The following is a 63,012-nucleotide window of genomic DNA, read 5'->3' as shown; positions in this document are numbered from 1 at the left end:
ATTTTGCAATGTCACAGTGGCTTGTTTCAGTGCTTCATTCAATGTATTAACCGGTATCCTTTTTGCAATTAAAAACGATTGTATTTCACCTTCCTGGTTGTTGAGTTTCTTTTTATTACTGTAGCAGCAGAAAACTAATAGGAAATATGAAAAGTGGTGTGTGTGTGTGTGTGTGTGTGTGTGTGTGTGCGCGCTTAATGGCCAAAGCTCTGCTGGGAGACAAAATTAGATAAGACTAATGTAAAAATAGTAATTGTTCTCACTGTGGAACCTTCTACATAAGCATCTTCATCACCATAGGAACAAGAAATGCCTTTCTCATTGTCAGCTGTGCCCTAATATATCAAACAGCTGATCAGCTGCCAGTAGTGTCAGCCTGGTAGGTTGGTATATGTGCTCTAGTAATCATGATTTTTCTGAATTCGGGAGCTGATCGTAGAGCCAAATATTTATGGAGAAAGTACTCGCCACTTTATTAGTTACACCTTACTAGCACTGGGTCTAATGCCCCTTTTGCCTTCAGAGCTGCCCTTTGTTCTCTATTGTACAGATTCAACAAGGTCATCAGATTTTGGTCCATATTGACAAGTTGGTGTCACACAGTTGCTGCAGATTCGTCAGCTTCATATCCATAATGCGAATCTCTCGTTCCTCCACATCTCAAAGGTTCTCTACTGGATTGAGATCTGATTATTGTGGAACTCATTTTCAGTTTGAAATTATCTAAACTTTGGTGCGTTATCCTGTGGGGAAACAACCATTAGAAACTGAGGCCATGAAGGGATGGACATGGTTAGCAACAGTACTTGGGTAGATTGTGGCAATTAACCAATACTTAACTGGAACTAACGGACCTAAAGTTTGTCAAGAAAATATCCTCCACACTGATACTCCACAAGCTTGAACCATTGACACAAGGCAGGATGGATCCACGTTTTCATGTTTATGCCAAATTCTGATCCCACCATCCAAATGCAAAGACTCATTAGAGCAGGCAACATTTTCCAGTCTGCTGTCCAGCTTCGGTGAGCCTGTGCAAATTTTTGCAGTTTCAGTTCTTAAGAGTGTTGCCTGCGTGGTCTTCTGCTGCTATAGAACATCTGATGCTTTTGATGCGTTCTGAATGCATCCTGGTTGGAACCAGTGGTTATCTGAGTTATTTTTACCTTCCCATCAGCTCAAAGCAGTCTGGTTTCTGGCATCAACGAGGTATTGTCGCCTAGAGAACTGCTGCTCTCTGGATATTTTTGTTTTCTGATTATTCTCTGTAAACCATAGAGACGGTTATGAGGGATAATCCCAGTATATCAGTTTCTGAAATGCTCAGAACAGCCTGTCTGGTATCAACAACTGAGCCACCTTCTTCAAAGTCACTTAAATGACCCTTTTTCATTAATTCTGATGCTTGGTGTGAACTTCAGGAGGTTATCTTGACTGTGTCTGCATGCCTAAATGCTCTGAGGAACTGCTATGTGATTGGCTGATTCAATATTTTCTTTAAGGAGCAATTGAACAGATGTACCTAAGAAATTGGCCAGGGAGTGCATGTCAGGTTTTAATAACTCTGAAATACTGGCCATAAATAAACAGTCTGGATTTATACAAAAGTGACTGCTTCCGATTTTCACAGGTGGTACAAACACATCCCCATAATTGGTCACTGTCATCAAGCGCTGTTTGTGCATTCATTATACTTGCAACAACACCCACTCATCCTTACACCTATCTAAACTATGGAATTTAATGAGAGTGTTGTACAATAATTGCTTATTCACATAAGTGCATTTAATTTTTAATCCACATTATAAAACTATATTAAATATTAAAGGTTTTTAATGTAAATCCATTACACCAGCTTCTGTCTGGATCATGACTACAGAATTTTTTTGTTGTGCTGTGCTGGAGAAAGTGGCCGCCTCCCAGCATCAAAGATTCTACAGTGGCACTCTCTTCTGTAAGACTCAAGAATGGCACTACAAACACTGATTTTTAATAAAACCTGCTGAGAAGCTGGCTGTCGTTTGTTGCCATATGAATCTCCTGCCATCTGCTGGCTGTTGTTTGTCCTCTAATTTGGCAATTTGCTCTAATGAAGTTAAAGGTTCATTCAAGAGGCACCCCACAAAAATAAACATTTGAATTCCACTCTGACGTTTAAATGGGCATGTTTCAGAACGAGGAGGAAGATCAACAGAAACGTATCATTCACTATCTCACCTTTTAAAACGACTGTAAATGTTTGACAGGACCACTCACAATTGCATGTCATGCCAAGGATTCCAGTTCAAGTAAAGTTCTTTCTTTTCCTTAAAAAGAATGTTAAAAATGTAAAACCTGCAGAAAAGATTTTTGTGTAATAACTCTAAAACTTGCCAAAGAAGTGAAACTGCGTAATGTCACAGGATCCATCGGGGTTGTTCATTGTTCAGATCAGACTAAACAAGAAATCCTCTATTGTCAGCAGTTTCCTTAGTAAAGAAATAGTCATTCAAATGTAGATATGTACCTGGTTTGCAAAAAGGATGACTATTTATGGCATGTACTGTGGGGGTGGGGCTGATGGTGAGTGCTTTTGTAAAGACACAAAAATCTGCTCTTATAGTTTAAGAAGCTGTGGTACTCTTCAGACTTCACAATATTACATTACTGGAAGCTGTAAAACACTGAAATATCTTCTGGAGCCACAGCAGTAGGCTTGTAAATGTAAAGTTTAAAGTAAAAAGAGCCATTCTCAAGAGACATGATTGCACTCGGCAAAAATTCAAAAAAGCCTTTGCGCCAAATTTGTACTTTTATTACGGTTGTGAGATAGTTTCAGGAGGTCAGAGTCATCCTGAGAGGACTGTGACTATAGGCCAAAGTATGTATGGAGCCCCGGTTTTGTTTGTTGATACTTTGAAGTGATCAAATTTACAACAGAATGGCTAAAAAAAGAAAAGAAGTCCAGAAAAGAGTTGAGGCCACAGCAGACTGAGATGCTGCGGCAGGACCTTAAGAGTGATGTCCTGCAATGTTGTGAAGAAGAGCCAGAATTCCTTCTCAGTGACGTGAGAGACTGATAGTCATACAGAAAACAATACATCACTAATCCCTTCCATCATTCCCTTTGTTACACAGACTTAATTAAAATATAAGATGGGGGGAAGAGTGTCTAAATAAATGCTCCAAAGTTGAACAACACACAATATCCATATATTTTCTCTTTCAATATATACAAGATACTGAAAGTGAAAATAGTGCAGGTACCTTAGAGGGGCAGCTGTATAACAGGTAGGAATGATTTCCTGTAAGCTTCTGTAGTGCATTGCAATTGAATGAGTCGTTTGCAGAATGTGCTCCTGTGACCGTCCAGCACGTCACGGAGAGGGTGTGAAGGTTTGTCCAGTATAGTCTGTAATTAGCATAACATCATCCTCTGTGACACCACAAAGGACACGTCATTTAGTAAAGCTCCACATCCATCGCTGCTTGAGGTGGTTCTACAAGCTGCTGAGTCATCAGGTGTACTTAAGTTTTCACAGAACTGCACAGAATCCTGTGAAAACGTTCCAGAGTTGATTATTTCTCACTGGCTTTATTTTTCCAACTTTAAGACACAATGTAAATATGATATAGATAAAACAGATCATTTTAAATCCCTCCTTCTTTAAGTGGTGATACTGATATGTAACTACACTTCTGTGATTACTCCACCCTCGCATGCGTGTTTTCTGTGGCAAACAAATGTTTATATCTGACGGGAACTCGGTTATACATTCCCACGAGGAAGAGGGCTTTGACAGCGCTGACCTCGGGACTCATTTACTTAAGAAACCATGAGACAGCGCTCATTAAAATTTTCACTATTTAAGTTATGACAGAGTTAAGCTGCCCCCCCCCCCAGTTCTACCACAGAAAGTGTTTCCTTCTTTTTAAACAAGCTCATGTCATATGGTGTGTGTCTAGATATCACCCTGCTCACTGATACACTCATTCTCATTATCTATTGCTCACATCAGAAACTCATGTTTGGTATTTTCTCATATCACAGCTAATCCAGATGATTTATTGTTATTTTGAAAATCTGTTCGGTTTCTTTTTTGGCCTGTCTCCTTTACTCCTTCGTGGATTTACCTTATTAATTTTGGCTCAGTTTGTCCTCAGTTTCGAGCCTGGATTTAGCCACTCAAGATTTTTCTCAGTCAGGGGAAGTCAAAGTGTTTCTTGTGTTCTTTAAGCCCAGAACACTCAGTGTCTGCCAGTTTGTCTTATTACCACAGTTCACTTAAAGTGCAAGGATAACATGTGGCTTATTAGTTATGTTTATTCAATTAGACATGGTAAAAGTTAAAGAACAATAATGTAAGTTTTTCTTTTTGTTTTTTAGCAGAGATATGCAACACTACATCAAGGAAACACAGTGTTTGGATGTTTGTTAAATCTAAGTTTTAATGTTTAAGAAAAAAACAGGGCAGGTTCATACTTGCTTCACCTTAGTGGGGCTGGGTGGTAGTACCGAAAGTATTCAGTTTCAGTCCCCCACCGTCCCTCCCACCTTCCAATCACCATGTCAGCCTAACACCTCCTGCTGCAGAGGTGCTCGTCAGACCAGTTCTCAGGCAGTGTGTTATGTGTTACTCTTTGCGGAAGCGCTCAGTGCTACAAGTTAAAACCCAAGAAACGGCATCCGGTTCTGAAAAAATAGGTAAACCAGATTGCACACTTTATGAAAAGGACCTAACAACTTGCAGTGTCGAGTTTGGGACTGATCTTTAAACGGTTCTCACAGAAGTCACCACGGGACGATTGGATGTGTTTGAGCCCATCACTGCAAGGACAAGACGACAGGTGAGTGTTGCTCTTAAGATTTTAAGCACTTAAGTGCTTTCAGTTTTAACATTCAACAAGTATATGTGGTTTACTGTGGATTCATGGGATTTACTGCATCTGTGTTTTTTTTTTTAATTTGACTGAATGACTCAGATTTATCTTTGTTTTGGCCAGCAGCCATGTTTCCTGTGTAACACACTGATACCATTTAAAAGTAATTTTTTATAACAATATAATAATTAAATTTACCCAGGCACAAATCAGCATAAACTCAGACTATAAAATGCTTCAGTTTTTTGGGGGTTTTTTTGGTATGAAACTAAAACACTGAACTGTATCTCTAACAACACTGTCACGTGCCGGCAGATATGCTGGATATGGGGGGAATGTCAACTGCCATTCACATATTATACAGATTAAAAGGACAGTATGAGACATAATCTTGCAAAGTGCTGTTGAGAAACAAATGTTTTCATCACGTAAACACTTATAGTCCTTTAAAAAAAAAAAGAGTAAATGGAATAACCAACCAAAAATAGCCTGTCTGAGCGCTTTAGCCAGGAACTCTCAAACCGATAACAGTCACACCAACAACTCTGTGTACTCCCTTACCCACAGACACAGAATGATTTATTAATCCACTTCAGAAATCTGGGAGTCATGACATCACAAAGTATTGGGGTCAAACAGTAAAATGCCAAGGCGATAAGATCCAGTGCAGTAAGAATAATAACAACCGGGGTGTGGCTCTCAGCCACAGGCAAGTACAACACCTGGAAACTTCCTTGTTGTTGACCAGGAAGTTATAGGTGCACACCTGCCGTCTGAGAGGTATAGTGCAGATATGTTTTCTTGTCTTCAATGAGTTATCTGTAATGATTTTGAACTTTATAGAAAAATTTGAAAATTCTCATTCTTTAAGTTTTGGAGTTAGCTCGATTCTTTCTGTCTGTCTGCTAGATCTGTGCACACTCTAAATCATTTTTCCTGTCCTGTCCTGCCCTTTTTTTTTTTTAAACTTGTTTGATTTTATAAAGAAACAGTTACAAAGTGTTTCTTAATTCAATGCTTGTTGCTTCCAGTAAAGGATATTTGGTACACTGTGGTGTGTTATTCTTGGCAAAAATGAAATATCGAGCTTTATCAAAACTAATTATTTTGGCTCATGCTGACTAAACACAGCACTCAGAAGTTGACATGAGTGGGACAAAGAGTTCAAGAGTCATTCCCCGGAGAAAACAGCTGTGATGATGATTACTCCCTCTGTCACATAGTAAAATGTAGCCTTAATATAATTAATATTATTCTCACAATACGAGCCAGTTTACATAAAGTCTTTTGGCCACAAATATTGTTACTGCTGTTGATCTTTGAATGATATGCAATGTATTTTTTATTTACTTTCTCTTAAGATTTCAAACGCTATTGATGGATCTCAGTGTAAAACACTTGATTCAATCAGAAAACTGCAGCTTGTCAGATGATTAAAAATCCCTTTACATCAAATGTTTCTATATTTTTTTTTTTATCTGTGAGCTCTATGTGTTCTAACTGTAAAGTTTTCATTTCCTGTTTTAGAATATAGTTAATAAGAAAGTTGCATATTGCTATGTAAACACTGTATGCTCATCAGTAAACCTAGACTGTCTCAAGGGACTTTGGGTCAAAGGTTGGTCTGCTATGATCTGGGAATGAAATAACACTGAGATTTACGAGAACAGTTTCAGCTGGATTTGCCCAATAACGATAAGCGTTAGGACCTCCTGCCTTTACATAGTCTGAAAATGTCTGGTGTCTCTCATCGATGTGCAGCTGTGAGGCTTCAGCACGATGGTCTCCTCTGTGAAGCCATACAAAAAACAGCACTACGCTGACCTGAAGGAGGACTGCATCAGGAACAAGACGCTGTTTGAGGATCCCGAGTTTCCAGCCACCAACGCTTCACTCTATTATAACAAACCACCTCCTGGTAGGGTAGAGTGGAGACGACCTGGGGTTAGTGGCCAAAGCTAATATACATCAAGCAGTCCAATTATTTTCCTGTAGACACATATTTGTTTTTAAGACAGCATGTAAGAAAAGAAAAAAGTAAACCTATAATTATACTTTTTTCAATACTGTTAACGTCTTAACAGTCTGTCATGTTATTTTCTCTGTTGTAGGAGATAAGTCAAAAACCTCATCTGTTTGTTGAGGGCATCAGCTCCCATGATTTGAACCAGGGAGTTGTGGGAAACTGCTGGTTTGTTGCAGCTTGCTCTTGTCTGGCTTTGAAGCCAAAGCTCTGGCAGAAGGTGTGTTAACTTTGTTGCTTTATTCTTAATGTGGGTGTTGAGGAGTTGGTGCATTAAAGTTGATAACTGTACATTAATAAAACTTAAATACTGTAACTATAGCAGCAGTGGCTGCAGGGTATTCGTTTCAGGAAGGAAGTTCTCCCATGGATATATTCAGTATATAGTGGCTTGCAAAACATATTCGGCCCCTTTGAACTTTCCCACATTTTGTCACATTACAGCCACAAACATGAATCAGTTTTATTGGAATTCCACATGAAAGACCAATACAAAGTGGTGTACACGTGAGAAGTGGAACGAAAATCATACATGATTCCAAACAGTTTTTACAAATAAATAACTGAAAAGTGGGGTATGCGTAATTATTCAGCCCCCTGAGTCAATACTTTGTAGAACCACCTTTTGCTGCAATTACAGCTGCCAGTCTTTTAGGGTATGTCTCTACCAGCTTTGCACATCTACAGGCTGAAATCCTTGCCCATTCTTCTTTGCAAAACAGCTCCAGCTCAGTCAGATTAGATGGACAGCGTTTGTGAACAGCAGTTTTCAGATCTTGCCACAGATTCTCGATTGGATTTAGATCTGGACTTTGACTGGGCCATTCTAACACATGGATATGTTTTGTTTTAAACCATTCCATTGTTGCCCTGGCTTTATGTTTAGGGTCGTTGTCCTGCTGGAAGGTGAACCTCCGCCCCAGTCTCAAGTCTTTTGCAGACTCCAAGAGGTTTTCTTCCAAGATTGCCCTGTATTTGGCTCCATCCATCTTCCCATCAACTCTGACCAGCTTCCCTGTCCCTGCTGAAGAGAAGCACCCCCAGAGCATGATGCTGCCACCACCATATTTGACAGTGGGGATGGTGTGTTCAGAGTGATGTGCAGTGTTAGTTTTCCACCACACATAGCGTTTTGCATTTTGGCCAAAAAGTTCCATTTTGGTCTCATCTGACCAGAGCACCTTCTTCCACATGTTTGCTGTGTCCCCCACATGGCTTGTGGCAAACTGCAAACGGGACTTCTTATGGTTTTCTGTTAACAATGGCTTTCTTCTTGCCACTCTTCCATAAAGGCCAACTTTGTGCAGTGCACAACTAATAGTTGTCCTATGGACAGATTCCCCCACCTGAGCTGTAGATCTCTGCAGCTCGTCCAGAGTCACCATGGGCCTCTTGGCTGCATTTCTGATCAGCGCTCTCCTTGTTCAGCCTGTGAGTTTAGGTGGACGGCCTTGTCTTGGTAGGTTTACAGTTGTGCCATACTCCTTTCATTTCTGAATGATCGCTTGAACAGTGCTCCGTGGGACGTTCAAGGCTTGGGAAATCTTTTTGTAGCCTAAGCCTGCTTTAAATTTCTCAATAACTTTATCCCTGACCTGTCTGGTGTGTTCTTTGGACTTCATGGTGTTGTTGCTCCCAATATTCTCTTAGACAACCTCTGAGGCCGTCACAGAGCAGCTGTATTTGTACTGACATTAGATTACACACAGGTGCACTCTATTCAGTCATTAGCACTCATCAGGCAATGTCTATGGGTAACTGACTGCACTCAGACCAAAGGGGGCTGAATAATTACGCACACCCCACTTTTCAGTTATTTATTTGTAAAAAATGTTTGGAATCATGTATGATTTTCGTTCCACTTCTCACGTGTACACCACTTTGTATTGGTCTTTCACATGGAATTCCAATAAAATTGATTCATGTTTGTGGCTGTAATGTGACAAAATGTGGGAAAGTTCAAAGGGGCCAAATACTTTTGCAAGCCACTGTATCTGGCAGACTAACATATTATATTGTACTGTAACTTTGCTAATAATAGCTAAGGTCAAAAGGACTATGAAACCTGAGAGAGACAAAATTCAGCTATTTAGAAAATTGTCTTTGAAACTTGACTGTAGTTGTTTTTTGTTTGTTTTTTTTCTTAAATAAAATACAAATCAAAGAAGAACAGGAAAAAGATGGAAACCTGAAAAGGAACTGGAGGGGCTTAGTGATGGAGAATAAATGTTAACCAAAAAGTTTTAGTCCTTTGTAGAAATCTTTCACTTTTTTTCCACATTTTAGTTGCAAGAAATGAACAGAGGAAGAAAACTGATAGTGTGAGGATACATCAGCTATGCATTCTATGTCACTTATTTTGTCTTACCCACTCCACATTATATGTTCTCAAATCCCTTTTGTGCAGGAAAACTAGAGAACCTAATGGCCAATTCTTTATTACAGCGTTATGTGATTTAAGCAAACAGACCATCAGTGCCATCCACTGCAAACGTTTGATTTTATAACGCACATAAAACACTACAACAGACTCTCTGTGAAAACACAAGAACAACAGATGTGGTAAATTACACCTACATTTATTGGTCATGAGCTAATGTGAACTAAATAGGCATGCTTCCACTATACTATGTAAAACTGCAGATCTTTTGTCTGAATTCTGCGTGCACTCAGTGCTTTATGAGCAAAGCTGCAATTTAAAGGGTTTTGTTGAACTCGTTATAGTGTATACTAAACTATAGTATGTTTATGTTTTGGTGATTTTGTTCAAATCTATCTGTTGTGGGCACGTTTCATTTTGGGTGATGTGACATGCCAAACCAGGTGATTCCTGACTGGAAGGAGCAGGAGTGGGATGACAAATACCCCGAGAACTACGCAGGAATCTTCCACTTTCAGTTCTGGATCTTTGGTGAGTGGATCGACGTGGTGGTCGATGACCGACTCCCTACGATCAACAGAGAACTCATCTACTGCCACTCGAAAGACCCCAACGAATTCTGGAGTGCTCTGCTGGAAAAGGCCTATGCCAAGTCAGTAAACTTTAAACAGCCTGATTGGGGGGGAGACTCTCACTTGGTTTAGTTTTAGGTCCCGTCTGCATTTATAATGCTTTGAACTAAACTTCTGCATTTCTTACACCATCTGTGCCCAGGCTCTCTGGCTGCTATCAGTCCCTTGAGGGCGGAAACACTGGTGATGCTGTGGTGGATTTCAGTGGAGCTGTATCTGAAGCCATCAGCCTAGAGGAAGGGCAATTTTATAAGGACCAAGAAAAACAAGACAAGCTTTTTGATGACCTGCTGAAGGTGTACGACCGAGGAGGAATCATAAGCTGCTCCATCAGGGTCTGTGCTGTTTCTGAATATGCACGTCTTTGTGTTTTAAGCACTTTAAACATGCCGATAGTAATTGTTTGCAAAATATTACAGGCACAGCCTCATGAAATTGAGCTCAAGATGATGAACGGGCTCGTGAAAGGCCATGCGTACTCAGTAACAGCAGTGAAGAGGGTTCGTTTGGGTCATGGGCTGCTGGCCTACTTCAAGAATGAAACCATTCCTCTGATCCGTATGAGAAACCCCTGGGGTAAGATTGAATGGAAAGGAGCCTGGAGTGACAGGTGAGCAGGAAGCTTGTTATAGTTAATTTTGTCTGTGCTATGTGTTCTGATTTCAGCAGACACTGTGCCAAAAAATTTCAAAGCCTTTTTAAATGGAACGCTGTCTGCCTTACAAACTTGTTTTTGTGTTTTTTGGATTCATAGGGAAAACAGAGCTGTGGTTCGTTGGTTCAAATAGTTCAATGACATTTAATTTTATTTATGTAGCAAATCACAACAGATGCCACAAGGCACTTTACATTGGAAGATGAAGAAGCTATAAAGACCCTAACAATCAGACCCAGCCTTAACTATATTCTTTATCAAAAAGGAAAGTTTCAATACTAATCTTAAAAGTAGAGAGGGTGTCTGTCTCTTGAGTCCAAACTGGGAGCTGGTTCCACAGTGGCGTGAAGGCTGAAGGCTCCTCCTCCCATTTTACTTTTAAATACCTGAGAGACCCCAAGTAAGCCCCCAGTCTGAAAGCAAAGTGCTCTAATGGGGTATACACTAATGCAAGGTCTTTAGGATAAGATGGAGAATGATTATTCAAGACCTTGTATAACAGGAGAAGAATTTTTAATTTAATTAATTGATTCTTTATTTGACAGAGAACCAGTGAAGAGAAGCCAATATGGGACAAATACACTCTCTATTTCTAATCCGTGTCAGTACTCTCGCTGCAGCATTTTGGATCAACTAAAACCTTTTTAGGGAGTTTTTGGGAGAGCCTGATAATAATGAATTACAATGACTGAGCCTAATAATGCCAAATAATGACTTCTTAATGGCAAAACCTCCATCTGTCTGTAATTTAAATTTGTAATGTAAATTAATGTTAGGGCCATGTGGAAGTAGAAGTTGTTGGCTAATACTCAGGGATGTTATAGCATTTTAGATTGAACCATTTACAGACTTTTACAGAGCACAATAAAAGGAGTTTCAGGTATTTTTATTTTTTTACTGTTACAAAGTCTCTGTGGAAACTTTTGTAACTGGCTCAGACAGGCAATTTTCCAAAAATGAAAAAATGTCTTTTGATCTGTGCGCTGTTTGTAAGCGCATTAAACATTCTGCCTTGCTTTATTGTTGTTTGCCAGTTCTGAGGAATGGGCAAAGGTTGGTGACACAGAGAGGCACAAGCTTGGCATCACAGTGGAAGATGATGGAGAGTTCTGGTAAGTGATGAATTTCCTCAATCACAGCACTATTTCAGGACAGTTTATCCCACTTTTCCAGATTTTAATAATAGATTCCGTTCAAATCTTCAGGATGTCATTTACAGACTGGTGCAAGTTCTTCACTGATGCAGACGTGTGCCGTGTCATGAATACTTCATTGATTAGCGTCCATAAGACTTGGCATGAGTACGTGCGCTTTGGCAGCTGGGCCAAAAATGCTGACCCACTTCTAAACCGCTGTGGCGGCTGTGCTAACCACAAACAGACATTCCTGCAGAACCCACAGGTACAGCAGGCTCTGGATGACCTCTCTCCTTACATCACCTCTGTTCATGTATGTGTACACATCTGTGATGACTCCATTTCAACTTTTTTTGCAGTATTTATTTGATGTGACAAAGGAGACTGATGAGGTCCTCATCTCGTTGCAACAGAGAGACATGAAAATCCACAGACCTCAAGGTCACGGAGAAAACCTTACCATTGGCTTTGGCATCTTTAAGGTATCCCACAGTGTCATGTAACCCTTCCATATGTGGGAAAGACTGTGTTTGTGGGAGACGTGAAATGCTTAAAATATAGCCAAACATGTCATACTCATTTGTCAGAATAATGTCTGCTGTGTGTGCTGAGTTTGAGGGGACTTTCTTCACAGCTTCACAGCTATTGTAAATGTTTAAAGTCCAAAGCAAGTCAAAATGTGTCACATTGTCTCAATATGCAGGACTAGAAATGAGGGATAATATTACGGTGCAGTCCCACATTTAGTGGAACAGCTCATTATTCTTGTCTGGAATGAAAACATTAATCAAACTTCAGTTTATTTTGGTCAAAAGCAAAGCCTTTTCACCCCATCCTGGCATCACTTTGGTCAAAAAAATCTGGCTTGAATTGACTTTCTCTTCTCATTTAATGACCAAACAGTGATAAGTTTGTTTTTTCCAACAACTTACACTCCTTGAGTGTTTTATCAGAACCAAAACAGACCATTTCAGCAGCCTGAACCATAAATGATTAAACACAAAAAGGTACCACATACTTTCTGTGATTGCTTCAGGCTGAAAAGCAGCGTGGAACCGAACACCAAACTCAAATCTTTGTGATGATTTCAGATGGCTTGGATGCCTGTGTTCTTGTGCAGTGGTGTGCAGGGATTATTTATGACTCATGTGTTATGTCTGCTAAATCATAACCAGGCCAAAAAAAAAAAGCTGAAAAATATGAAATACATGGATACACTGAGTTCTGAAACAGACACAAGATACAATAAGTGCAGATCACTACAACCTGGGGTATCTTTCAGAAACTGGTTTAAAACTTGATTTTGTTCTGCATGTTGCGATTAGATTGTCACCTTTAAATGAGGTCATGAAACCCAGTGTGACAAAACTGACAGCCCATTTCCTGTAATGAGCCTTTAGTTGACTGAGACATGGCAAAGTTCAAACACACACTGTGCACTATTATCACGCTGATAGAAGTGCTGCCAAAACTCTGGACAGGAATGAATATCAGCACCATAAAAAGCTTTTAATTAAAAAAAGAAAGAAAACAGAAACAGCCTTGTGCGCGTGGTCCACTGTGGAAGTGAAATGTTAAATCTTTATTTAACCTTTCTCATGTATGTTTATCATACAAGTAATGTGTCCTCTTCCTCTATCTGGCACTACCTCTAAACCACAGATGTTACGATTAGATTCCTGTCTGCTTTGTTTGTGGTGAAAAAAAATCACATTTAATGCCATTGTATTTTTTTTTTTCAAAAACAAGAAAGAAGCTGATCAGTCAACACAATAATGCGCGTGTTAAAATTCAATTATTGTTTCTATTTTGTGCCACCAGGAGGCAGAAAACTCTAAGTGTGAAGCATCTTTTCCACTTATCTTTACTGCGCTGTTTAAAGGCCTCAATTAAAGTTTATGATGAACAAGAAGAACATATATTCGTTGACTCTGGCACAAATTCAAATGTAGTTTAATTAAGTACAAAATTAGCAAAATGCAGTTTAAAAGTCATTTTTCTGCCTAGGTACTTTTTCCGATTACTGCTATACTGGTGCAGCTGACTGGGGTGGAGCGGAAGGTTTTGCTCCTTCATGCAGTAAAAAGTGCAGTATATTAGAGTTCAAGTCACCTTTAAGTAAAATGGCTATAAATTAAACAGGGAAAAGTAAAATTCTGCTACCCAGATTTGTTTGTATAGTAGACATAATTTACGTAATCTTGTATATTTTTGCTACGTTGTATTATTTTGATCAATTGTTTTTGCAAGCTAATCTTGCAGTCAAGCTCACCCTGTATGTCAAGCTGCATTCATTTTGAGCGTACTATATGCTTCTTATGTGATATTTTCATATGTCACTTGTAATAACATTTCCTTTGAAATTTATTGAAGTAGCTCCAAACTGTGATGCACAGGATTTTGGTAAATTATGCTTACAAAATATGAAATTCTTTTCCAGGTGGAACTGAACAGGAAGTACCGTTTACATGACATTCTGACCCAAAAGTGTGTAAAGACGTCCACCTACATCAATGCTCGGACAGTGTTCATGAGGATCAATCTGACTCAGGGTCGATATGTCATCTTTCCCACCACCTTCCAGCCTCTTACGCTGGGCGATTTCATGCTCCGGGTTTTCACTGATGTGGAGTCCGGCTGCAGGTAGGACAGTGCCGTAGATGTGAGGTCAAGCCAACAACAGTGTGTAGCTGAGTTTGCCAGACAAAAATGTAATATTAATAACTCTAAAAAATAACGCACTTATCTGGGAAAGTGACTGATATGGGAGCCGTTTATTCGTTTTTAGACATGAATGGGAATTCTCCAAGAAAATATTCAAATTTGTTTTGTTTCTTTTTGGCACAGCAACTCATAGTCACTCAATAATACAGGTCATCCACTCAGCCTTGTCTATGAATCATAGGTGTAATGTTACTATCCCACTTTTTCAGTTTGCCTCTAGTAAGAACAAGGCCACATTGCCAACTCTTAACTCTTCTCTACTCTCACAGGGAGCTGACAGAGGACAAGCCACAGGTAAAATGCTGGAGTTCAATCACTGGTTACCCACAAGCTGTGACTCATGTCTATGTACATTCAGCTGAGGGGCTGCAGAATCAGGACCGCACAGGAGGTTGGAAGACTTTCCACAAGCTAAACTTCCTGCTATAACACTTCTGTTCAGCGTGATGAGTCTTTAATCCACCAAATCTGGTTCTCTTTCACGCAGGTGCAGACCCCTACGTGATTATATCATGTGAGGGCAAGTCAGTCAAATCCACCATCCACAAGGACACCTTAAACCCAGAGTTTGCAACTAGCGGTGTTTTCTACAGGAAAAAGCTGAGCAAGCCCATAACTGTGCAGGTAATATGCAGTCTATCTCATTAGTCCTGCTTAATGGAATTATTCTCAGTGACTGGTGGAGCAAAGGGATTTCTCACCTCTGTCCGGTTGAAACTATGGCTCTCAGACATGTCTGCTTTTCAGAGATCAGCGTTATTTTAATCTCAAAGACTGTAAAGTTTTCATTGAAGAGTTTGTAAAAGGCTTCAAGAGCATAAGAAAACAAATTTCCCAGCTTTTAACAGTGAACAAACTTTCAATTTACCTGAAGTCTTACACACAATTCTGTATCAAATATAAACTAAGTGCTGTCTCTGCTCATAAAAGCCAAAACAACAACATTCCATTTTTTACACCACTAGCCTAATTTGCATATTGGACCAAGTCTCATCCTGCATTTGCAAATCTTAAATTCCTAATCTGTTTAATGAGGGAAAACATTTGTTTTGCCATTACATTTTAGAGTGTGGAGATAAATATATTTCAAACTGACTGTTTCTCCTCAGGTGTGGAACAGCAACGCAGTGAAGGATGAATTTATGGGCCAAGTCGTGTTGTCCGGGTCAGTGAACGACCCCACTGAACCTCAGAGGCTTCAGCTCGGAGATCAAGGACGGCAGATGCCCGGCATCATCGGCCTAAGGATCGTCACCTCGGTTCAGCTGACTGCCATATGACCGGAGAGAGGGCTGAATCCTTTCTCAGCTTTAAAGTGAACATATTGTGTAACTTATTTGACAAGCATCGAAACCAGCAGCGGGATGCATTTGTATGAAGGTGAATTTATGTGAGCAGGGAACTATGGGACAAACTGAAAATCTCTCCCTTTTCATTACTTTTAATCTTTTTTTTAAATTCGTGCTTTTATAAGTTATATATAAAGTTTGTATTTTGATGTGTTTGTAACCCCGATTATTCTGATACGACACTGTGAGAAACATGGCAGTATTCGTCCTTCAGGGCTCACAGTTACCAAGATTGCGGCCTATACTGTCGCCTTTTTGCAGAGTAACGTGTTAAATGCTACACCTGGTGTTACACGTATGTATTCCTCTTCTGTTTCTTTTCTCCAGCAGTTTACAATCATGGTTCATTCTCATGAGTACTAAGAAAATTCTCAATGGAACAAAAATTAAAAGAAATCCTAAGACCAAACACTGCTACGACTCTGGTTTTCTTCCTCTTTTTATTTCAGTCCAGTTCCCAAACTGCAATATTTTGTTGTTTTTTTTCCTTCAGTTTTTTTTTGTTTTTTGGACACTCAAGACACAGCCATGCACAATTCAAAGTTCAAAAAGTCTATTGCTTCAACCACAATTAAAAATAGTTTATCCAAAACCTCATTTCCCCTTCACTCATTTGTCCTTTTCCAAAGATGGGGGAAGGCCTGCTGAGGTATGCCAGATGGATCAGCAGTTTTACAAAGCTAGACAATAATAAGAGTAGTAGTAATAATAATCATAATAATAATAAAGATAATAATTTAAAAAGTAACATTTTTTGTCTTTGTTCCATTCTCTTGATAGACATTAATAGAGGAATTTTCACACCACGTGTACAGGTTTACACATTCAGAAGATAGGAATGTACAGGAGCAACCACAGAAAAGGGGGCACGTCGGCGGTGTCTCTCGTCCCGAAATTCACCTTTGTGCTCATAGTTCAGACCTGTACATGGGGCAGAGGCCAGATGTCCCAGGGCTGGCGAAGCTTCCTAACAGGCCACCCACACCTACCACGCGCACTCACACACGCACACACACGCACAAACACTCAGCAGTGGTATTCAGGACAGACTGTGTGGGCCCGCACACAGAGTGCTGCATTCATCGGCTCTCCGTCCGGATGAAGGAGTGTCCTATAAAGCCCAAACAGGAGAGGTGGATCCAGGAGTGCAGAGACGGCGTTTGTGTGTTTGCTTTTCTCTCTTTTTTTCTCTTCTATTTCCAGGGTGCAAAACAATTATTGATACATACCACAGAGCAACCTGAATATTGTCGTTTTAAGTTACATAGTTATGAAAAAAAAGTGGGGGTTCCCGTCGTATTTACATACATACATACATATCCTAACAATCTTAACCTATCTGAAGATGACATACAGTGTATAGTTTGTTTTACATGCATGGATTCTGTTGCATCCTCCTGTCTAACGTCACTCCTTCATCTTCTGCGCTGGACAGTGGAGGTACAATATGACTAAGCAGCTACCCTGCACCTCAAAGTCAAGGTGGACAACACGAGTGAGGCATCTTCTAGTGCAGATTGAGGTAGCCCCCTAACACACACACTCACGCACGCACCCACACACACACGGGGGGGATGCTACATGGGAAATGCCCAATGAAGGCAGCAAATACAGACACAAAATCTAAACTTCTGTACAGAGGAGTGAGTTTAAGCAAACCCAGTATGGAAGGAATGATGGCGATCAATGTGAACCTCGGCTAGGGTTTTCAGCGCTATAGGGCAAGGTACAATCGTAAAATGGCACTCCCTGCTTCCTGCTTCACTCCCTTGATAACATCCCCCCTCTTTTTGATCCGACGCACGCCCAAAAGGTGATAAAATGTAAATATCATGGAAAGAATTTGCATTACATCCGATTAAATGGGGGGGGGAGCATGAATGAGCAGCATCATAAGTACCAAAAGGGAGAAGGAAGGACGGAAGGAAGGAGGGGCAGCTGGTGGTCAGTGGCTCATTGGACACAACACATGCATTTGAAGTATTTTCCCTTTATGTCGTGTTTGTCAGTTCCAATTGGATAAATATATTTTTTGTTCGCAGCATTTGTTTGTTGGGTGTATCTTGACTAAGGACACTGTGATTTTTGGGGCATCCTTGGGTGTGATTGAGTGTGGCGCTGGACCTCCAACTTACTGTAGATGACCATCTTCTAGGATGAGTAAATGACAGATCTCCATGATATAAACATCTCAAGCACACAGCTCTGGCTCTGGTATCAGTGATCATGTGTGTCTGCAACAGGAAACAGCCAGTATTACAGAGAAAACTGCAGGCAACCGTCGCCAACTCCAACTCTTCACCGATATGAAATGGATTAATAAAGGGTGTTTAAAGCTGGCATAGGTCATGTGAAATTATTCCTGACTTTTTCCCCTGTAGTGGCACCCCTACTACACGCATTTACAAACACACACAGACACACAGAAAATGCAAAAATATTCCACCTTGAGATGTGACAGTCTGCAGAGGAGTAGCTATGTTTTTTCCACAGAGCCGTAGTCATGCAGGCAAAGGCTGGGTCCAGAATCACGCTCTCACATCAGCCAGTCCCTGTAGGTGCAGGTGTGGCCCGATGGTGCACCAAGAAGGGAAGGACTGGAGGAGGGAAAATCAAGCCTAAAGCTTGCCAGGGAAGGAAATTCAGGCTCTTTAAGTTTAGTTTTTTTGTCTCTCCTCGTCGCTCTTGGAGCCTCTTCTTGAAAATGAGCACGCTTTCTTTTCAATTTTCTCATGTTTTTGTTTTTTTTTTCGGTTTGGGAAGCAACCGCCTCCCAAACAGGACGTACGACACAAAGAAATGTGCACAGTTTGTATACGCGCACGCAGGCACCCACACACTCACACACACTTGTGATAGACTGCTCTACATGTACAGAGTGCTGGAGGAGTAAACGGGGAGACAAGGTCTTTTCAGCAGCATGGGCCGAGACGCTGCAAGGCCAGATGTCCATCCTACATTTGAGGCCTGGGGGTCTTTTGTCCTTGTGCTGTCACTGTAAGTCACACAAACCCCTCCTTGTGCTGTCACTGTCACGTCACCCGCCCCCCATACACCCATACACCCAAGCCCCTGGATGTGATGAAAGCACTCATCGCAGGCGGGGCTCCAGCCTCGGGTGCGGACAGAGAGCACATCCTTAGCGACTGCTGTTCTTTATGGCTTCCTTTGCAGCTACAATCAGGGGCGTCAGGCTGGATAGAGGCTTCGCCAACTTGAGGAAAGAATGCTGAAAATGCAAAAAATAATTTTTAAAAATGTACCTATGAATCCAAAGAGATTTGCAATATCATAAAAATAAAATTATGATTATTAAAACAAGCATAAGAGTAGATTTAATATAGTACGCTTAGAATCATATTATTCAATTCAATTCAGTTTTGTTTATATAGCGCCAAATCACAACAACAGTGCCTCAAGGCACTTTATATTGTAAGGTAGACCCTGCAATAATACATTCAGAGAAAAACAACCCCAACAATCATATGACCTCCTATGAGCAAGCACTTCGGCGACAGTGGGAAGGAAAAACTCCCTTTTAACAGGAAGAAACCTTCGGCAGAACCAGGCTCAGGGAGGGTCGGCCATCTGCTGCGACCGGTTGGGGTGAGAGAAATTATTATTATCATTATCCAAGAATCATTATCCAATTTCCAGGGTAACTAACAAAAGTTGATAACCTAGTACATGACCTGCCTATCCAAAAAGATAATTTTGTTAAAAGAACAAGATAGTGAACGCCAAAATGCAACACTTTGAGCTTCAATTGTTAGTGCTCAATTTGGTTTTGTGCAGTAGTAAGAATTATGGCTTGTTTACACCACATCACTCACATAGTTGGATATATTCGTCAAAGTGCAGCAGATGGTAGTGTGTCTACATACTGTTTATTTCTCAAGTCTCTGTTTTTACCTGGAGCAACTCCTTGGCAGAACCTCTGCGGTCCACATCCATCTCCAGACAGCGGTTGAGGAAGTCTCTGAACACAGATGACAGTCTCTCTGGATTCTGCAGCTCTGGAGTCCCGTTGGTTGCGATCAGGTAGAGCGCCTGGAAAGATGATCGTGGTCAAACATGCAAGGACCGCAGAAAAAAGACATCTGAATATTTTATCTCCACGTAAACTGTAAGAACCACAGACGGCTACTGAGCCTCCGAGTTGTGGCTGTGCTTTGTCTCTTACCCTGAGTGGATTCTCATTCAGATAAGGTGGTTCTCCCTCCACCATCTCTATCGCCATGATTCCCAGAGACCAGATGTCCACTTTTGGGCCGTACGCTTTCCGAGTCACCACCTCTGGTGCCATCCAGTAGGGCGTTCCCACCATCGTGCTGCGCTTGTTTTGCTCGGGAGTGATCTGAGCGCAGAAACCAAAGTCGGCTGCAGGGAAGTGAGAGAGAGGGAGACAGAGAGACGCAAGGGTGTTTTAACATTTAGCCATGCATTTCTATTCTTTTTATTTGATCCCAGCAGTCTTTCATTTAACACAACACAGTGTCTCTAAACCTGATCATACTCCACACCAAAGCCAAAGTTTATTGAATAAAATCAATAAATGCTTACTCAGCTTCACGGATCCATCCATCCCTAAGAGGATGTTGTCACTTTTTATATCTCTATGGATAACTTGGTTGGAGTGTAGAAAGTCCAAAGCTTGCAGACACTGTGAAGAGAAAAAAAACCCATTACTAACTTCACCTACGAAAGAAAGTCTGTGTTCAGGAAAAATTTAGATGGTCCTTTTCTCTAGGCTGGGTAAAATGCATAAACTTGTCTACATGAGTCCACCTTAATATTAGGGTCATCTGGCAGTACTGCTGATCTAAACTTGGCTTCTTACCTCTCTGCAGACTGCTGCAATCTGGCCTTCATCCATGCAGGTCTCAGTCACTACATCTGTCAGCGAGCCTCCAGCCAAATACTCCATCACCACCCAAAGCTCATCTCCTACCAGGTAACTAATAAAAGAGAAAGTGAGAGACACATATTTAATATTTCTTTGGCAAATCGAGTCTCAAGCCTTGCCCAGAAAATGAGATGACAGAGCAGTCTACGACAAGAAGCAAGAGCTAAAGCATGCTACCGCTAGCTGTGGACAAAGGGACATAAAGCAAAAGAAAAAAGGAGCTGAGTGGAACAGATGCTCGAAAGCTACATGAGCTGAGTGCCCTTGCTGAATGGTTATATGGTTTTACAACAGTAGGTGTCAGTAATGTCTTAAGATGAAATGAGACCACCATCAGAAGAAGAACAACAAGCAAGAGGAGGAGATGAGGAGGAAAAGGATCTGAAAAAGGAGGCTGAGAGGATTTTTCAAAGTCATTAAGGTAACTATAATACATGCTAGGCCAAAATCACTCTACAGTCAACTGCAGTTCAAAGAGGACATCAACTTTTCTGATCACAGATCAGCTGCTACTGGCAAAGTTATATTTATACACTCACACTGCTGGGTAAGTTTACTTGTAAACTTGAGTACTAACAAGAAATTGTAGTGTAATGTTTTGGTTATTGGAACTAGCAACATATATGTAGTAAGTAGGTGACTGCATAGAACGTGAGGCTGGAATAAGTGGAAAAAATCTCCACTACGACTCTTCAGCTCATCAAGCTTTAACTGTGTCCAATGAAGAAATTAACAACTATAATGAATTACCATAATTAACTCATTACACCTACAGTGTAGATTTAACACAGAAGCATAAATCTTTCTACTTATTTTTGTGACTCTACAGGTGAAATCAAACCTGTCAAGGTAGTTCACTATGTTGGAGTTTTTGTTTTCCCTCATCACCAAGATCTCATTGATGATCAACTCTTTCTTGGGCTGTTGCTGCAAGTTCATCTGCTTAATGGCCACCTGAGAAAACAGACAAGATATACTGGGTGTACAATAAGTTCCCCGATGGCTCAGTAAGGAAAAGGAAACAATATACAGAATGTTAATGTTGTTAAATAAACTCCTCAAAAAATGAAAGGAACATTTCAAAAACAAAAAGTCTTGCTGGATAAGGATGCCGCATCGTTTGACGGAAATGGAAATTATCAACTTAAAGCTGAAATCAAAGATCCCGAAAATCAAAGTGAAACACTGATGCGGCAGGCTAATCTATTCTGCTGAATTGTCACTGCAGAAACTCAAAATGCTACTCAGTAGTTTGTGTGCCCCCCACGTGCTTGTATGCATGCCTGACAACACTGGGGCATACTGAGACGAAGGTGTCCTGGGAGATCTCCCAGATCTGGACCAAGGCATCACTGAGTCTGAGGTACAACCTCAGACATAACATCCCAGAGGTGTTCAATTGGATTTAGGTCAGGCAAACGTGGGAATTAGTCAATGCTATCATTCATCTGCTAGGTATTGCCTGCATACTCTTGCTGGGTTTTGTCGTGCACCAGGAGGCAACCAGGACCCACTACACCAGCATAGGGTCTGACAGTGTAGTCTGTTTCTGATACGGATCAGTATCTCAGTATCTAAGGTTTGACTCTCATCATCCACTGGAGCACAAACTGGGTGTCATCGGGACGCTACAACACAGAGCGAACACCATCCCCACTGACACAGCGGCCAGGGTGGCAGAAGAACAGCACATCAAGAAGGCCCTGAGTGAATGTGGTTATCCCAGCTGGACTTTTATCAAAGCTGGAAAGACACCTAAAGAAAGCTCCAGCCGATCCAGGAGAGAAGGACAACCGCTGCCCAAGCGAAAACCTGTAGTGATCCCATATGTGTCAGGAGTATCGGAGCAGTTGAGACGCATTTTTTCTAAACACCGGGTCTCTGTGGCTTTTAAACCCCAAAACACGCTGCGCCAAAAACTGGTCCATCCCAAGGATCGGGTCCCCCGACACAAACAGAGTAACATAGTGTACGCTGTTAAGTGCCAGGAGCATTGCCAGGATTTATACATCGGGGAAACCAAACAACCTCTAGCGAAGCGGATGGCACAACACAGAAGAGCTACCTCGTCAGGCCAGGACTCTGCAGTCTATTTACACCTACAGGCCAGTGGACACTCTTTCAATGATGAGGATGTACACATCCTGGACAGGGAAGAACGCTGGTTTGAGCGCGGAGTCAAGGAGGCCATTTACGTGAAAAGGGAAAGACCATCTCTGAATCGAGGAGGGGGCCTAAGGGTACATCTTTCACCATCTTACAATGCTGTGATTGCAGCCATTCCCCAACTCTCTGTGAATGGTACTCATGACCATTGATCAGTGGTCTTTGATCAGTGGGTTTTGGTCAGTGGTTGTTGATCAATGGTCATGGGAATTTGCATAATTATGATTAAGGAACTGACCTCCCAGCCCATTGTTCCTTCAGTGGGCTGGTTTCAGTCATTATGCAAATGTTCTGTTTATAAGATTGGGGAAACCTGCAGTCAGCTGAGACTGAAGAAGTCACTTGGATGAGTGACGAAACGTTTCTCCCACAAAACGCTACGTCCAGATGAACAGAATCAACTTTTGGAGATCCGTTTCTGATTGTTTTGGTCAGAGACATTCACACTAGCATCCTGCTGGAGGTCATTTTGTACATCTGGCAGTGCTCATCCTGTTCCTCCTTGCTCAAAGGAGCAGATAACGGTCCAGCTGTTAGGTTGGGGACTATCTACGGCCCTGTCCAGCTCTCCTAGAGTAACTGCCTGTGTCCTGGAATCTCCTCCATGCTCTTAAGACTGTCAATGGCACATATTGATGTGTCATCTTGGGGGCGTTGGATTACCTGTGCAACCTATGAAGGGTTCAAGTATCGCTTCATTCTAAATGCAAAACTAGTGGGAAAAAATGTTAGAAAAGACGAGGAGGGAAAAATGTCAGTGGCCTCCACCTGTAAAACGATTCCTATTTTGGGGGTTGATGCTGTACTCTGATTATAAAGAGTTCCTTTACATTTTTTTGAGCAGTTTACAGTCTGTTATACCTCTTGGCCGGTTGCTATATCGATGGCAGTGTACACAGTCCCAGACGCTCTGCAAAACACAAGATCAAAATTACACCAGCACTGCAAATAGTGGTGACTTTTTACATTATTCAGAGACCTTCAGAATTAAAATATGAGGTGTGATAAAGAAGCCCCGAGGGCAGACTTATATAAATCAGGTTTTACTTGCATTACATCAGACTGATCTCATGTTCACAGTCACTATCTCATGGACCTTTGCACTGTTGCATGAGCAGCTGCTAACTGTAGTGTGTTAGTATGACCAAATTTCCTTTTTCCCTTTCTTTTGATATGGAGACAAGTCTAAAATTAAGTTGTATTCTAATGATGTTATGAAATTAGGAATTAACATAGTGGGGAAAAAGTCCACACTTCATGCCAGATATGTTTTTTTTGTTCTTCTTAATGAGCTAGATTTCCTAATTTAAACCTTAGCAATGACAAGCACACACACTTGCTTCCAATAGCTGCTCAAAGGAATGGTATGCAGCCAATCTGTCCTTATTAGGAAGCATAACTTGTAATACAAGAAAAAACCTCCACTGTGAATTGAGGCTTTGTTTTTCCCCCTCTGTCTCTTGCTGTCAGCTACACCTGTACAACTCTGAATAATGAGGCACATTTTTTTTAAAGTTAAAGCCTGACAAAGAATAAATATACAATTATCTACTGTTTAAATAAAAGCTTCCTGATCCAATATGGAAAAGGTGAGCGCGTCAGAGCCGATAACAGCAACACCACTTTTATCTGTGCATATGTACAGGGAGAGTGACAGAAAGCCACAGCGTTAAAAAGAACAAAAGACAAGGAGAGATAAAGGGAGAGACACAAAATGGCAGAGCTAATCTGGCTCTTGGCTTTTTCGGGATAGAGTTTTCATTTCCTCTCTACTTATTTTTCTTCCAGTAATTCAGCCAAGTTCCCTTCTGCCTCTGCCCCCCTGAAGTGGTCACTACAGCTCCCCATCTCCTGCAGAGGCTGGCTGTTCCTGAAATTGCTCTATTTCAGTAACTGTGACGGCTGGTTGATGATCATGGAAAGACTTACCCTTGTCCTATTTTCTCGAAGCGTGTGTACTTCTTTTTGGGATCCCCCACACTCACAATACTCCCTGAGACAGAGAGAAAGCAGATATATAATGATTGTCCTGTACTGTGTGTATCAGTGCACGCTGTCAGGAGACGCTTCATCCAAACACACACAGGCACACAAAAAAGAAAAAAAAGGAAATGTTTTTATGCCCTTTCATTTCAGGCAGACCCTGCACAGAGAGCTTATGTACACTCACATCTACTACAGAGAGCTTTTCTGGGTATTTCAGCTAAAGTTGCATTGCAGAGATGGGAGAAATCCACTATTCCATGTTCTTTTGAATTATTCTACTAAATATAGAGGTTGCATACTAGATGTAATATATGGAAAACAGCCACTGGAAACCAAACATTCAGCCTCTCTTTTTAAATCAGCACAGCGCACAGCTCAGGCCACACACACAGACACAAATCGACACAGATACATATCAGAGCATTAGCTAGTGCCGAGCACAAAAGGTCACGTCCTCAGAGTTGTTATAATGAATATACAGATTTTAACCTCAAAGCAGTTTATATTTTATATTTTTGTGCTTGGCAATGATCATGAATGCGACTGATTTTGGGCAAATAGATGAGGCTGTATTTCATAAATTTATCCACAGAAGTGTGGAGTGGGCAGTGCGTAAGAACATGGAGCTGTAACTGTACATACTGAGTCTCTCCAGAATCTCCTCGTCCGTCATTTTGGACTTTTTCTTCTGCCGGTCGGTGTGGCGATACATTGTGTTGGGCGTGTTCTCCGGCTGGACCTGCGACTCCGGTGGAGTCAGCACCTCTTTTACGGGGGTGGGAGGCTTTGGTGGATCCATGACGGAGCGCGTGTAGATCTGCAAGAGAAGCAAGATGTCAAAGGAGTTGCAGAGGTATCACAGCGCAACAATTCTGCAAAGCGCACGATGCCAACTAACAGATTTGGTGTGTTCCGGTCGAGGGGCAATGACCGGGGGCAGTTCGTCGTCGTCGTCCTCATCCTCTTCCTCTTCTTCCTCCTCCTCTTCCTCCTCATCCTCCTCCTCTGACACAGGCGGAGCAATTGGGGGTTCTGTTGTTGATGTTTTGGCACCCTGGAGGGTAGAGTTAGAAGTCAGTGTGGATGTATGTAGATGTATGTGCCAGTGAATGAAAGAAAGAGAATGCAAAGAAAAGTGCAGATTCTTAAACGTATCCACTGTTTTTTGTTTTACAGTTTTGCTTTGTTACTGCTATTTGTGAACAGTCTGTAGACCCCAAACCAGCCAAAGTGCAGGATCTGATTCTTGGCCAGTTCAGGTTCAAAAGGATTTTGTGCAACATACATACATAATCAGATTACTAAAGGCCGAAAGTACGCCGAGACTAATAAAGACAGCATTCAAAACTGATTTTAAGTTAGCTTGCGATTAGCATGAAGCCAAAACAATTTTCAGTGTCACTTACATGAAAGCAGCAAAAACAAATCAGGATTAATTGTCATAAAAAAATGTTAATAGCAAAGGAAAGAATAAGTCAGGTGTGAGCTAAAGAGAGAAGAGTGAGGTGGCATCCAGTGCAGCTTATCAGAAGCATTTTGAGTTGAGGGGACTGGTAAGGTGTGCCATGAGAATGAATTTTTTAAGTAACAAACTGTTAAATATTTGACTGTAAGAGATAGCATACTGCAGCTCTGCAGTGTGCAGCATGGTGGTGAGCTGCAGACATACCGTTGATGTGGAAGTTACCTTTTAACAAGTGTGATTAATAAGCCCCAGACATATTTATTATGTCTAATGCTCAGCCTTTCCCCCCTCTAATCCAAAACTCTACTTGCCTTGGATCATCTTCCTCTTATGGAATGGAAACACTTCATCCATTTCAAGTCTTGTCATGCATAAATGAAGCAGTGCAGCTTAGTTCTAGTGATTAAAGGGAAAGGGTCTGGCTGAGGGAAAAGTCTCAGTCCTTCGTTCAGACATACTGGGCCTCTGACCTGCTCCAAAGTGGGCTGGGCCAAGACTGCAGTACAGGAAAGGCTGTCTGGCTAACTGTAAACAGTTAGCCAGCAAGGGAGCCATGCGGTAATGTCTACAATGGTGATGAAGTTACAGGCAAATTACTAGATTAAATTTTCAGGAGTATGAGCTCATACATGCAGTTTGACAGTCATCACAACCCTCTGTGGCATGTGCCACTGCTCTGCTACACGATCCAGTCAAAAACCAAAAAAAAAAAATTAACAGATGCTCTTTGTGGTAGATAACAAATATATCTGGAACATCAAAAACAAATAGATCCAATCAATCCCCCGTGAAATTTCAGTGCAGAGAGTGATGATGCCTTCATAATGAAATATTGTGTGCATTTTGCATTAGCCAGATGGCATAATCAATAGTAGGAGGTCAAATAGTTGAATTTAGCTTCAAGGCCAATGCAGAGATAAGTCATGTGGATAGTAATATGGAGGAGTTACCTTGTCAAATAATGCGCTGCAGGTTCTAAGGCTGACAGGAGGCCCAGATGACAGCAGTCGGTTCTGAATGTGAAGGTTGAAAATGGGAGGATTTACTCAAAACAAACCCACACATGTGTAAGACTATGTGAACTTTAGGAGAGGGTGGAGGGGGCAGAGGTGGACGTCATGTCCGTGCATTATATCCTAGAGCCAGCAAGAGGAAAGGACATGATAGAGATATCCTACGTCACCTGAGGCCTGTCCATGGGACTGAAGTCCTGAACAATCTTTGTTGTTTTATTATTATTTTTTATGTTATATAACCCTCATATTTGGACACTACAGTACGGACAATAACATTATCCTGAGCGGATGCATGTATGCGCCTAATGTCTGATTCTGTGATGAACCAACCTTTTCAACCAAAATGAGATCGCAGCTGAATGACACCTGTCTAGTCAAGCACACGCACACACACAGGCAGAGTGATGTGTCAAAAATATGTCCTTTCCACTATATTTACTTTGAAACCTGAGAGTACTGTGTTTAAGTAAATGACTAGTACTTTTCGCAGTCATGTTGCATTAGCTGGCAGCCGGGAATGTCGATGGAGTTTGCTTTTTGTCTTATTTGTAATTGTTGTAGATACTCGAGCATAATCACTACTCGCTGCTGATAAAAATCAAAGCCTCTGGGAAGCTCTTCTCTCAATTAACCATCCACAGAATGCTCGTTTTGTGTGAGCACAACCAAACTGCATGAAATATTATTCTTCTCATTAAAAAAAAAGACCCATGCACCAACCATGCTGGATTCTCAAGTATCAGACGTTACAGTAACAACATCAATACACAAGTAATGAAAACAGCCAGTGCAATGTGAGATATAACCCACGCTCCTGTTGTGAATGTAGTAACATGAACAGCGGTTTAGCGACAGGTATTTGTTGACAAACTCGTAATAAAAGGAAGCTAAGGTGAAGTGGCCCTATATCATATGACTCAACGGTTGGCTAACTGGGAGAGACTCCTAAAAAGCTACAACAAAGAAGGAAAACCCAAACATGAATCACTTAAAGCAACAATTAAGAGCCAAGAAAACTGAGGACAGGCAATGTCTCCTGAGAATGTGTCAAATTATTTTGACTGTTTCATTTCACTAATGTAATTTCTATTAACCAATAAAAAAAAAAAGCACAAAGTAATCATTGCTGCCAAAAAAATCTCTGGGGTGTATCTAATGTCTCATAAAGGAGGACTCTGGGGATAACGTTTGGCACTTTAAATTCCTCGTGAATTTCTGCCTGACCAAATCTTGGATTTGGATGCAGCACGATGTCTGTACTGCCAAAATATGCAGCTATATATGTATGCTGAGCGAAAGTCAAGGTCAGGCAGACACCGGGGGCTCAAACTGAAGTTCAAAGAGCTCAAATGAAAATCTTAGATATAGACATTGAATAGGGTTTTTTTTATTATTATTATGGGTGGCAACCTCTACGTGCTAAAATATGAAACCAACATAGCAAAAGCTGCAGTTTCTCTAATCACCACTTGAGGCTGCAAAGTAAAGTGCTGCACACTTCCACATTAAAATGCTCAACATTACAGCAGAAATAATGATGTTTACAACCTGGTACAAAAAAAGAAGCTGGATTTTTGTTTACGCCCAAAGTTAGGAGTGCAGCTGCTTTGACTGACAGTTAGATGGAGACACAGGCTGTTGTAGCAATGTGCAGTTAGTCATTTTATTAGAGATTACTTCACAGTAATTAGAGGCATCTGTATCTGTGCAGTGCACCCATTTAAACATGGTCGCTCCTGGCTGTAGACAGAGCTGCTTACAGCATACAAAACATTAGTTTTCACATATTTTTCTGCATAAAGTGATGTTGAAATAATATGAGGTACTGTAGCTGATGAGGAAACTATTTTGTCTAAGAAAAGTCTTCTTCAATAGAGGAGTTTTTGGCAACGTTCCTGTAATTCTGTTTCCTTAAGACTTAAAATTGGCACTATGACCGATAGCTGAGTCACCTCTGCATGCTGTTGAGCACTGTGACGGTCCAAGATTGAGATGCTTTAGAATAGCCTTACTGTGCTCACTCACACAATCTTTTAGATGGACTGCCACACCCATTTGCCCTTCACAGGCATACAGCTGTATCAAGCAATAGCTTTGCATGAAGAGATCCCAGCGTAGTTTGCCCGGGGCAGCAAATCCTACTAAACAGACTCGGATTCCACTTCTTCACCCAGCGTGCAGAAAGCATAGATTACTCTGGTCAAAGTCAGGAATGAGGTCAGCACAGCGGGAGTCCTTCTAGATGCAGTTGAGGCTCCGGCTATTTCAAAATCTGGTTAAGTCGATTGGAAAAATAAACAATGCTCAGTGGTGGCTCTCGCAGCAGCCATCGTTTCTGTGCGGGAGCTGCAAGAGTGTTTGTCATGTATGCAAAAGTCAGGGAATTATGCCACATAGTGAGGGCAGTAAGCCTCCAGAGGGGAACACGCACACTCTGTCCATTAGAGCGAGAAGGCTGTGTGAAGAGAACGTGCCTTAAAGTAACACAGTCTATTCTAGAAAATCCCAGAAAGAGACAGTGAGGGTGAAGTGATGAAGATTTACTGGGGTGTAGGTGGAGAGGCACATTAATACTCTGAGCTTCAGGACAAAGAAATAAACCACGTAATATTGCAACTTACCTGTTAAATGATTACACTGTTCGATAAGTCATAAGAATATATTTGCCTCCATCCATTAATCAGACATTTTTGAAAGCAATAAAATGTTGCAGAGATCGTGGCTCTGGCTATGGGTCAGAGATTTGATATACCATCGTAATAAGTCCAGGGATATGAAGAGAGCAACTGGCATAAACTCTGTTAGATTATGATTTCTGAATAAATTATTTAGTCATAGAAAACCACTAACAGTGACCAAAGAAAGTTTACAAGAACTCACCAGAGTGTTTGCTGCTATGTACCCATGTGCTGACTTGTCTGAAATGAAAAGAAGACATTTTTTTAAAACAGCATACTGAAAATCTTTTGTATTAGATGCAGACCTCAGATCTTTTGGCCTTTTATATTGCTAACTGACATTTTCCATGAGTATTTAAGTGAGATTACCTCCTGAAGTGAAGCTCATGTACTTCTGGTTGTTGACGGTCTCTTTGGAGTCATAAAACTTCAAGACATCCAACACGGCCTGCGGGTTCTTCTTCTGCTCCAGCTTGGTGATGTTCGAGGTCTGTAAGAGCCGTGCCCACTGCTCTGGGATGCCCTTTACAAAGAGACAGAGGCCACAGGTTAAAGCATCTCGAGACAAAAGGATCAATCTGTGTCTGAGAGAAACACAAAATGTTTATGTAGGCTTTTCTCACATTTTTTAAAGTCATGGTATATTTGATCACTAAAGCTCAGTGATCAACAATTTGAAACACATATCGATTAAATAAAAAGATCCTTAATATTCCACGTAAATAAATATTCTTTATATTGCCAGTCAACAACAAAAATTGATCAGCTTTTTATAAGAAATGAATTTTAAAAGAAAGCCGCTAGCTTTATCCTTGTATTTAATTGGTTAGTAAAAAAAAGCATTATTGCTTTCTTTACTCTGAGCATAAAATAATCTTTTGAGACAATTTCTTCTTTTTTATCTTTAATGGGAAGTGAATATCCGTCAACAATGGCTTTCTTTCATGCCAGCTTTGTAAACTCATGCACATTTTTACTATTAAAAGCAAATCAGCTGCTGGGGGAAAAAAGCTGGCAATGGGGGTTAAAAAAAAGAAATCATACTTGGAGGGAGATCAAGGGAAAAATCGAGAGCGATGTACTTTATTCTCCCTGAAAACCCTGAAACAAGTAAAAGTGGCTGCTTCAAAACTCTTAAAAGAGCTCTGTGTGTCACAGGCACATAGCTTTTAAATGAACAAGGAACTATTTGTTACTGATACTGTGCTGCACATTTGGTAGTCAAATAGTCCCGAATATGTATTCCTTAGTGTAAGGACGTTTTTATAGGGTTGTGATGATAAGACGCAAACGTCCTACAATTATTTTTTAGAATAGGACAGACTAGACTAGACTTTGCATTAGTAGTTTATTCCCAGTACTGTCAAACTAGTCTAGGTTCAATATATGTATCTCTGTTATTATGAGTGAGTGGTTGTACGAATATGTTAATATGTTGTTTTTATCGTTTACTGCATCTTTTTAATACTTTTCCCATTAACGAGAATCTCACCAAGGGTGCTAACAAAATGCAAAGAGTGTAATAAAAGATTATGAACAACTATAGTACAAAATAAAGTTATTGTCCTTCAACTATATACAGTCATGTGGGGGGAAAAGTTTTCACAGCAGTCTGCATGGTCCTGTGAAAAAATAAGTACACCCTTACTGCTTCCACAAGAACTGTTATGTAGCCAGGTGCTGCTAATAAAGTGCACTTGATGAACTGGTTTACTTGATGAGTGTGAGCACCAATATAAAAAACACAAGTTTTAGCAGTTTGCTGGTCTGTAGCATTCAAATGTGTGTTAACACAGTCCCACAATTTGGAGGTGGCGGCAAATTCATCTCAAGGTCAGACCACACAAAAAATTAAGAGCTAGATCTTAGACTCTACAGGCCTCAGCATGTTAAATGTTAAAGTTCATGACAGTACAATCAGAAAAAGACTGAACAAGTATGGCTTGTTTGGAAAGGTTGCCAGGAGAAATCCTTTTCTCTTTAAAAAGAACACGGCGGGATAGCTTAGGCTTACAAAGTACAAGACTTTGGGAACAATGTCCTTTGGACAAGGGAGACCAAAGTGGAGATGCCTGGCCATAATGCACAGCACCACATTTGCTAAAAAAATAAACATCAAAGCATAGTGGTGTAGACGTGATGATTTGGGCTTGTTTTGTAGTCATTAATTCGACTAAAAACTTCTCTGGTATAGCAAAAAATATTCTAGAGTCAAATGTGAGGCTGTCTGACAGAAACTGGGTCATGGCACAGGACAATGATCCCAACCACAGCAATGAATCTACAAGAGAATGGCTGAAAAATAAAAAAATAAAAAAAGGTGTTGCAATGGCCAAGTCAAAGTCTAGACCTCAACCTGAATAAAATGCTTTTGCAGAACCTTAATAGAGCTGTGTTTAAATAAATGCTCGCAAACTTCAGTAAAATGAAGGAACATAAAGGAGAGTGGGCCAAAATTCCCCCACAATGATGTGAGAGACATACAATTACTTCACATTATTGCTATTACAGGTGGTTCCCTGAGTTATTGAATAATGTGGTGAACTTAGTTTTACCCAAGACTGTAGTTTTTACTGTTCAAAATTCACCACAGAGTAGTAAATTGTATTCATACATCTGTAAAGCTTTAAATAATTAGAATAATTACCTTTGCATTTAAAAATCTGTTCTGGAACTGCTCTACTGAATCACAAACTAGGTAATGCCAAAGACAGTCCATTGTATTTCTTGCTAGTACATTAAGTCTGCATAGATTACCTAACTGCTAATAAAAGAATGAAAAGAAACGACGCATACAACGAAGGAAAAAAAACAAACTGAGAACAAAGAGCATTAAACAGTGAAAATAGAGGGCGGGTAAAATTCTGTTTCATGGTATTGTATATCTAGACTTGTGTAACAGCATCTACCGCAAACTGAGACTGGACCTAAAATGTAATTTACCAGGAAACACTGAAGGAATTGAGTGCAGGTTTCACATGATGGGTTCGAGTGATTGTCATTCAGGTCACTTGTATTACCAAACCTATGTGGAGGAAATTTAATTACTAGCTGACTCTATCACTTTAGGGAAATGTGAATTTTGAAATGCGTGCCTGCAAGTTTGCTTTCAAATGAGAGGCGAATTTTAGAAGCACATCTGTCCTCATTTATATGCCTGATCATCGGGTGAAAGGAATACTCACTGTGAATTCTCCTGTTACAGCATCAAAGCCAACATGAATGGTGTGTTCGAAGTCTGAGGGTAGGGATATCTCAGGACGTTCCTTCTCTTTCTTCTTGTTTGCTAAAGGAGATCATCATTTTTAACATCTATTTTTTCTTTACACACAGGAAACAAGTAAACCATGTGATCCAATGTGCTGCTGAGCCTGAAGGCGACATGTTGAGAAGGATACTCACTCTTGTCTCCCCCGGGGAAGATGGAGCGCAGGCGGACCTTCTTGTTTTTCTCTTCAGGAGCCATTGGAAGTGGTTTAGATGCGTGATTCACTGATGAAGAGTCTCGGGAACTACTGTTCATTCTCAAGGGGGGGGCTGGTGGTTTCTCTTCAATATCAACACTATCAGACATCTTTAGTAGCACTCACAATGCCCTGGGAAAGAGAGAAGGAGAGAGGTGTAGGAGCTCAGTGTGAAAAAGACTATGTATAGATCAGTAAGAACTCAAACAGCAGCAGGTGATGAAGGCTACAAAAACCCTCTGCACTGATCTTAATTTTGAATTTCACTTGCACTTAGCCCTATGCATAATACACAACAATGTTAAGTTTGCTAAACTGAGGAATACCATTTTTATACACAAAAGCGTTATTTCCATTTGTAGTACATATTAGGTGTTCTGGTTCACCAAGACCTGCTGTGTAAAAGGGAGCAGGCATCAGTGACACCAATGAGTAATGACAATGAGTAAGTCAGATACAACATGAAAAGAAGGAGCTGGGATGGAGGTGGGTTGCAAAGTGGTTTGCTGATGCACAGCACCCGTGGACAGGCTAAAATTGTAGGTTGTGTAGGCCATCGGCTGACAAACCATCTAATATGGACTGGCAGTGAGATCAGCTGATCTGCCAGGATTGTGGCTGCGGATGACTTCATGAAGAAACGCTATGCCTGATTGATCTTTATTAAGGTCAGGAGCAAGCCATGGAGTTTAAGCGGCAGTTTTACAGTAGAAAAGCCACTGTAAAAAAAATCCTCAGTTGTATTTTATATTAATATGTTCATGCAAATGGTGTGCACTTACATTTGTCTACCTCAGTGGTACTTAAAGCACTTTACAGTGCTACAGTGTTATAGTAACAGCTATCCAAGAAGTCCAACAGCCATCAGGAGTTTCAGTGTCTTGATAAGCAAAACTTCAGTATGTGGAGTGATTGCGGGACCAAATCATCAACCCTTCAAGTGATGGATAAGGTAATAATTATTAAAACTAACTGATTAATTTCTTGAGGGTTTAAGGAGTCACAGTGTTTCTGGATATTTAAAATTGAGCTATTTGTATATATTACAGCTATTTCTTATATTTGTAGCTTTGTAATCTATTGTATTATTTCATTTAGTTCAGTCTGTTACTGTCTTTATTGTCTTGGAGCAACTGTAGCCATATAATTTCCTTAAGGATTCTGATTATGTTTCTGATTTTCTCCCTTGTAAAAGAGAATTGATCTCAGGAGTACTTCCTGGTTAAATATAAGTAACAGCACTAGTACACTTAATTCTTCCTATGTGGACATGGCTAATATTTTGCACAGCAGATTTAAATCTAATTTAGATTTAAAAGTAGACTCAACAACCAAGAACTGATTCTCAGAGAATCTGGCAAGAGTAAATATTTCCATCACTCATGCTCTAATCTTCCATCTACCCATTGCATCTACACATCTTAGACTCCTTCAGTGCCGCACCCTGAGGCCAAGCCCATCATGTGATGTGCAGCACAGGCATCCCAGAAAGCGGGCCATCCATGTGGGCCGCCCCCTTGCTAGAGACCTACATAAGCGAACAAAGACACACTCTCAAGCTTTTACACAGCGCGCCTTGCCTTTGACGAATCACACACGTGCCTTCGTGGTGGCCTTTACAATTGTACTTAACCATCTCCTCCTCCACTAGGCACAGTTTGATAGATCACGCTGCACTCTTCGCTAACGTCCCAAAAGAACTGGTTTGGAATAAAAGAACTTGATTAGTGGAACGATGCGACATGATAAGAAGCCACGGTTTCATCAGATTTTGACAGTTAACAGCGTTATTACACAATACCTCTGGCTATCTCCATCTGCTGCCTCAAATTCTTGTCTTCTTGTGAAAGGGATTTGTCAGTAATGTGTCATTTCATCATAAACCTGTTTGGGCAGGACACCAGAACCACAAATCAAAACATGCTCATTGTTTGTTTATTTAACTGTGCAGTAACTACCTCCGAAACATGTCAGATTAAGAACAAAAAACCCCACAAAAACAACATCATCATTAACTGTTTCCCTGTTAACTGCTGATTGAATGTAAACATCCAACGGATTCAGTGAGCAGATTTCATTATTTCATTTAAACATTAAACATGTTCTTCCTTTGGATAACATTACCAATATGCTTTAATGTGTAAGGAATTGAGTTTATGACTCATAAAAAACAAACTACAAAATATGTGAAAGTTTATATTACATTAAATAAAAGCTTGGAGATCAAACATGGATCTAAGATAAAAGCTACCAACATAATCTTTATGTCTAATTAATTAGACAGCATTTGGTATTCTCCTCTTCTAGTGACATGATAGCTCGCACTGCGATCTTTTCAATTAGATTAACTATTCAACAACGACTGCCGGAAATTATTTGGCGAATATCAGCCCATGCACACTGGTGGCCTTCAATAGCAGCCCAGCTCGCTGTAGATGAATGTAGAGTTGAAATGTAAAACATGAACATGAACAAGAACTGAAAACAAGAAGCGTTCCACCACTGGAAGATAGGGATAAAAATAATATTGCAGCATCTTCCTTTAATAGAGGTTACATCAGTTGAATCCCTGAGAAACTTTTAAATTACCCTTTCCCAAGACTGATCTGTAAAAAAAAAAGTGACTCACTCCTGACAGCACGGTTAACTGAAATTAGATTTTGATCTGGCTTAGCTAGAAGGCACCGACTATTTTTGAATAACCAGTCAGCTCCAGAGACATACTATGATTTTAAAACACCACTATGTTGTTGCTATTATTTTAATACCGCATTTCAAAGATCTTATGAGATATATTGCTGGTGGGGGAGCACTATGCTGGCGCTTTCCATGCGAGACTCCAGACGACAACAAAAAACAGGTTTGCTTAGGTTGGAGTTTGGGCGTGTCACTGACAACAAAACCCAACAAAACTCTGCTATTTACAGAGGAAATTCACAATGTGGACACATTAAAGAAACAGGGCGTGTATACAGCACGGCTGTCCAGGCAATAAGGAAGACAAGGTTTGGTAACCTTTGTATGCAATCTGACACAATCAGCCAAATTTAGCTGAAGGATCACAGGGATTATTAAGCTTTATGGCTTAATACTGTGGCACCAGGCTTACAGCGAGTGTGGAAATACTGTTGAACTTGACATCTAAACTTTTATTTAAGCTTTTGATTTTTTTCCCCTCATATCCTTTTCTTTGCTTCTCAATCACAGTTACTGATCATTTCTAAATGATCCATAACCAGACCGGCTGACTGTCTGTCATCTACCCTATTAAGAGAGTTCACGGGGTATAATTTTTTATAATTGGTGAAGAAGTGCAGCACTATAAGTGATTTAGTGTCACAAAGTCGCATCCAAGCTGTCTGTCTACCTTGTCTATGGATCATTGCAAAAACACAAACGTCCCTGTCCTGTTAAGACATACACAGCTGCGACTAAAGCCTCTGTTAATCCGTTAACATCATTTTTTTGCTATCAGTTTTGCTTCAGTAGAAGTCACACTGCTTTTACAGTCACGCACAGAAGTGGATTCAGTAACGTGCGCATTAAACAAGCGAGACCTGCCAACAGCGATGGGGCTCTAATCTGTCGAGTCAATATCTGGTCTGAAAACATGGAGGGAAGAATCGGTGGTTACAACAACTTTTCAAATATAAAACTAATGAGTTCTTGAGGTTTAGTCGGGTGAGTTGTTCCCCCTTTTCAGACATCGATTTGTAAAACTGTTGGCTTCTAATAGCCATTCTGTTATTAAACATTCCCATTCACGGGGAGTAAGGAGCCATGACACATGCGTGATGCATTGGGCTCACAATACATACAGTTACATGGACTTCTACCCAACAACCCATCCATCCGCTTATGCAATTCACAGTGGCAGGCTGCGGATGGAGCCTATCCCAGCTGTCAGAGGGCGAGAGGCTGGGTACACCCTACACAGTCCCCATCAGTGATATAATCCGCTATTAGTGAAAGTGTTGGTGAAACTATATAAATAGTTACTTTGATCATCAGTATGGATGCATTCCTGTGACACACAGTCACAGGAATGCATATTTATAGAAACAGCTGGAAGCAATACACTGACTTATTCCTTTTAATGTTTTGTCAAATTTCAGATTGCAGTCACTACTTATGTCTCATTAGCCTGACCCGCCACATATCTGCTGTAATGTAAAGGTGTAGTTAAAAAAACTATGTCACTGTAATAGATGTGAAACTTTAGAGCGAGTGGGAGAAAGCAACATATATGGATGGAGTTAGGTGGCTTTGGAGAGGTCGGTGTGTCTCTGACGACTAAAACGCACATTAACAGGGTCTTCTGCACTCTGATGATGACAATTTAAGAAACAGCTGATGAATCTGTTCAGACTTTTTCCAGCACACAATAATAAACCAATTTAAAGGAACTTCTGCGAGTAGTTTGGGCAGAGTGATGTCACAAAAGTAAAAGTGGGTTTACTGTGGCAAATTTTCAGAGGTGCACGGTCACACGTGAAGCTGACATATTGTCGGATTAATAGAAACGAGTATCTGTCTGAAAGGGCTCCTTTGCTTCATCAGTACTCCTGTCCTCCTCGAGAGCACACACCACTTATATAAAAACATTGAAGTGCTCATAAATATGATAATGTTAGGAAAGAACTGTCCTCAGAAAGCAACGTGGCTGAATGATGGCTAAAAAAAATCCCCAAAACCCTCTTCGGGATGCTTCTGTTTATTTTAATGACAGGCAGTCGTGAGTGAGCACAACAAACAAAAACAGCAGCAGCAGCAGCATCACAGTTAGATATTACAAATCTAAATGTGGTCTCTAATGCTGTATGGCTGTTCAGCTTATCACCTTCCTGCCGGCAGTTCTGCTGAACAGCTAAAGATGGCAGATTCATGAAGGCCCAGACATTACCGATTCTTCGCTCACATAAAACACTGACCTATTTACTGTGCAGACTGACGGGCAGGCAAGCAGTCAGTAAGATCACTGTCCCTGAAACAAGCAGCTACTATTTCTGAAACACACACAGCCCAGTCTCTTATAAATCAAGTGTACAAATGGCTTTTGCTGATACTAAATTTACTGGTACGAGGCTGAACTACACCAGCAACGGGGATAAAAGGATTATAAGACAGATTTCCATCGTTTCACTTTTAATTGAGTCAAAATGCAGAAGAGGAGAACTGCAGCTGTAACAATGATCCATGACATGTTAATTTGACAGAAGTTACACCCCCAGTGTCATCCTTTTTGACTTGCTTTAGAAAAATGTGACATTTTGACAGCGATATACAAATGTGCAAGCCTCCTAAAAAGAAAAAAAAAATAAAACACTAAACTAGCACAGACATTACTGGAGATGTTTTCACATTTCTCTTCTATAAAATATTGATATATCCATGAAGAGTAGGCATTTTCCTTGCTCTTTCAAACATTAATGCTGAATTTGAATGGCTAACCACAGGAAGAGGCTCTAATCTTGAGCCCATGGCAGCCCAGTAATGGCCCCACAGTGGGGGGAGGGCTCCATAAGCTCAGCTCTCCATGCCCCTGATTAGGACACGCTCTCTGGTTGACTTGGCTTTGGCTGTCCTTCTATGAAGGATGCTGATTACTTGGGATGGGATAGACAGCTTGAGGACGGTCAAAAGATAAGGAGGAAGGAGGGATACTCCGAAGCTGCACATCACCATTGTTATTTGCTCCATCTGTACGGAACTGTTACTCTGCATTTTATAAACAGAGGGTCAGATAAATTTCACGTTACAGACGCACACAGTGTCACACAATAACAGCTGTCAACATGTAACTACACAAATGCCCATCTCTCCCGTGGCTGGACCCTCAAGATCAGAAGAAAACACGCAGTCATGTAGCCTGCTTCCATATGTCATCCCCTTGCATTTCAACTGGGGGGCAGGGGAAGCGATGTCTGACGTTCATGTCTGTTAAAGAGGACTCGTGGTCAAACTAAATTAATGGCTGTTTTCATTTATCAATACAAAGCTGTGACTATGCTTTGAAACTTGATGTACATTATTTCAGTAAACAGGTAAGTCAGAAAATCATTATTTCTTCAGGCACTGACACTGACAGTTAAAAACCTATTTTTGGCAGTTCTTGGATTGTCATCCACATTAACACTTTCTGACAGTTTGTTGCAGACAGATGAGAAGCTTGGTGCCACTCCTATGTCTGAACAGGGACATGTGATAATGCTGTCAGCAGATAGTTTATCTCAACATAAGCACAGGAAGCAAAGGCACACAGCTACAGTCATGGTAAAAACACAGTACGGCATCTGTCAGTTCGAAGGTTTTACATATCAGGACCTAACAAATGATCCCATCCTAACCAGGTCTTAAAATTAGGTAAACACAACTTGAAAACGTGTGTAAGCACACTCTTCTAAAGCTTGCTTGTAGAACCAGTCTTTGAAAAAAAGGGAATTTTGTTCATTAAGGTTTACGAGCACATGCTTATACACAGCTCTATTAAGGCAGCATTTCAATCAGGTTGAGGTTTAGATTTTGACCGGTCCACTTTGATTCTTTTCTTTTTCAGCCATCATTTTGTACAGTTGCTAGTGTTTGGGGGATCACTGGCCTATGTTATGATTCAACTTGAGCTAAGTTTTAGCTGTCAGACTGATGACTCTAGAATACTTTGGTAAACAGAGTTCATGGACTCAGTGACTGCAAGGTACCGTGTGGCTACAAAACAAGCGCAAATCATCACTGCTTCACCACCGTGCTTGAGAGCTGGCACGAGATGTTTGGATATAATGCACAGTATCATGTTTGGTTAAATCAAACAGAGAATATAAGTGGTGACATCTGCAGTTTGATCTCTTCTGTCCAAAGGTCACTGGTCCAGACATGCTCTGGCTTGTTCAGGTGTAATATTGCAAACCATGCTTGTTTTTAGAGATTAGAGGCTTTCTCTTGGGAGCCAAGCAAATAAGCCAATACTTCTTTAGTGTTCTTCTAACTGTAATGTTGTTAACTTCAGTATTCAACATGCTAACTGAGCCCTGTAGAGTCTCACCTAGAGGTTTGTTGCTGTTTATTTGAGAATTATACACCTTTGGGTGAATTATCTGGGGAAAATTGTCAATTATCTTTCTCAGTGTAGAATGATGGACTTTAAATTATTTGTAAATGGGCATGTAACCCTTCTGAGATTGATGTGCAGCAACAGTTGTTTCTTTAAGATGGTTGCTGCTGTCTTTTGTCCTTTGCATTCCATTAACACACACCTGAAGTGCCAACACTTGCAGAAAATCAGTTAATTAAGTCCATTTGACTTACAGCAACTGACCATATTTCTCTGTTGAAACAGTAAAGGTGTACTTATATTCTTTTTTTTTCATTTATTGATTTTTTGCACACACCGTTTCAGCATTTTGGCTTTTTACTGAATAAATAATGACACAGTCTCATCTGTTGTTGTTCATTTATGGTTCTATTAAAATGGATATAAGATGTGTGATATGTAAAACCTTAGAATTGATAGTGGGTGCACTCTCTTAAAAGTAACAAAATGTGCACACAAGCACCTCTAAAGCTCACAAATGTTCAAACTATAGCTCTTACTTTCTATTGTTCTGCATTAGTAAAGTGAATTTTACAATTTAATGTAATACTGTTCAACATTTTTTTTTAAAGTAAAAGCATCAAAAGCACATCTAAAACTCATGACAGCGACTTGATTCCCGAGTCACAAAAGAAATTCTGACATTTCAGCTTTTGTCAAATGAAGCTTCACTTCTTTGGTTTAAAGCTTCTACTGCAACACTCTGTAACTCTGCTTTGCATACAGCTCCAACGTCTGGTTCATGAAAGGGACAAGTCACAGCTGCCTCACACACTTTTATTGTAACAGGTGGCAGGTGAGACAGAGGTGTGCAAATTTATTCCTTGTTTCATGTTTCAGTGGGGGAAGTTTGGCTGTATGTAGAAACATGTTGTCACACTTTTAATAGTCACGCCAATACAGTTAATATAAGTTCCATAATATAATAACCATACCTGATCAAGAGCCTGATGACAGGTTTACAACATATTCAAAAGTATGCCTCCCTGCACGAAGAGTGAGACTTCTTTCATTTGTTTATTTTTCCAGGGTAAAAAGAATCACATGTTTCACTGGAACAAACAAAAAAAACATCTATTTTTAGGGGATACACGCGCCTTGGGGGAAAGCTATGAACATCTTTTAATCGTGTGAGTAAAAAGGCTTATACCCGCTCATAATATGCCAACTAGAGCATGATTACACAATATCAAAGGAAAAATTTAATGAATGAAACAGCTTTCAAATACACTTTGAAATAGCACTTCAAATGTCCATTAACACAGAGATCTGAGGTCTGAAACACGGCTGATGCACATACAGTATATTTTTATATCCAAGTAGCTTTTCTAAGACAGAACGTGGCGTTTTACTTCAATCCAGTGTTTGTAATAGAGCTCTCTTTTCCCTTCTTCTTCTTTTTTTTTTAAATGCACAGCACAGTTTGGAAATATCTCTGATCACTGACCTATTATTAGACACGAGCCAGAGTATGATCTTGTTTCGTCCGATCATAGTCTACAAAACCACATTTATAGGAAAGAAAAAGTTTGAGAATACTTTTGAATTTTCTGCTGTTTTGCATAAATATGAGATAAAAACATTCTGATTTTCAATATATATATATATATATATATAAAAATGAGACCGATTAAATGAAAATATTACACCCGGTCATTTATCAATTGTGGGAAATACTACTTATGTACGTATGTATGTACAGAATAAGAATAGCCCTTTAGTATGTAGGGTACTGTATGTCCTATTGTGCAGTTAAACTAAATGCAGCCTTGCACTTTGGCTTCCAGGAACTGTATCCTGTTCTAATGCTTAGGACGCATTCAAATTTGGGATGTTTGGGGTTTTCCTGACATGAACTCTTCCCTTCAGGTTCCTCTCACAATATTTCCATTGGTATAAGAACAGGAATTTCATGTATTCCTCTTTAGGGACGATCCAAACCATGCTGACCCATATGCAGTAAAATCAGACCCAACCCATGACACTACCACCACCAAGGTTGAGGTCCTTTTGCAGGAAATGCAACGTTTTCCTTTCGTTCCCATCTGTCTACAAAGGCTTTCCAGTATGTTTCTGGCTTGCTCATGTGATCTTTTAACAGACAGAAGATGAAAACCACTGTTCCTTTAGTAAAGTTCTGGGTTTTCTCCTTGCAGCCCTGTCAGGTATACCATTTAATCCAGTCTTCTCGTCATAGTGGACTCAAATATGACCATTAGCTAATCTGAGAGAGGCTTTTAGTTGCTTAAAGATTACCCACAGTTCCTAAAACTAAACCACTCCTGTGAAGGGTAACAGTGGTCTTGAGTTTGAAAGCAGTTTTAATTTTTATTTTAGTGAGTTAAAATGTTTTTTCACATCAAGTTTTAGCTTTCAGTTAACTATAATAACCTTGCTCCAAATGTTTTTTCTCTCTCCGAAGGGAGGGACCATGCAATATGTTTGTCTCTCTGTCTGTTTGTTAGCAGTTTAGCATCCAGTTTTCAAGATATCAAGTTCAAATTTTGTGTGACGGCAGATATCAATAACAGCTTGAGCTGATTAAATTTTGGTGAAAATCGGATCAAGGTCAAGGTCACACCAAAAGTGAAAATCAGTAAATCTTGCCCTTCAGGGGGTGTTGTGCTTTCTGACTGGTCTTGTTTCATTAAGTAACCTCGTTCAGACTGTATGAAAATCAATAAATCTCACTTGTTGATGCCATGATTTATTCCTTTAATTGTTTTGAAGATCAGACTTAGGTACATGTTTGTTTTAATTTAAAAACAGGCAGCACCCTAACACCTGATTCTAATTTTACCATTAAACCAACGGTCAACAGTAGACGCTCACTTGCTTTGTTTCTACTCGCATTTCATTTGTTTATGTGGCGTGACTGAGACACGGCAGGACCACAGATTCGGTGTTAGAGCCATTCTATTTATTCTAGCTGCAGCTCTCGGCTGTCAGCCGCACATTCACCACAAAAAACTAACACACAACAACCCAATTCCCCTTATGTAGGTCGGTGGGCGTAATTGCGGATGCCGCGCAGGTGCGTGGGCCCTCCCTGCACGGCACCGCAGACCACGCCCCACAACAGTTTAGTTGGGTTGTTTTGCTACTTTTCCAATATATGAAAATTATGATCACGCTTTATGTCACATTTAGGCAGAAATGTAAAAAATTCCAAAGGATTCCCAACTTTTAACTGAAACTGTATCTAATCAGTGTAAATTGAATCACTATAAATTAAATTAATGTAAATTGGACAGTATGCGTATCATACATATCTGACTTTTTGCAAATGACAAGAATAAATTAAGCGTTCCAGTAGCTAAACCATTTAGATAAAAAACCAAGAAGATAAAATCGCTCAGTTTTGAGGTGCTTATATTTGTACACTGAAGAAATATTGCACAATATTCTCACCTATGTTGCTAAATTAGATTACTGCAATGAACCCTTTTGCTTGGCTGTTAAGTTTTACATTGATCTTGTCAAATTCCAATTAGCACAACACTGATTAGACTGCAAAGGCACAATAATATAACCTGCCTTATTTTCTCTTCAGTAGCCAATTTATTCCCTCGCATTCAAAGGATTCAGTGGTATTACCAAATATTATCCCTTTGGTTCACTTACTTTCAATTAAACAACACTCTCCTGACAGATTTGGGTACACCGATCCTCATATTTAAAACAAAGCAGAAACTGCAGGCTCATTTTACCCCCACAGCCTACACTCCAGCATGACTCTCATTTTACTGAGCACCATCCTTTCCCAAATTCCCCTGCTGGGGAGGCTTGAGAGCTCACTCTGTCATTTAATATTTAGTTCTGGCGAACCTGCTCGAGTGCTGTTCCCTCAAGTGTGTGTATGCACACAGACAGACACACACACACACAGAGACGCACACACAATGTCATGTCTTAAACCTGCAGTGCTGCTTTTCTCATTGGCTGTAGATTTTTGTGTAAATATTGCAAAAAATATTAGGTTAGAAGACGCTTTCTAAAATAATTTAATAAACTATAGTTACGAGTACTAGTGAACAGCCAGAGCTGACAAAATTACCGTTCCCTGTGTGTTATGACAGTTTGAGTGGCTCTCTCTGTATGAGCTGGAACAGAAGTGCTTTTTAATTGAAGCAGTTTATCCTGTCAGGTGGTAAATTTCTATCAGATCTGAACTGCCAGCAGTATAAATGAGCTAAGCAGCATTGTTAACATGTGATAATTCCTTCCTGACAGAAAATTCTAACTGTATTCAAAGCACATTTCTATGACTAGTAGTTTATTTATGGGCATTTATGACATAACAGAGCAAACTGATCAATACTTTCCAGGATGAGCTTCCTCATTCCTCATATTTAAAAAAGCATTTGTTAGCCCATCCTGACAGCCCACCTCCAGTTAAAATTGTGTTGTGGTCAGTGTTGCTTCTCTTTGATGCATGAGCCTCCCTTAAAGAGAATAGACTTGGCTTAGCAATAGACGATTCAGTTTCTGATGACTGAAAATCGACATTTAAGACCTTTATCATTACTGAATAACCATGAGGTTACATCGAAGCAAGCAAATCTTGCTTCGATAGGCAACTGTTTTTAATGTTTGCTCCAAATCCATCGGTTAACTTTGGATCAGTTTCTTTACACAGACAGAGAAATCAAACTCAAATGCTTCTATGCTTCTGCTTATTGGTCTGATGTATCTACAGTGGGAGTAAGAAGGAATATTTATAGAAGAACTGTGTTCCGGACTAATTTATATATCTGCTAGAGAAACATTACTAGTAAAACCTCAGATCAGTTCCTGCTAGTAGTACGAGAATAGAAAGTTCACCTGGCTACAGGAGCCATTTAGCTCAAACTTGCCCAGTACAGCTGGCAATTGGATGGCATCCAGGTGAGATCATGTTCTCTCCATGAACAAAATTTTCCAGAGTTGAATGGGACAAGGGCGGAGATCATCTCTTTTGAGAGGTTCCAGTCCAGGTCTTTTGATCTTCAACTGAGTGATTACTTCACACTTAGTAGTACACTCCAGGGCTGAAAAATTAAGCATGTGCTAAAAGTGCAGTATATCCAGCAACCACTTGAAGCCCGCTGCAATTCAATAACAAATCCTAATACTTTCTTTTGTTAAAAATGACAAAACTACGGGAATGGCCTGATACAAAAAAATCCAACAACAATAAAACAGACAGAGGGTTAAGATTTAAATTTGGGGCTTGGCTGCATTGATTGAATGGGGACACTGATGTGGGCACCTGTCTTACCTCCACTAATTTGAGTCAGTGAACTGGATCTGTTAATCCAGCATTTTAAACATGATTATTAAACAAATATTATGGCTTACTGTGAGGTCCAGTCAAGGTTATAGATGCAGTTTTTTAACCAAGCATGTAAAGGTTAGCTGCTAACTTAGCACTCCATCCCCTCTTCTAATTATGGTTACATCTGCTCTCAGAAAACCAAGATGATGATTTCCATAAAAGTAAAAGCAAACCTTCAAATGCCCAGTATAATATGTTCATCCTTAATAGAAGTATATCAGATCAACCTAAGAAAATGTTTTACTGTAAAAGCAATATGACAGATTTAAACAAAAATCTTGATTTGTTATGTTCTCAAATGTATAAACTGCAAAATACTCAAGATGTCTAAAACATTTTACAAATTGGTATGAGGTTGAGGTAGGAAACCCTCAAATCCTTGAACAGAGCAGATGGTTGTAATCCACTGTTTTATTTATATGAAATAAAAACACTATTAATAAAGAGTCATGAATCTTTAAATTTAAATTATAACCTTAACATGAATTCCAAAAAGAATAACAAGAGGCAGCATTCACACACCTAGTTTTTCATTTTACAGGCTTATTACAGGTAAAAAGTCTCATGACTAACAGGTAATTTGTCTCAGTTTAGAATCAAACTATACATTCATTTCTTTCTTCAAAGACTGCTGACCTGACTTTCTATACAACCCATAGCATGTCTAAGTACAGGTGAGCATCACATGTTTTATTATTGTCAGGTTTAAAAAAAGGTACCACAGGGTTTTATCCGCTATTGTGGATGGATGAGCTTTTCCGAGGGCCATCTGGAGGCAGAAAGGGGCATGATTTCCCTCCTAAGCCAGCTGGTGCACCTGCTCTGAGTACCGTTGAAAGGGCTCAAATGTAACAATTGTAATGACTGAAGGAAAGAGTGGAAACAGTCTCCCCAAGTGCTTTCTTCTTTTTTTTTTAAATTCCAGCAAAGTATGCAAGGTCACTAAATAGTTTCCCTTGAAACTGTGCGAAGCGTTAAAAAGCATGGCTTTGTGGCGTGTTCTGTTTGTTCATCACATAGCCTTACTGTTCTCTCACTACAGCCGACTGTGCTCTACTTTAATAACCTTTCCCCTGCAAAGTGCACAGAGCTACATTGTGGTTTTGCATAGACAAACACTAGCATGGGACTAATATTTGTGTCAACAAGAGAATCAGCTGAGACACGCTCACTCTACTTCGATGCAACTGAGACCAGAAACTGAAGCACTAGTAGTTCATCTGTAGGCAAAGCAGTGCGTCAACACTGCTCCAAGGTCTCCTCTACCTGAAGACACAAAGCTAAGATCACGGACACGTCATGGACAAACGCAAAACTTTTTCCCCCCTTTTCCATTAAAACTCTTCCCTGAATTTTCTTTGGCTCTCCAGATGTTTTCCAAACACACTAAGAATCTTTGATATGCAATCCTGGAAGATGGAGCAAATGTGAAGTTCTCTCATTAAGAAGCAAAGCACATACAACCAGAATAATAATAAGAAAAAGTCTGAAAAGTGAATCTCAAATGATCAGGGAGTTACATCTTATAAAAGAGGAGATTAAACAGTCACCTTGTGGTCACAGTATCTGCAGATCATCTAGAGTCCTTTCGTTCTCTGGAAACTATTCCTACTTGATGGCCTTTAATATTTTACATCTTTCTGTTCATCTTCCGACTTATTCAAGTTCACTCACTTCTCCAACTCTCTGCAAACCCATGACCAAGAGAAACTTTTTAATCTGTTAACCCACCCCCAACCCCCTCACTCCCCCTGCAAAATTTGATCCCTATATTCTCCGCAGCCGGCATCCATCTGGAATATCCATCTTACTGTTAAGGCATTAGAACTTAAATACATCTGAAATATCTGTCTTGAGGCCACATTTGCAGTGTGTATTTGAAACATTATAAACTGCAGGCAATATCTTTTTTTTTAATGAACACAGCCAGACAAACAACAGATAAACAGATAGAATAAGCTTGCTTGTATATTTGTCTAAGTAGCAACAGACATCAAGTAGGGAGATTACACAGGGAGCTGTGTCAATGTGTCAGTGTGTGAGTGTTTCCTCTGTCTCTCTCTCTCTCTCCCTTTCCCCGTCTCTCTCCATCCATCTCTCCTGCTTACTCCCCTCCCCTTTCGGAGACAAAATGGCCAGATGGCTTCCAATCCAACATGCTAATCCACAACACAGACTGTAGCTCTGACACACCTACCATAAGACCAGTGCTCCACTCTGAACATCTATACCCTTAAGCACACACGCGCATGTATACACACACAGGGCCAGTACACTGTCAGCATGAGTCCCAAACGATAACTTCACTTAACAATAGCAGAATAACTCATTCAGACTAAGCCCTCAACAGATGGAGGCTTAGTTGTATGTGTTTTGTGTGTGTGTGTGTGTGTGTGTGTGTGTGTGTGTGTGTGTGTGTGTGTGTGTGTGTGTGTCCTGCTATCATATTTCAGGCAGGCCAGTTAGCAGGCTACAGGCCAAGATGAGGTTCTGTGTCTACTGCTTTTGTTAGCTGAGGTGAGGTAAGAGAAGCCGAGTGTGTTGGGTTACACTGAGCAATGGAAAACATGGGGAAACCCAGAAGAGCACATAATACACATGGAAACAAACTGGCTGCCATAGTTATGTTTATTTTAAATAAAGGATCATTTCAGTACACTAATGAAGTGCTGCTCCTATTGTGTTATTGATAAGATCACATTAAATAAAAACACTGCATTATTTTGGCTACTCGGGCCTGGGCAGATGAATCAATGAACATCACAAGTAAAAGAAAAGTACTAAAGTTACACAGTGGTCAGTTGGTCACAAGTGGGGAAATCATTTGCATTAAAGTCAAGCCACAATATGCTTCCATTTTGCCAGCAGAGTGCATGTTTACATAACAAACATATGCCCGAGTCTATAATTTCACTTTCATTTTCAGTTAAGCTGAGCATACTTTGCACTCGTCAGAAAATTCAAGAGTATAACACTTTGAGTGGAGATATCTATTTTATATAAGAGGTGCGTGCGTAACCAACTCACAGAAAAAAGCTCATACAGGTAAGAATGCTCTCTGTTGATGGTAAACAGCTACACGCACAGATAAAAAATGGAGAGCTATTAATTGCCCATTTGCGTGTAATAGACCTGTGTCGATAACGGTGCGATGAATATATAATGCAATGTGGCATGTGAAGCAGAGCATCTAAGACTGGTGTGAAGCACAGCCAAGAGATCAGTGGAGGCGAATTTTCCAGCGACAGCTTCACAGATCAGTTCGACAGAGGGATGCATAAATATTAAACACTTCTACTCTGATGGTATAGCAAAACCTGATTGTCTCTCCGCCTTCTGATTGTGACACTGCATTGGATTACCACTCTGTATCCGGCCTTATTTTCTGGAAAGCTTGGAGCTGGGTAATGTGCTACACTGGGAAGAAAAAATATTTGATATACCAACCACTGAGTTCTGGGCGTATATTTGATAAATTGTGATGGGGGGGGGGGGGGGGGGGGGGGGGGAAGCCAATGGTACTGCCTTGGTGTTGAGGGAGAGTTTATATAGTAGCCACCTTATATATTTTAATGCAAAAATGTAGTAAAAGATGTAGTTTAGCTGCTTGAAAGGCAGTCATATTTGCTTGAAGTGTGGATAGGAGGATTAGTGTGAAAGGGCATGTAAGACATCTATCTCAATATAAAAGGCCAATGTTCATAGCGAGCAACAGCTTCAGTAACCCCTCCCCCAATCCAATTTATAATCATCTCACCCTCCCTAAATCACGGATATGACTCCCTAACATCTTCCTCTTTCACACTAAAGCCAGACAACAGGTCTCCCATCAGGCCCTGCTTCTCAAGGGATGACTGCGCTTCCTGGGAGAGGAATCTGTCCTTCCTCTACGTTGGCCCGGACGGCAAAATTAAAATCGGTGCAGGTGATGGAGAGGCACACATTCAGCTTTGTACTGTGGCCAATTCTTCCATCTTCCTCTACCACCGAGAGCTGTAGAAGAATCTGAGGTAGAATAGCTCAGCTTTCACAGCACCGGCCCCCACCCCCACTCCAATCCCCAGTGAAGTCAGGTGACCAGATGTTGTATATCTCCCTGTCACCACAGCCGCCATGAAGCTGCTACACACATCCATGTTAAAGCGAGGAAGCGGAGGCACTGCTGTGTGGGTGAGAGATCACTGAAAGGCACAAATGGAAATACAACTCACTTCTTCTTGAAGCCCACTCTAGAGAGGCCATACGTGATGCGGTGCAGAGATAACAAAAGAGCATCCATCAGCATATTAACCATCCATTTCCCCCCCCCCCCCCCCGACACGCACACACACCCACCCACCCTCCGAAGCATATACAGCTCACATCCATCCATAAGCCGCGGGTTTACAGACCCAAAATAGCGTTGCTTCTTTTTTGTTTCAGTGTTGCCGCTGCAGCTGCTGCATTTCTCCAGGACTGACACACACACAAACACACATACCCACAAGGCCTGTACAAATGCCACCATTGATTTTTGCACCCCTCCTTCAATAAAGATGCTATTTGTGAGGCAAAAGGGAGTGTACACAGAAACAATGTGATGCACGGGATGGTATATAATGATATAAAACATGCCCGTGCCATCTGATGCAGGCATCCATTTCCATCTCGCCCTCACTGAGAGACTGCTGATGAAACAGCTGCCTCCTTAGCAGGGCAGAATGCAGAGTGGAGGAAGAAAAAAAGGCTACAAAGCACCCCTACATACACAGCCCCCTCCTCCTCTCCTCCTTCCTCTGCCTCCCCCTTCCACATCCCTTATTGCACACACAGAGAGGGAATTACCTGAAATATGTCTTCACATTCTCTTGCTCAGGTTACGCCTTTGGGCCCGGAGTAGTGGTAGATTCATCGCCGACCGTACAGTCCTAATGACAGTTTAAAGGCAGGATTGCCATTCTCTTGTCAGACCAGTTCCTGACCCTAAAAGCAAGCTTGTTCGGCAGGCTGGATGCTTCACTGGCTGCTCACTGTTCCCTAGCTCATGATGTCATCCACCCTGGTTTGCTGATTGGCTGAGGGATTGAATATTAATGCAGGCAGCTGGTCCAGGGGAGGGGAAAGACAACAGACAGACACAGTTGGTTTTCTGGTTAACAGCTCAAAGCTGCAGAGGGAGTATGATGGGAAGATGGCATTATGCTGCACATTAAGCTCAAGACTGTTTCTGTTGCAAACACGGAAGACACTAAACACGGTGCTAACCTGAGCTGTGAGTACATGCTGCTGTAACTTCAAAAAACATCAGATTTAATAAGAACAGAACAGCTTAGCACAGGGGAGTTCATATAAACAATCAGAACTGGCAAAGCCTCTCAAACATTTCTGCTAGAATAGCATCAAAGTCAGAGAGAATTCATTTGCAAGAAAAGTAGAGATGACTTTACAGTTAATTGCATAAAAAAAACAAATGCATCCAAACATTTTTATTATTATTATTATAATAGAGCTCTCAATTTACCGGTCGATCTACGTCTCACCTATGGCCACGAGCTGTGGGTAGTGACCGAAAGAACGAGATCACGGATACAAGTGGCGGAAATGAGCTTCCTCCGAAGGGTGGCTGGCCTCTCCCTTAGAGATAGTGTGAGATGTTCAGCCATCCGGGAGGGGCTCAGAGTAGAGCCGCTGCTCCTCCACATCGAAAGGAGCCAGCTGAGGTGGTTCGGGCATTTGACAAGGATGCCTCCTGGGTGCCTCCTGGGTGAGGATTTCCGGGCACGTCCCACCGGGAGGAGGCCCCGGGGCAGACCCAGGACACGCTGGAGAGATTATATCTCTCGGCTGGCCTGGGAACGCCTTGGTGTTCCCCCGGATAAGCTAGAGGAGGTGGCTGGGGAGAGGGAGGTCTGGGCTTCTCTGCTTGGGCTGATGCCCCCGCGACCCAGCCTCGGACAAAGCGGAAGAAGATGGATGGATGGATTATTATATATACTACAGCTACTGCTACTTTCAGCCTAAAGGGTTTTCTTTGTCTTGCTTATTTAACAAATTAGTTGCTGTTGCTATGCGAGGATAAACTACCTACTTTACAGGTCAAAATCTGTTCCCCGTGTTTTAAAAAAACAAAAAAAAAACAAAATAACATTTGATTTTCTGTATCAATGTTTATATATAAAGTTGCTTTTGTGGTTAGTGCTCTTATCATATCTATTTTAATGTAACTGAGAATATGTTTTAATGACAAATTAACATAATGACAGTGGGGGTTTTTTCATATTAATATTTACCAACATTCATTTAGTTTGTTTGTTTGTTCCCCTACACCTTGAAATTTGAGATAAATCCACCAAACACTTGCAGGTAGTGAAACCGGAGTCTCTGAGTTCATAAGCAGGCGAACACGACAACCAAAACTGTCGCTGCAGTTGCCCTAATTTGCCTATGATGTCATCCTTTTCCTCTATCTCACCTGTGATTGGCTGACTGACACAGCATCTGCTCAGTCTCATGGCTAGTGCTTCTAGCTCAAGGTGGAGGCCTATCTGTGGCTCTGTGAATCATGGCTGGTTGTCCTGACAACCCCTGTAATGTCGATTCCTTGTCAGAGAGTAATATGGCTGTTCGGTGACAGTCTGTTCACTCAAATGGAGAACTGCAGGAAGATAATGCCCCCTTGCAGTGCTTTCATTCACATTTGAAGGTAGCTTTTAAGATTTATTTTTTTAAAAATGAACAGCAAATATATTTTCAAAGAAAACTAAAAAAAACAGCTTTGAATTATTAATTTAATAATTAGATTTTTTTAAAGAATAATATTAGGTGTTAGTGTTTGGTAATAATCATCAGGCTCTCAAATCTTGAGGATTTTACATTCAGGAATGATCTAGTGCACATTTATTTTCTGACAGTATACCTTTTTCTATTGCAGGCAAGTGTTTAGGATGAACTCATTAAACCCTGCCAATATAGAAAAGAAGGAAAAATGCTAATTTAGCTTAGCCACAAGAACATTTGAACTTGACAGGCGACTCCTGTTTCTTAACTGAGTGATTTCGGCCCTGCTCCCAGAACAAAACAACCTGGGTTGCATCGGAAATTAGTGAGGGTGATCGGCTTACTAGGGAAACGCTACTTATAGAAAAGTGTTAAAATGACAATAAATCTGACAACATAAGTAAAATGACAAAGCCTTTTCCCCAAAGGGAAAAAATGTGTTTGAGGATAATACTGATTCTCAATCTATTTGGTATTAGTGTCTTAATTTCATAACATCTTTCCAATTACCCAATGACTTTGTGACAGCAGTATCAACAAATTTCCCACGTGTGGGACTAATAAAGGTTATCTTATCTTATCTTATCCACATTAAATATCCATACTTCTGTACATGTGAGTGTATTTGTGAATAGTCAGCATCAAAGCCACAGTAAATCTGCCATTGCCAACATGTTGACAGACAAAATACTTTTGGCCACTTCAATGTCACCAATTTAACTGAAACCCACATAAACACAAATGGATGCAAGCTCTGGACTTGAGCTCATTTTTTGTGAGGTAGCAGTGTTTATTACTGAGCCACCATCAGGCCACAGCGGGAACCAGGAATGATCAATTCATTGTCTCAGATGTCCCATTTTATTCCTGGGACTTTTCACCAACTTTGTTTATGAAATCGACCAGGCTTCTCCTCCACAGTTACAAAGCACTGCAAGTTTCCGACACTCATGAGGCCCTGCCCAGCTTCTTGACCTTCCACCTAATTAAGAAATGTGTGCTTATGCTAATATCCAAATGAACAAATTATGTTTTACTCCTTCTCTTTTTGTTTTGAGTTATATTACCAGGTAAAATGTATAAAGGATTATACTTTTCAGCTGGATTAATGTCCTTTATGTGGCCCATGAGAAAACAAGGCCCTTTGTATCCTGAAAAAATAAACAAACAAACAAAACCAAACCCAAACCGGGATGGCAACAATGATTAGAAAGGGCACAGACCTCCTACTAAAGCCGGTGTGCTTCTTTCACAGCCACATGCCCTTTAGAAATTCTGTACTCATACCTGCTACCCCATTATAAATCACAATGGATAAGCATGCATGACATGTTTTAATAAGGATCAGCACAACAAATGGTAATAAGAACATTTTTTTTTAAATTTACACACATTAAGCTATTCTGCTTCCATCAAGAATTGTGCTGTACTTGTGTGTTGCTATTACTAATATATTTTCCGTTCTCACTGCTGCACTGAATCACGCAATACTTTTCTAAATATGTGCTCCTGTTTACTTAAACTTAGCTCAGTAATACACAAGGCAAATCATTTCCTAATGCTTGGCAGTAAAAGCTCAGATCAGGAGCTGACAGGACAAGTCGCAGCTGAATCTCAGAGGAGCATGATTTACTAGTATCCATAGGCTCCTGTCAGTGATCAGGTTTATATAATGAATCCTATAAATATCCTTGGAGGCAGAGCGCATCTCTGTGGTGACATTTTGTAATAAGCCCCGTCTGAAATTTACTAGTGTTGTAGACAGAGAAAGATAAATGAGTTTCTACATATATCTATGTAGAATCTTGCCTGAAACATATACAGTGCAGTGAAAAACTATTTGCCCCCTTCCTGATTTACTCAAAGATAACCAACTAACCACACTTTTTGGAAAGCTGAGTTCTGTTTCGGTATCTTGATTACTGCAAGACAGAGTCTAATCAATAACTTACTGGAACCTGTCTGACAAAGAAGTAGACTCAATAACAGATAACTCAAGAACAGATAAGAAACACAGTCATTGATATCTATCTGTCTGGAAGGGGTTACAAAGCCAATTCAAAGGCACCACTACTGTGAGAGCCATCACCCTCTTTAGCCTGATGCCGTTTCCGGGTCCAAACTCCTCTTCAGTTCACAAAGTGAAACAACCACTGCAGCATCGTTGAGAGTTACATTCTTTCATCTCTAATAAAATGATCAGTGTGGCTTCTCTACCAGGTGTAACAACTAAGTTTAACATCCAGGCATCCATTAAAAACAGGATTTATGAAGTTTAACAAAGTTAGCTCGCTAGTTTCTATGAACACCGACTTTTTCCCCCCTCAGTAAAAGTTAATGTGAGAGTCCCTGATTGGCAGAGACAAATGGAAGGAAAAAGATGCTAGAAACAGACCAAACTTCAGTCAGGAGAACACCTGAGATGATCCATCCCCAAAGAGAACCCAGAGCAACGTCTGAAGAACTACAAGCCTCATTTGTCAGAGTTCAATATTCAACAACAACAACAAAGAGACTGGGCAAAAATGGCACCTATCAGAGAGATTCAAGAAGAAGAAAAAACCTCTGCAGGCCAAAAAGATCTCAAAAAGCCTCGTGTCACATTTGCTGTAAAAACACTGTGATGATTCCCAAGACTTTGTCAAAATATTCTGAACTTTTCTGGAATGTTTGGGTCTCATTACATCTGGCATAAAACTAACACAGCATTTCACAGCATTCACAGCATAAAAAGATCCTAACAGTCAAACATGGTGGCGGTAGTGTAATGGTCTGGGGCTTGACCTGGAAAACTTGCCCTAACTGATGGAACCATGAATTCTGCTCTTTGAAAAAATTTATGAAGGAGAACGTCCGGCCATCAGTGTTTGCCTTAGGGTTTGCCTTGGGTTATGCAGCAGAACAATGATCTACAATCACCTGCAAGTCCCCCTCTAAATATCTTAGAAAAACCAAAATGGTGGTTTTTAGAGTGGCCTAGTCAAAATATGGACTCAAATCGGATTATGAAACTTTAGGATTAACCTTAACCGCTCATGCTTGAATGGCATGAACATTAAAAAAAAGAATAATTTTCATAACAAACTGGTACATCGCCTTCCCCTTCATAACAACTGTACTGTGGTTGTTCTTAATAATTTCTGCATATGGATTATGTTCATTCTCATAGCTAGGAGTTTAGCAGCCCTAACTGACAGCTGTGTTATTACACTGGTTTCCCTCTACCATAACTGCAGACTAAAATTCCAGTATTTCATTAGTCTGATATCTGACTCACAGATATATGAGCCTATGCACTGGACCTAAATGGTTTATAGATGCAGCTTTCCAGCATAAGTCTCCTTCCTCAAGTACACAAGTATCTTTCATTTTGGAAAAGATCTCAAACCTCGGGAAACACAAAACAAGAGCTACAGCAACAGGTGTCGATACTGTAGAGAATATTGGCCAATCAGAAGCTTATGAACAACTACATACACAATCTGACATCAAAAAAGACAAAAATATCAAAAGTGTGCACCTTTAAGTTATATTTCTTTCTTATTATCCACATGTAATCAATGAAATGGAGATTCTGAAAATCATCAACCTGGAACAAGTTTTCAAAAGCTTGATTTTTGTCAACAAAATTGTTTATTTCTGGACAAAAATGCATAGAAAAAGTTATGTTTTCCAAATACCTTGCATGTGTATATGTAAAGGGCTCAATGTCCAATTTGTGCTTCAGCAGGAAATCTACGTGTAACTGGAAAGCCTTCTTTATCCTATGACGTAACCACCCATGTAATCTGGTGTGCACCTCCTGAAGAATGTAACTATGTGTCGGGGTCGACACAGCCCGCAACGACTCTGATTGGTGTGGAAGGTTACGGCGTAGGGTCCCTTCCTCCCATCATCTCTAACCGGTCACAGCAGATGGCTGCCCCTCCCTGAGCCTGGTTCTGCTGGAGGTTTCTCCCACTTAAAAGGGAGTTTTTCCTTCTCCCTGTTGCCAAGTGCTTGCTCTCATAGGATGATTTAATTGGTGGGGTTCTCTCTGTATTATTGTAGTGTCTCTACCTTACCATATAAAGCACCTTGAGGTGAGCGCTGTTGTAATTTGACACTATATAAATAAAACTGAAGTAGACTGAATTGAATTCATGGTGGGATCTCGATTACTGCGGAACATTATTAACAAGCCTAGAATATATTTGTTGTCATGACATGTGACTCATTTCAAGGAAAATGTAGATTTATCTTCTAAGCCATACTTGACACGATGCAGTTTTGTTTGATGACGCGTCTTATCAGCAGGATACTGTATATATTTAACACCACATAGGCAAGTAACATTAAAGGAGTGAACTAGTTTTTCAGTATCTTATACATACTGCTATAAAGAATTGTAAGATGTGGATTTATTATTGGTTCTTTAAAGGTTTTTGCCTTCTGAGGAAAAGGAAATGCAAAGAAGCTTTCCAATCCTGTTCCACCTTTTTGATCTCAGGGTGAACCGCTTTGGTAACCAACTCTGTAAAGCCAGTGATCAACAAAAACATCACACATTTTGCAAGCATAACTGTCTGCAATATAAATGTGAAATGTCATCACGGCCTCTGTACAGCATTTCCTGAGGATTCTTCTTCATCAGTCCAAGAAGAATGAAGCCTTTCACTGTGCAAAATGGAAGGAAGACATTTGAGATGATGGGTTCTTTGGTTTGGAATCAAATAATCACAGCAGTGGTAAATCACTAGTGTATAAAACATATCAAATTATGGTTTAGATTATCACATTATGGTAGAGCTCACTGCGCCTTGGGAGAAGAGGTAGAGGGAATCTTCAGAGAGACTTTTAAGCCTCACAGGAAATTATATATATAGCAGAGGTGTATGTAAAGAATGTAAAACCCCCAAAGACAACTTTGATTTCTTGTATGGGCATCAATAAATTATTTTAGCAACTACACAATGCTAAAATAATTGTTAATGCTGATTAGGTTCATGTAGTTTAGGAAAGCATACTTTCTTAGCATGCTTGTCTTTTGTTGTTTTCATTCACAAAATTTTACCATATCAAATTACCTTCTCTGAACCCTCCACTGTGCACTGTGTCATGTATAAGACACTCATCTGTATAACAACCACATTCAGAATAAGTTTCTGTGTATGCCTGCGCAGCTGAGATTATCCCCCCAAAGGAACATAATTGAGGTCAGTGGGCCTCTATCCTGCTGATTATGACTAACCTATTGATAGGTTACGACAGGCGCTCATTAAGCCTGCTCATTTTTCAGAGTGAAAAATGCTGAACTGTAATGTAAGCACAGAGAGCAGAGCACAGTAATTGCAGATTACAGCACGGTTTAATGTTGTGCACTTAACATAGCTGTTTTGCAATGATTTTAAATGCAGACTCTATTACGTTTTTCTCCCCCAACTGGTCTATTCAAAGATGATGCGAAGGCTGAAAGGGACAATATATTCTGCTACTCGGTGTTTTGGATCATGGATGGTAGGCTGTGCCACACTGTTATCCATGTGGGTGGTGTGGCGCTGGTGTGAATGGAGGCTGGTCTTTTTGATATTTTGTGTAGAGTAGTGTGCGCTACTCTGAGAAGAGTAACACTGATATGATGTGTTTAATGTAATGTAACAGCTATAAAATCAATGTGATAGATTTGTTCTGATAAAAAAGGTAATAAATAGATGTTAGTGTTAAATAGTATGCACTCAGCACAGTCTCATTCTGCTGTTAAACACATGAACGTTTACCATTCAGGGTACTATAGCCTCTGATAGATGCAGTGTGGGAAATCTGGTCTTTTGGTGGAGTGGGTAGGTGTGGGGGGATTTGGGGTCTCAGTCTTTAAAACAATACTGCAGACTGTTCAGTATTACAGTGGTATGTAACAAGCTTGGGCTTAGCAAAACACTTTTAAATGAGTAAAATTCTGATATAATAAGTCCTTAATGTAATTCATTTAAAATGGCATGGTGTTACATCACATTTTTAAACACAATGAAAAAAGAAATTCTGCCTAAAGGCCACTAGATTACCTTATGAAAATGCATATTAGTCTTGCACTGTTTGGCTCCCTTTGTAATCCAATTATACCAAAGGAAGGCTGTAAACGACGGTTTAAAAATCATAACACTAAACCACTCTTGTTGTACATTATTTCACTGTTATTGCAGCATAGAGGTGCAGGTTTTATCATTCGGTGTAGTATTGTGAAATCACACTCAAACAAAACACTGACCAAGGACATCAGCTCTGATGCTGCCAAGACGAGGCTCAGGGACACACCTCTGAATGTAAAACAGGTGTGAGGAGGCAAATGAAAGACCTCTGGGAATCAGTTAGTGTGTGTGTGCATGCGCGTGTGTGTCTAGAAACAAGCTATTTTTTCGTGGCAGCTGTAATGCCACTATAACCACAGTCTATCAGATCATACTGTGTCCTCTTGTCTTGTTTTGGGGCGATCTGGCTGATCTAGTCCTCCCTATCCATATGCATCAGACTTTCTTGGACAAATACACACTCTGCAGGCTGTCTCCCCTCATGGTTATTCACAAACTACGAGTGTGCAAACAGGGTGTCCATATTTCACATCACCTTTACTGACATTTCTGTGTTGCATAAACCCCACTGCACGCTTTAACTCTGCCCACTTGCCTGTCCTCGATCAAGCCTTCTGTCAATATTAATCAGTGCATGGCAGCTTTGCATACGCGCACCTATCAACTCTCAAAGGGCAACGCAGCACAAAAGTACTATCCATGACAACACTGGTCTGAAAAAAAGCCCCTCCCACTGACAGCTGGCTTATTGTGTGCAGTCGCTCTGAAGCGGCCTTGTTTCCCTTTGCTTGGACAGTTCAATAACTAATCTCAATGCAGCCAGCAGCATGTAGCTTTGAAAATGAGGAGGGCATGACCAATGGAAAGTCATAATCTGCTTGGCAGTGTAGTGTCAGTTTACTGGTAAGCTAGCTTGTCAGTTCACGAGGATTCTTAGATGGGTTAGTGTGCACACCTCATTATAGCTGCATAATACTTACTAGAAAGACAAGACGAGAATTTTTTTTTTTTACTGAATTTATGACGAAAGGGCATATTCCACCAAATTTTCCTTGCGTGAGAATGTGAAGGCTACCCCAAAAGACTTTTCTTTTTACTTTAAAGTTCAACAGTGTGCTGTTTTAGGGAGCAAATTTTGAAAATATTTACCTAATTTGACTTTTGAATATTTTGCAACTTACCCATCCTTTAATCTTTCAGACTCTAGAAAATAATTAGTTTTATTTATATCAAAAGGTTATCAGGTCCGGTTATTGTTCCTGAAATTTCAAATGACATTTTGATATGTCACTCTATTATTCCCACTACAATAATGGACTTAAGAAAGGGCAGTTTGGTCCTTGAGTTCATTCACCCGTCTGTCACATCTCAGACACCCAATTTCATCTAAGCTCAGTGGGGATGATGCATGTCACCAAAGCTTTACTAATTAGCTCAAGGAGGTCACAGCATCCACCTCCTTTGGTTGAATGCATGAAGAATATACTGCAGAATATGTTATCCTATTTTGGTGGACAGCGGATTGAAAGAAAATCCATTTTTCTGTGTCATTACTCTGCTATGTGCAAAAATCTTGAGCAATTCCTCATTCTTTATATTTTTAGCTAAGCTTTCTGTAGTTTTTCTTTGGACAGGTAAAACAATATTGAAGTCGTTCACACTTACCTGACCTTTCTTTACAAACAGCCAAAAATGCACCTAAATCAAGGCATTGTAGCAAAGAACTAATTTTAAATGGCATCTTTAGGTACTTTGTTACCAGCAGCCTGTTGCAAAGACAAATAATACACACTGAATTTACGATGTCAAAGGTTGAGCAGTTTGACAGGCATAAAATAGCATTTTGCACCAACAAGACAACTACCAAAGAGCTATTATTGCAATATATGGGCATGGTGTGCAGCTTGATTGCCAATAGCTTCATTTTTCAGCATGACATTGATCCCAAACACACTGCCAATACAGTAAAAAGCATACATGGATAAAGAAATTACAAGAAAGCTTGCCTAAGAGAGTTCCGAATAAAGACTTTCATAACAAACATTTACTTTAAAGCTTGTTAGAACAGTGCAAACTCTGTTTTTGCCTTATATGCTGTATTTCCATGTTTGCATGTGTTCCGCATTTTCCTTGCAAAATATAGAGAGATGGCTCAGTACTTTGACACAATACCGTACCTTGTTTTTATTTATTGTTCATGTGGTCCTATTTTTTTTTTTTTTTTTGCAATGCACAATTTAAATGTAGCAAAAAATCATATTTCAATTTGAATCATTAAAACTGTGCTCATCACTCTGCCACACATTGAATGAATTGTGCATCAAATTTATAGTTGTTAGCCAAGTCAAGACATGAGTCATAATACCTCCAATATATCTTATGACAGCGACACTTACAATAGCATGCTGACCTGTCAGTGATCCCTTGGTCAACGGTTACTTACAATGACATCACACACAAAATCTGAACACGCAGAGCAAACAGTGGATGTTCCTGAACACAAAGCATCAAGACTCGTGCTCTTGATGTACAGCCTATTGGGCCACAAGAACCATGTGTAGTCACCACTTTCTGCTTGGACACACACTAACAATTGGACACGTCTGGAGTGCTGGGGCCCAGACCCTGAGGAAGGACAGATGGTGCCCGGGATTGAGGACCGCACCCTCATTAGCATGAGAAAAGAGAAAGACAGAGGCGGGGGAACAGGTACCCTCTCTTCTGTTTTCCACTTCTATAAAGATTAGAGGCTGGGGGTGACTCATTTACCCAGCAGACTCTAAGGCACTGCTTTGGAACCCAATTATAAGAGCATACTGTCAACTCTAAGGGAAAGAACATCAAGCGTTAGGCTCCTGTTTCTATTTAGTGCGGCTTAAAACAAAAAAGTTTTCTTAACGATATTGAAGCATTCTAGTTTATTATTATATTAGCCTCCCAGAACACCTAAATAAAGAGATTTGTGATATTAAAAAGATTACTGTACATTTTCAGTGAGATAATCAAAACACAATTATATTCAAATATATTGCGATTCTAAGTTTAAATGTCAATAAAATGTTTTAATATAATGTATCTCACAAATTCAAACTTTCCCAGATTTTTTGGAGCGACAATAGCGTCTTCTAACATTTCACTAGAGGCATCGTTTACCTGAAGACTAAAGTTGCCACAGCAGCAGTGTCAGAGCCTCTCTCTGGCTGGAATGAGGCCGTTCTGTTGTTTAGACTCATTAGTCATACCAACCGCAATCTGAGAATTTCTCATGACTACAAAACTACCTTCTCAAAAGCAGTGCCTTCCTTTATCTGATAAAAGCTAAAAGGTAACATTTCAGGTTCAAAGTTGCTGCAGAGCAAGAACAGTAACTGCAACAAGTTAAGCCAGAAGAAGAACTTATATAAAAGAAATCCTACCAAGGTGAATATCTGCAGTCCATGGTGTACTCTCAGCATAGTATCAAAATCATGTTTTGTCTCCCCCTTCTGGATAATTAGAGAACAGCATCTTTAGTAAATCCCTAATGCTATAGCACCACCCTCAGCACAGCATCTCTTTATCTTTTATTCTAAGGTACAAAATACAAAAGATTGGGAGACTATGGATCCTGGTTTCCACCTCTGAAAAAAATAAAAATAAAACAAATAAGCTGCAATCCATAAGTAAAATGTATTATCTCAAAATTTCAACATATTAACTAAAACATCTGGGGAAATATAGAAAATAAGGAATAGAACGTGAAATTTGCTGTCATTAAATACGTTTTTTCAGTGGTAGAAACAAGCTGCCAAGGAGACAGAAGTAAGTGCTGTTAAAAAAAATTATGAAGATGGACAGGGTGGGTTCTATTTTTGCACCTAGAGAAACTTTATAACTGATTTTGTAAATAAACTGCTCTAAATAATGAGCTTACACAAATATATATTGCACATTAATAAGCACAATAATATTGCCATTAATATTATATATCAGTCTGTATCGCCAGGGGAAGGAAAAGGAGTTTACTGAGCAGGCCAGGTCAAATTAAACATGTTTCACAACTTGCCTTGGCTTCATTGTACCATAGCTTACTTTACATTTAATTTGTATCATAGAAAACCAAACTGAAAAAAAAAAAAAAAAAAACGAGCTAAAAAAATACAAGGTATAAAGCATGACATGTCGAGAGATTCACTTTAGGGTTGGACCGTTGACTGTTATTTTAAGTGAGTATGTTATCTTCCAAAAGGTTTTAAAAACAAAATACAGGAAATTCCAGTATCTCTTGCCCCTGCTTAAAAATGATAACAAAGGAGACTCCAATCCAGCCCACTCAGTTTATAAAAAGTGAAGGAGTGCTTTTTGAAC

The 63,012-nt window shown here is 40.3% G+C and overlaps 2 protein-coding genes across 4 annotated transcripts; one reads left to right on the top strand and one right to left on the bottom strand.

Annotated features, from left to right (window-relative positions):
* The first annotated feature begins 4,618 nt into the window (after positions 1–4,618).
* Positions 4,619–16,042, top strand: LOC134637994 (calpain-5-like). Its single transcript, XM_063488604.1, has 14 exons — positions 4,619–4,684; positions 4,769–4,827; positions 6,622–6,804; positions 6,972–7,103; positions 9,707–9,915; positions 10,038–10,230; positions 10,315–10,505; positions 11,585–11,662; positions 11,756–11,951; positions 12,046–12,168; positions 14,127–14,329; positions 14,680–14,801; positions 14,898–15,034; positions 15,520–16,042. The coding sequence occupies exons 3-14, from the start codon at positions 6,640–6,642 to the stop codon at positions 15,688–15,690; spliced, it is 1,920 nt and encodes a 639-aa protein (XP_063344674.1). The 5' UTR covers positions 4,619–4,684; positions 4,769–4,827; positions 6,622–6,639; the 3' UTR covers positions 15,691–16,042.
* A 162-nt stretch (positions 16,043–16,204) lies between these two features.
* LOC134637995 (serine/threonine-protein kinase PAK 3) lies at positions 16,205–50,870 on the bottom strand. 3 transcript variants are annotated; one of them, XR_010095213.1, is made up of 17 exons: positions 50,669–50,870; positions 33,379–33,572; positions 33,162–33,262; positions 30,346–30,499; positions 30,179–30,216; positions 27,233–27,295; positions 25,716–25,871; positions 25,460–25,634; positions 24,761–24,824; positions 23,693–23,741; positions 21,507–21,619; positions 20,600–20,717; positions 20,323–20,422; positions 19,943–20,139; positions 19,672–19,809; positions 18,206–18,988; positions 16,205–17,993 (listed from the first exon to the last, which is right to left on the bottom strand). XR_010095213.1 is itself a non-coding variant. In XM_063488605.1 (16 exons), exons 2-16 carry the CDS (start codon positions 33,548–33,550, stop codon positions 18,899–18,901), a joined length of 1,728 nt encoding a protein of 575 aa, XP_063344675.1. In that variant the 5' UTR covers positions 33,551–33,572; positions 50,669–50,870; the 3' UTR covers positions 16,205–18,898. The 3 variants fall into 3 exon arrangements, 2 of the variants coding, with proteins under 2 accessions (XP_063344675.1, XP_063344676.1); XM_063488605.1 differs by having other exon boundaries at positions 16,205–18,988; XM_063488606.1 differs by lacking the exon at positions 27,233–27,295 and having other exon boundaries at positions 16,206–18,988; positions 50,669–50,869.
* Positions 50,871–63,012: the final 12,142 nt, after the last annotated feature.

Source organism: Pelmatolapia mariae, linkage group LG10_11 (assembly GCF_036321145.2).
Source record: "Pelmatolapia mariae isolate MD_Pm_ZW linkage group LG10_11, Pm_UMD_F_2, whole genome shotgun sequence".
NCBI classification, from domain to species: Eukaryota; Metazoa; Chordata; class Actinopteri; order Cichliformes; family Cichlidae; genus Pelmatolapia; species Pelmatolapia mariae.
Note: the sequence above shows the minus strand (reverse complement) of the source record. Positions and strands in the feature narration are given on the sequence as shown.

Excerpts from the sequence above, each read along its gene's own strand:
- LOC134637994 (XM_063488604.1), top strand. The coding sequence starts at position 6,640 with ATGGTCTCCTCTGTGAAGCCATACAAAAAACAGCACTACGCTGACCTG. Across the intron at positions 12,169-14,126 it reads TTGGCTTTGGCATCTTTAAG|GTGGAACTGAACAGGAAGTA; the intron begins GTATCCCACAGT and ends ATTCTTTTCCAG. Across the intron at positions 15,035-15,519 it reads GCAAGCCCATAACTGTGCAG|GTGTGGAACAGCAACGCAGT; the intron begins GTAATATGCAGT and ends GTTTCTCCTCAG.
- LOC134637995 (XM_063488605.1), bottom strand. The coding sequence starts at position 33,550 with ATGTCTGATAGTGTTGATATTGAAGAGAAACCACCAGCCCCCCCCTTG. Across the intron at positions 33,263-33,378 it reads CTTCCCCGGGGGAGACAAGA|CAAACAAGAAGAAAGAGAAG; the intron begins GTGAGTATCCTT and ends GATCTCCTTTAG. Across the intron at positions 25,635-25,715 it reads GACCGGAACACACCAAATCT|ATCTACACGCGCTCCGTCAT; the intron begins GTTAGTTGGCAT and ends CTTCTCTTGCAG.